The 72,089-nt window shown below is 37.8% G+C and overlaps 2 protein-coding genes across 2 annotated transcripts; one reads left to right on the top strand and one right to left on the bottom strand.

Annotated features, from left to right (window-relative positions):
• The first annotated feature begins 22,148 nt into the window (after positions 1-22,148).
• Fgf9 (fibroblast growth factor 9) lies at positions 22,149-55,718 on the top strand. The gene is made up of 3 exons (XM_027941589.2): positions 22,149-22,427; positions 31,396-31,499; positions 54,935-55,718. The coding sequence occupies exons 1-3, from the start codon at positions 22,151-22,153 to the stop codon at positions 55,178-55,180; spliced, it is 627 nt and encodes a 208-aa protein (XP_027797390.1). The 5' UTR covers positions 22,149-22,150; the 3' UTR covers positions 55,181-55,718.
• Positions 24,216-25,187, bottom strand: LOC139705468 (uncharacterized). Its single transcript, XM_071611692.1, has 2 exons — positions 25,138-25,187; positions 24,216-24,856 (listed from the first exon to the last, which is right to left on the bottom strand). Exons 1-2 carry the CDS (start codon positions 25,185-25,187, stop codon positions 24,277-24,279), a joined length of 630 nt encoding a protein of 209 aa, XP_071467793.1. The 3' UTR covers positions 24,216-24,276.
• Positions 55,719-72,089: the final 16,371 nt, after the last annotated feature.

Raw genomic sequence — 72,089 nt, 5'->3', positions numbered from 1 at the left:
CAGAATAGCCTTTTCAGTAAGATCCTTGTGCATCAGTTAGAGACTAATCTCATTGAGCAGTGACAGGCCTGCCACAATGTCCCTTCAGTGACCAGCACTTCAGCGTTGTTGGCTAGAAGTACTTTCCACGTCTCCTGGAGGTCAAGGAGCTCCTGAGAGAGCCAAAAGATGCAGAGTGAGACACGAACCTACTCCGTCTGCAGAAACAACGTTGGAATAGCAAGTGAAAAAAGAAGGAGCCTTCTCTCACAACCTGTCACCTGCCCTTTCTCATTGAAAAAGTATGGAGCAGAAAGCTGAAGACAGAACCACTTGTCCTCCCATGGCCTCTGACTTCACATTGACAAACTGCAGACACTTCATGAGGAAAAAATGGAGGGTCAAAAGACAGAAGAGGGTTCTTGTGATGGGAATTCATAGGAGGGTTGGATTCACTCTAGCGGTGAGTAAGAACTATGCTATGCTATTTAAAACTAATTCTTGGGGCTGGGGATGTAGCTCAGTGGTGGAGTACTTGCCTAGCCTGAGCAAGGCCCTGGGTTCCATCCCCAGCTCCTGAAAAACAAAAAGAAAAGAAACCACCTTTTTAAAGTGGTGGTGTGCCAATGACCCTGACCTGATCATTGTGCATTGTTTGAATGTATTGAACTGTTAAACAGTACCCCATAAATATATACAACTATTATGCACCAATTAACAATAAAAAAATAGGTTAAAAAGAATAAATCGGGGGGCTGGGGATGTGGCTCAAGCGGTAGCGCGCTCGCCTGGCATGCGTGCGGCCCGGGTTCGATCCTCAGCACCACATACAAATAAAGATGTTGTGTCCGCCTAAAACTAAAAAATAAATATTAAAAAAATTCTCTCTCTCTCTCAAAAAAAAAAAAAAAAGAATAAATCGGTTTGCCCCCACAAGTTTTAACACTACAAGTGTAACTACTACATATGGGTACTGCCACCCTCTATCGAACAGATCCCCATCTTGTAAAGTCACTGGGAGGTTCATGGAGTCTCATGTGTATATGGTTTGGCTTTACCTCATGTGATAGAATGACAAGGCTTGCTCAACAATGGCAGCATTAACTGGATCCTGGAAGGATGTGGACTCAGGTGACCCAAGTACCTCATGTGCAAAATGTGCAAGATCCTCATAGGATTGCATCTGCACAGGGTCAGTTCCTGAGAGGGAGGGCCTCTTAAATCATGCATCCCAGGCATCTTGCTTGCCTCATCCTAGTCCTGGCCCGGAGAAGAATCATGTACTTTTTAGTCTAACAGATCACAAGTAAGTTTAGTGGCCTAAGTTTTTGTTGTTGTATTATTGTGTTATGGTACTAAGGATGGAACCCAGAGCTTCAAACATGCTAGGCAAGTGCTCTGCCACTCAGCATCATTTCCAGGCTTCCTGTCTTAAGTTTTAAAGAGAGCTCTTGATGTCATTTTTAGGGTTAAGTGTTTGTCTCAGCCATAGCAAGCAGACTTGAAAATTACTCATAAAATATAATTTCACTAGAAAATGATCCCTTATTCGGTCAAAACGAGGAGACAATGCTGAATTTCAGCTCACAAATGACCAATTTAATGTACACTATTTGTGTATGAAAATAATTGTAGGTGCAAAAAGGGAAGCTACCTTTTAAGCAACTGGCCTTAGGTATGCTGGCATAATAATGCCCAGTCAAGTTGGGTCCTGTAACATGTGCTTGCTGCTTTGGCTGGAGTCCTTTCACTGTGTAGCTTTAAAGAGGAGGAGGTGCAAAAGAAAATAGCAGCCCTCATTTGCTTTAAGAAAAGAGCTTTCTATTGACTGTATTTTACTCTTCTCTTTGCAGAACTTAGAGATAGCAAGCAGTTCATAAAGTACCTGTTTGAAATGCGAGTTGTGGTTCTCATTAAATATTTGTTATTTTGTTAAGACACTTTGCCTAAGAGCTGGTAAAGTGCTTATAAAATAATGGTTGTTGGGGGAGTTCTAAAATTCTCTGAGAAACTATGTTTTGTTGTTCTCGAAATAGAATGGGAGTTTGCTTTAAGATGGTAGTCGTTATCTGTGTTGCTTTTTAAATCATGATAGATGTAGGAGATGTGTGTAATCTTTGGGTTAAAAAGCAAATTCTTCACAGGAAAACCTCAACCAAGTCCTTTCTTTTTAAAGATTATAATCCATTTTTATTTTAACTGATACAAAAAAACATAAAAGTTAACATACTAATAGGGTACCATGTAATGTTTGACATATGTATACATTGCGTAATGTTCAAATCAGGTTAAACATATTTATCTCATCATATGTTTATCAAATTGTTTGTGGCAAAAACTTTCAGAATCCTTTCCTCTAGCTTTTGGAAACCTATGGTACATAGGTTCCTAGGAAGGAAATTATTATCTATAGTCACCATTCTATGCAATAGTACTCTAGAGTCTTTTGGAGAAATAGAAAAAAGCTCAAAGGGCTTGGTAAACATTCTTTTCCCACATTGAAAATCTATAGAATGGAACTTGATCCATAATTTAATGGTACTGATGTGAGAAGCTGTCCTTGGGCCACAGAAAACCTGCATGGGAGCAGGATGGTGACTCTTGACAGCCATCAGACTATGAGGACAACATGCCAATTACTGGGGCAAACAAACAGCCCACAGTTTCTACACACCCATCAGGAGATATGAAAAACATTTTTTAATTTAGTGCATTTTTGCTGTGCAATAAATGTATAATAATCATCATCATCACATTTTTATTAGACGCTCTGCATTTATGAGCAAGCTTGGTGGTCTCTTTGGGCCTCTGCCAAGGTCTAATGGAGGCTTCATAGTTGTTCATATTCCTCTTTTAGTTTTTTTCCTCTCCCTCTTTTTGCATAATTTAAAGAACAGCAGCAAATCTATGAAGAATAAAGAAAGAGTAAAAGAGGTAACTTTTATTGTATCTGACAGTCAATCGACCCCAGTTTCTCCAAGCCAAGGACTTTCTTCTGGAAACCACAGTGCTCTATAACAAAAGTTGAACAGAATATAATTACTCACAAAGGAAAATAAAAACATTAGCATTAGCCTTTAGTTCAAAAATTGGTTTCTGATCCAAGTATCAATATTCATTGACCTGTAATGCCAAATAGTACACTTACTCATCAATAATGGCACAGCTGGGACTTGGCATGAAAACACTGCATTGGTTTTTTAGAAACCAGAAATGAAACATGGTTGAAGGCAGAGTTATTGCCATAACATCAAGGCTCATGAGTATAAAATGCCTTAAGTGAGTAAGAAAAATTTGGAAAGTAGCCACACACATTGTTTTATAGAACTTGAAAACTTCTCCCCTTGTATTTGAGCAGATAACTTTAAGGTGTAATCAAACATCTTTATAATCTGCACAATCATGGTTATATCCTTAATCAGTACATTGTTCAGGTAATCAGACCTAGAACAGAAAGATGAGACAGGGACATTCATTCATTCATTTATCCATTCAACAAATGTTTATTGAGCACTTAATTCAGACCAGTCCCCACATCACCTTCTTGAGACTTGAACATATTGGTGAAAAGGACAAAGAGTGGAGCTCTGCCAAAGCTTGACATGATACTTGGGTCATGTCAGGGAGCATAACCTACAGAATAAAAAGGTCTAAGGAACTTGAAATACAGTGTAAGGTTTAAAGGTGAGGAAAATAAAAACAAAAATAAGAAAATCAGTGTCTCTTTGCTTGGAAAGACATAGTTGAAGTGAGATTTACTGATGGTATTCAAATGTATGAAGAATTGTTACCTTGGGGACCAACTTCACTTGAAGATAGTACAAAATGCACCACACCAAGTACTAGGAAGGAAATCTAAACTCAAGCATGTGGAAAGACGACAACAAGAACTAGAATGCAAGGTCAATGGAAGGAAAACCAAAAATCCATTAGATGAATTATGTATAGTCTTTCGTGAAACTTGCAGAAGTCTGACTTCTCCAGAGGAACAGAAACACAGGTTGAGTGTCTCTTATCTGAAATGCTTGGGTTCAGAAGTCTTTTGGATTTCAGATTTTGGAATATCTGCATATACATAATGAGATACCTTAGGGACAGGGCAGTTTGTAAACAAGATTTCATTTATGTTCCATATATACTTTACACAAAAAGCTTGAAGGTATTTTTAAACAATAGTATAAATAATTTTATGTATGAAATAACAAGGTATAGAATTTTCCACTTGTGCCTCTTAATGGTACTCAAAAAATTTCAGATTTTGGAGCATTTTGGATTTCAGATTATCAGATTAAGCCTTCTCTCTCTCTCTCTCTCCCTCCTTCCCTCCCTCCCTCCTCCTCCCTCCCTCCTTTCTCTCCCTTCCCTCCCTCCCTAGTAAAATATATATATATATATATATATATATATATATATATATATATATTTACTAGAATTTTTCCCCCTATGTGTATGATCAATGTATCTTCTAGGGGAGATCTTTTTGAAATGTTCTTAGAGGGATTTCATCTCTTGAAAGTTAGGCAGGTACTGAGATAGCAGCTAAATTAGTCCAGGGGCAAAATTAGAAAAGGTTTACGCACAGGTTTGTATCAGGGCTTGATGAAGCCATTCCACCCACCTCTGTTCTGTTATCCCTTTATACTCTTGCTTTTATTACTAGATTGGCACTTGACAGATAGCTCCTTGAGGGCTGGGAGTATTTCCCATGCAACATTGGATCCTTGGCATCTAGTACAGGGCTGAGCATGGAGTTGGCATTGATCCATATTTATTGGTCTGAACTGAATATCAGAAACAGTCATGGAAAGCCTTCTCAGGAATAAGTACAAGAACAATAGCTATGCTAAAATAGCCACTGATTCTGGCAGTTTTTTTGGCTCAACACCAGAACCAATCTTTTGCCATCTTGGAGCCCTGCTGCCTGAAGTTGTGCAGAGGGGGTACTGACTTCCGGCGAGTGCTACCCCTAGTTATAAAGGATATTCATCATGGCATTGTCCAGCAGAGTGAAAAAATATTGACCATCCAGATATTCACAGATAGGGAAAAATTCTTCAATTGCAGTGCCTGGGTATATTCACACCATGGAAACTGAAATGGCCATTTACTAAGAATGAAGCAAATCTGTGTGTTCTGACAGAGGTGGCTATCCAGGGTATAGAACTGAGTTTTAAAAAGTGGGCTGCATATCAATTTGTATACTTTGTTCCCATTTAAAAGGAACAACCTTGTGCATGTATGTGGCGCTTAGAAAAAGATTTGGAAGGATGCACAGCAAGTACTAGTGCGTGGCCAATGGAGGATGGGAGAGCTTGTTTATTTTTTACTTCCCACACTTCTGAATTATTTGAATATTTTACAACAAATACCTTATGCATTATATATATATATATATATATATATATATATATATATCCTTTTTTATAGTAATATATATATATATATATATATATATATATATATATATATATATATATATATTACTATAAAAAAGGATTCCTTTCCCTCAAGAGAACTCTTCTGGTTTTAATAATCAAGAATAAATACATAACTGCACTAAGTATTCACTGACTAAATGTTTATTTAGTATTTATGAATTCATTAACTATTTGTTTACTTATTTTTGGCCAGTTAAAGCAGAACGTTTCTCATGAAGGAGTGGGATCCTACTTTGCTAGTGGGAGAATCCCATATTCTATGACTAAACGTTCTCTCATTTCATTGGGCTTGGATCTGTTTTGGTGGGGAGTAACAGTCCCCAAAGAAGCTCTCTGGGACTGCATCCAGGATGGGAGGCTTCAGTTCAGAAGGACCTCTTTCTTCTTGGTATGAAAGTCTTTCATCTTCATGACTTTATTGTCTCCCCTGGAGTAGGAGTCCTGGCTGTGGGCACCAAAACAAGTGGTTTGCTAAGGTACTCAGAGCTGGGTGATGAAATGACTAAGTGGGCTAGAGGGACACTTAAAGCCAGTTTGCAGACCACTGACTACATCCTCAAACTAGACTGTAACTTGGGGTTCTTTAAAAAAACTCCATGGAAGTGAGTTGGCTCTGGACCAATTTGCATAGAATCTTTGAGGGTGGTGCCCAGCTCCCAGATGGCTTCAATGCTCAGCCAAGTTTGCAAAGTTCTGGATTGAGAAGGAAACCAGATAAGAGAAGGCAAATCAACCAGCAAAAGTCATAATAGGTACAACAAGTCAAAGGCTACACCATATGGCAGAGTCTCCCCAAGTGTGTTTTCTGATGATCACTCAGAATCATTTGGGTGTACATATGAAAAATATAGGTGTTTGGGTCCCTTCTCCACAGACATGGTGATTGGAATCTCTATGAGGTTGATCTCAAGGATCAGTATTACAAAAATTCTAATTGACACATAATTATGGATATTTATGGGCTACAGTGTGACAATTCAATATATGTACATGATATGTAATGACCAGATCAAGATAATTAACATAAATATTGCCTCAAACATTTATCATTTGTTTGTGTTGGAACCTTGGAATTCCTCTCTTCAAGTTCTTTATAAAGTATATAATAAAATTATTGTGAACTGTAGTTACCTTACTGTGCTGGGGAATGTGCATTTTTTAATTGATCCTTTTTAGTTATATATAACAGTAGGATATAATTTGACATAATCACAGAAGCATGGAACACAATTCGCTCTAATTCAGTTCCCAGCATTTTTCTCCTCCCCCTTCCTCTCTTGCTCTGCTCCCCTTTGTCTACGGATCTTTCTGCAATTTATTATAGTTTTTTTAAAAAATAGCATCTTGTGAATATACTTGGTGTTGGGATTCACTGTGCTATATTCATATGTGTACATATGAAAGTTTGGTTGAATTCATGGGGAATATGCATTTTAAATAAGGATCTCATGAGAATTGTGGTAAAGTTCCAGAACTCCTTGTCCATGGACAGTGTGTTCATCTGCAGCATCTTTACTCAGCAGTCAGTCATGGAACAGTGTTTATAGCAGGAAGGAGAGTCCTTTGATAAATTATTTTAGGTTTAAGGAGAATTAATTCAAATGCCTTCCCAATAGAGGTAATGCCTTTCAGTAACCAATTCTGCATAACCAAAGAAAACTTTTCTGATTATGTGGATTGTTGTAGCTATAATGATACTGTAGCCTCAGTGTTTGTGTTTGTATGTAACTTTTATTTAAGGATCTCAGTGTACTTAATAGGCATTCTTCTCATAATGGTTCTGACTTCTATTGTCCTCAATTTTCAGTACAAGAGGAACAGATTCATAATCAAAGGTTACATCCTGGAAATAAGAACCAGTGTTTCTTTAGACTTTGTTGCAGTTCACACATATACAACATTGTACAAGAAGTATATTTGGTCATTAAGATTAGAGTGTTAAGCTCAAATTAGACAGCATTTAAACATTTAAGTATTATTAACAGTTTGGTCTGTAAATTTATAAATTCTGAAAGGTTGGTCCCAGACAATGATGTTAAAATCAATACTTTGTATTTTTACTTGGTGATTAATGTCAGAAATAAATTTAGAAAGACTTTCTTTGATCCAAAACTTTATTTCACTGATAGAGAAAAGCAGCCATTTCTGAAATTATTGCTTGCCTGCCTGCCTGCCCCTCTTCTCCAGCACTCTCCCTTTTTATTACTTAATTTATTTTGACACAGAGACCGGCTAAATTGACCAGGCTGGTCTTGAACTTGTGATCCTCTTGCCTCAGCCTCTTGAGTAGCTGGGATTATAGGTGTGTGCCACTATGCCCAGTTTAGAATTTTTAAAAATCACAATTCACTTGTCTGGAACTGTTTTTTTTTTTTTTTTTGAGTACCCAGGGTTTCCTTTGATGGTGAGGATACTCTTTAGAATAACAACCAATCTCTCCTATGCAATCTTGATTTTCAGCAAAAATAGCAATTGTGAAATATTATTTTGCAAACACCTTTTTACTTTCTCCATTTTATCAATTGGCATCAAATCCTAGTTTGTAATTTAAATGCTTATTATTTAAAAAGTCTCTGAAATTAAGTTTCTATCAATAAATTAAGATAAATCTAAATCATTGTCTTATTTTCTTTCTCTTTTTTAAAAGGATATATTTTATTTGGGATTGTTAAATTTTTCAAGAATTAGTTGTCTCCCCCTGTTCTTCCAGTATTGGAGATCAAATCCAGGGCCTCATGTATGCTTGGCAAATGCTCTGCCCCTGAGATACATTGCCAAACATGTTTTATTTTCTTTAAGTTATTTGTAGGGATTTGAGTGGAGGATTACAATTTCCTTCTAATCACATAATTCTATTTTCTGCTTCTGGAAAGGGAGGACCTGAGAGCACTAAATGGATTCATATTTCTGGGCCAGAATGAGTTATAGCTCAAGGTTTTATAAGAATTCAAGTATATGATAGCAGAGTCCAGGTCAATGACATGTAAGGAATCTTTCCATGGCACTAACTGACCTTCTACCACACTAAAAAAACATAGTTGATAGTATATTGGTGTGTGTCTGAATTAGTTGATTTAACTGATTCCCTATTATTAAACATTAATTTCCAATTTTCCTTCTCTTTATGGTACTTTTATCCCATATGGGTGTGATGGTTAATTTTGTATATCAACTTAAGTGCCATGGGGTGCCCAGATATTTGGTCAAATGTTATTCTGGGAATTTCTAGATATTTTTGGATGAAATTAACATTTAAATCTGTAACCAAGTAAAGGAGATTGCCCTCCCTCATGTGGGTGGGCCTCATCCAAACAATTGAAGGCTTACATAGATTTAAAAGTTTGATCTTTCCCAGAGTAAGAATTTTTCTGCCTGATGGCCTTTGGATTTGGATATGAGTTCTTCCTGGTTCTTCAGCAGCTCCTGATCTTCAGACTTTAACTGGGACATTAACCCTGTGGACTTTGGACTTGCCAGCCTCTGTGATTATGAGCCATTTCCTTATTATAAATTTCCTTGTCTCTGGTTCTGTGTGTGTGTGTGTGTGTGTGTGTGTGTGTGTGTATACACAGATATACATAAAATCAGAGATAAGCTCTGGCTAAAGTTGGAATGGATACACACACACACATACACACACATCTTCTATATATTGCTTTTCTGCCTTTAAAATTGTTCTTGTCAGGTCTTTTGGTCATAGTGACAAAAAAATCTGACTAAAACATTTATCTGTTTCTTTACATATGTATCTAATTTTGATTCTGTTTCAGTGGAGAATCAGAATGAAAAAAAAAGATTTTTAATCTTTCTTTTTATTATTAGCTTCTTCACAGATTTAGTTTTTGAGGAACTTGATTAAAATTTAATTTTAAATTTTAATCTAGATGATTTAGACTCGGGTGTCTGAACCTTGGCATTACTGACATTTTGGATTGATAACTCCTTGTCTTATGCACTGTAGGATGTTTAGAATCACCTCTGTCCTATGTTCCCTTGGTGCTCTCCCATTGTAATGACCAAACTTGCCTCTAGACACCACCTAACGTTCTCTAGGAACATACCTACCCTGCTTAAGAACTAGTGTTGTACACATATGGCATGAATAAGAACAATTATGTAAATTAGTAAGGGACTACAGCCTAAATATATTAAATAATTTTTCAATTAAAGTAAAGTTTAATAAAGGTCAGTCATAGCAAAATATTTGTGGAGTCTACAGTGTAGCAATCACAGCTGGTCTCTACTCTTTGCCTCTCTAAATTTGACATTTGTGTTAATAGGGAGCAAATTTTGCTTTTCCTTGACTTCTAATGCCTCTCTACTATGGTTTTTACCATGATTAAAGCAAAAGCCCACCCAGAATAAGAATACTGTCCTTACTTGTTAAGGCATTCTCCAGTGAGAGAATGCTTGCTTGTTTGTGTTTTTAATGATGGAGTATTGTATCAAGTTGGCCTTGGGAAGGAAGGCAGGGATAAGCAAGAGTGTTTTATTTCTTGAGAGGACTGTATTTGGTGGGGTTTGGAATGAGCTGACATACTGGTGTCTTTAAATAAACTAGGAAGTAGGATAAAATAAAGAAATATTGAGACACATGAGTCCACCTGGCAAGATTTACAGCCCTCCGCTACGCAATCTAGTTGTCATCTAGGTAGATGGGCTTGATGGCTACAATCAGTTTAGGTAAAGGGAAATTGTCTTAGCAATCTATATGGGCTTCATCACAGGCTTCAGGCCTTACAAGCAGAACTGAGTTTGCTCTGAGGAAGAAGAAATTACACTTGTGGACTGCAGGGCTACTGCCTGCCTCAGAACTGCCAGCCTGCAGGGCTGCCCTACAGATTTCAGATTTGCCAACCAGGCCTCACAATGGAGTAAGCTGATTCCTTGCAATCAATCTTTCTCCCTCTTCCCTCACTCCCGCTCCCTCTCCCTCTTTCTGTTTCCCTGGTGGTATGGGGCTGATACAGTAACCCTTAATGCTCAAACTGATTTACAATGGGAAAACTACAATCATTGTTATTACCAAGAGACATAATGAGGACAGGACCCTATCTCATTTATTTTGTTTTCTCCTAGAGGCTGTCACATGGCTCTCAATAAATGATGAACTGAATGAAATCATTGTTAGCAGTTATTTCAAACAGCTCTGGAAGATATAAAACAATATCTTGAATGTCTTTGCTAGGAAGTAGGTAATTTATTATGAGAAACACATAATTTAGCTTTTAAAATAAAAAAATATTGTTCATTACAAAAGTAATAGAACCACACTACTGAAAATCTGGGAAATAGAGAACAAAAACAAATCAGTGCGTGACCCTACTATAACTAATGCCAGTATTTTGGTGTATTTCAATCAGGTTTCCTTCCTGGTTTTTGTATAGAGCTATTGATATTATATTTAAATTATTTCCCACCTGCTTTCCTTCTTGTTATTATTTAGTCTTCATAAAAACATAAACACTGAGTTTATTCTTTCTCACTGCCCCCCTCTTATTGAAAATAGATTTACTGTTAAGGAAAAATTAATTTATGCTTTTTAATAAGATATACCTTTATTGAGCCATTTTGGGGCTAACAGGCACTAACCTATACATTTCAAGAAGTTAGAAGAAAGGATTTTTAATTTTTTTCTTTTTTTCAGTACTGGTATGGAACCCAAGACTTCATGCATGCTAAGCAAGTTCTCTACCACTTAGCTACACCCCTAGGCCTAAGGATTTTGAAGTTTTACTGTAAAGAAATGATCAATATTTAAAGAGATAGACATTTTTAACTTGATTTAAACACTACACAAGGTATTCATGTATAGTTACATCATGTTATGCCATTAATATGTACAATTTTATGTCTATGTATCAGTTAAAAATAAATTACATTAAAAACACTATGAAGTCAGGCACAGTAGCACACGCCTACAATCCAAGTGGCTTAGGAGGCTGAGGCAGGAGGATCACAAGTTCAAAGCCAGCCTCAGCAACTTAGTGAGACCCTGTCCCAAAATAAAAACTAAAAAAGGGCTGGGGATATGGCTCAGTGGTTAAGCATACCTGGGTTCAATCCCTGGCACCAAAAACCAACCAAACAAAAAACCAAACCAAAACAATAATAATAAACACTATGAAATAAAAGGTAGACTCCTTGGTAGAATAATTGTCTCATTTTCAAAAATAAAATATTAAATTATTACATTTAGACAGAATGCAGCTGGTGGAATCAGGCCAGTAGACCCACTGTAGCAGCTAGGAAAGACTAGAGAAATTACAAAAATCATATTTTTAAAAAGCATCAGAAAGTTGTGAAAGACATAGCTACTTGGTGAACTACAATTACAAAGAAAACTGTCCTAAGGTAAGCTGATGATTGGCAGCTTCATTTTGAAACTGTGAGACATTTATTGATTCTGAACACAGGTTGAGGATTGGACTTGGTTCATGCAGAGGTACATATGAAGGAAAATGATACCAGCAAAGCTTTAACCCGCATATTGTTAGTGTGATGAATTAGAAACTTTGGGGGTTTCAAATTCAGAACTGGATTTCTCTACTAGATATTTGCTGAATCTCTGGGCTTCACAGAATACTGAGGAGTGAGTCTGAAATTTTCTAAAGGCAAATGAAACTTCCACCGTCTTCTGTTCTTAAGAATCAAAGAGCCTCCAGGGGACAAAACCTGCTTCAAGCATACATCTATTTCCCCTTTCAACACTTTCGCTAGATTTTGAAGCTTTGTGGGGCGAAGAGGATATAGGGCTTGAAAACCTCTGAAGGGTAGAGATTGATTTCCCACTATCTTTTAGAATTGAGAAACCTTATACTCAGTAGGATGGGTCGGAGGGGATATATGCCCAAGGAATAGGTACGGACCAAAGGTCTGCTGAGTCTTACTAAAATAGACTAAGTCCTAACCCAATTCAGCTCTTGATTGGATTCAGGTTATTGGCCTCTCATCCAATCTATCTAAAAGAAAAAGAATACATTCTCTGGTAGAATATATCATTATTTGGAGCCTCCACTTTTAAAAATTATCAATTTTCTGTATTATAAACTTTGAACAGTTAAGAAAAAAGGCAATTAGCTTTTTTATTATAGAGTATAAGTGTGAAATGGTATTATCGTTACAAGTGCTAATAGCATAATTCCTTGTAAACCTGTAGAGACACAGGTTTATTCCAATTCTTCTGAGACTAAACATGTATATTGCATTTAGGTTATCTAAATACTGCCAGACTACACTTGTACAAATGTAATAAATGTTAATAATTCTTCTATATAGACATTGAGGAAAATCCAGACAGGTTTTAAAAAATGTATTTAGAATCTTATGCTCATTGTCTTTTTTTTTTTTTTTTTTTTTGAGCTTCTACTTCTATACACAGTATCTGGCATATAATCAGCAATATCTAGAATGCAAAGGGGCAAGGGATGAATGAAAATAAAGAGACAACAACAATGTAAAATAAACAAACACCAGAAGCAGACCATATAAAACTATTGGGATTAGAATATAGGAACATTAAAATAATGTTCAAGAAAAGAGAGATGGAAACAACAGATGGAAATATGGAAAATTCCTCCAGAGAATGTCAATCTATTAAAAAAATTGCACGGACTGTCTAGAATTAGAAAAATCAATACCAGGATCTAGTAACCACTATTCTACTCTTCACTTCTTTAAAATCCACTTCAGTTCCTGGCTTGTCACATATACCCAACTCCTTAGAAACTTCTAAGGTTCCACAGGATCTGAAGTGTCTCTTACTTGTTCCAAATGATCCATCTCTTCACTTACTCTGCTCTTACCACTGGCCTCCTTTTTATTCCTCAGTTATTTGAAGCTCATTCCAATTTCTGGTCTTTGTGCTTGCTAATCCCTCCACCTGGAATTTCCTTAGCAAGTTCAGCTCCTTTTTATCATTCAAGTGTCATCATCACAGATAGCCCTAGAACCAGAGCTTCCAGTCATTTCCACAGGACTCCATTTCATTTTTCTCATGGCATTTACTCCTGTCTAGGATCATCTTGTTTCCTTGCTTATTGTCTGTTTCCCTCCATGGAATGTAAGCTCCATGACAACAAGCAGCTTGGCAGGCAGGAAAAGAAAAGTTAAAATAGGTTACGTTGGAGAGACCAAAAGAAGGGTGAAGAGAGATGGAAGGAAAGAGGCAAACAAAGACACGGAGGTCACATCAGCAAGCCAGGCAGCTTTACTGGCCATGAGCATGATAAACACAGAGTGGGAGATGGGGTATTTTGAACCAGCAATGTGATACAGTATTGGGACAGTCGTACGTGAAGAAAATTCCAGGGCTTTGTCAGTCACATTTTATGACGGAAGAAATAGCAATAGGCAGAAAAGTAAAGTGGACAGGGGGGAAAAAAGCTGGATATGGCTAAGGAAAGATAAGAGCGTACAGTGGAATAGATCAGAAGTCACTGCATCTTAGGGGACTCCCCAAAAGCCTAAATTTCACATTGTCAGAGCTATATCAATTCATGTACCTGGAGTGCATGGGAAAAATGGTCCATAATTTCTGCAACTGCTCACAAGATCTTTGCATCAGACACTGTCCTTACATGCCTTTCACATAGGAATATGTAATTATTAAAAATTTAAATGTTTATTTTTTGCAAAATAATAATTCATTCAAGAAAATTAGTGAAAATTTAAAAATTCCCTCCTAGCCCTTGTCACACATCTATACAACTTTTTTTTTCCCCCAAAGGCAACCAATGTTAATGTATTTACATCTTGAATGATTTCTAGAGCTATTACCTATATGTATGAATATAAAAGGTTTCTGTAAGACACAAATAATGGCATATCATATACACTGGATTTTATTTTTTTCTTAACTATATTCTTTGGAGATTAGTCCATATCAGTATTCAAAAGCAACCTTATTGTTTTCCTTTTAACAAGCTTAATAAGATTGTATTCTATGAATTATAATAATTTGCTTAGCCAGTCATTCTGATGGATATGTGGATTATTTCCAATCTTTTGTTAATACAAAGAGAGCCACAGTGTGGAATCTTCTGCAAACATGAGTTTGCACATGTGTGCATAGATATAAAAGATAAATTACAAGAAGAGAGATTGGTCAGCCCAAAGGCTGTGCATGTGGAATTTTAACAGATATTACCAAACTGCCCTTCATAAAGGCTGTGCCAAGGATTAAAGACTAAATTATCTGTATTAGTAGTGTATGAGAGTGACTGATTTCCTGGAACTCCAACGAACAGTGTAGTTTCTGTTGCTGCTGTTTGTAGTGCTGGGGCACTGGGTTCCATCCTCAGCACCACAAACAAACAAACAAATAAATAAATATACACACAAATAAATAAATAAAATAAAGATATTGTGTCCATCTACAACTAAAAAAATGTTTAAAAAAACACATTTGTGTTGGGCATGGTGGCATACTACTGTAATCCCAGTGGCTCAGGGGGCTGAGGCAGGAGGATCATGAGTTCAAAGCCAACCTCAGCAAAAGCAAGGTACTAAGCGACTCAGTGAGGCCTTGACTCTAAATCAAATACAAAAAAATAAGGCTGTGGATGTGGCTCAGTGGTCAAGTGCCCCTGAGTTCAATCCCTGGTACCCCAAAGCAAAAACAAACAAAAATTTTGTATTTCCTTTTCTGGAAACTGACAATTTCATTCTATTATTGGTGTTTTTCTTTTTTCTTTCAACCCTTTAAATGTCTCATTCCATATTCTTCAAGCTTGGGAAGCTTGCATGATTTTTGAAAAGAAATATGAGATTTTTTTCTTTGTTCCTTTATAGGTAAGGTGTCTTCCCAATCCTGGCTTCTTTTAAGATTTTCTCTATCTCTATTTACCTACCTACCTACCTACCTGCCTGCCTATCTCTCCATGAATTTTACATACTTACATAATTTTCTGTAAGATGTTTGCTTATAGAAAAGTAAAAGAATAAAATTGGAATAGATTTGAATAACATTATTATAATATTTACTGTGATATTTGCATACATGCATATATAATGCACTCATATAATCCTATTTGATCATCTACAGTTTGAAAATGATGTGTCTAAGTGAAGATATTTTATTATTTACCTTGCTTAGTGTTTTCTGAACTTCCTAGATTGGTGGCCTGGAATTTGTCATTAATTTTGGAAAATACCCATTATAATTTTATATTTTCTTCCTTCCTTCTCCTTCTGGTGTACCTAATACATACATGTTATGCTTTTATAATTGTCCCACTCTTCTTTTATATTCAGATACATTTTTTCAGTCTTTTTTTTTTTTTTTTGGTCTTTGTATTTCAGTTTGAGAAGTTTCTGTGGCCATATATTTCAGCTCACTGATTCTTGGCTATGACCATCTAATAATAATCCTATCAAAGGCATTCTTTATTTCCTTTACAGAGTTTTGTTTATTTGTTTATATATTTACTTAACTACTTGAGACAGGGTCTTAGCAAGTTGCCTAGGCTGGCCTTGAACTTGTGTCTCAGCCTCTGAACTAGCTGGGAGTAGCTGAGGGTACAGGCATGCATCACCACACCTGGTGACTTCCAACATTTCTTTTACATTCTTTCATTTGGTGTCCCTCTCCTTACATTTCTTTACATAACTCATCTATTCTTACATGTTGTTCACTTTTTTTCCACAGAAACTTTAGCATATTAATCCTAGTTACTTCAATTTTTTAGTGTGGTAATGTTAAGACTTCTGCTGTAACGGATTCTCTTCTTTGTTTCATCTCTTCAGACTGTGCTCTTTTGCCTTTTAACATACCTTGTAATTTTTTTGCTGAAAGTCAGACATGATGTATTGAACTAAAGTTACTGTGGTAGAGGGTCTGAGCATAGATTTAATATTTACATGGTTAGGAGTTAGCCTGAGTTTACTGTTTGTTGTAGTTGCAGGTGTCAGAGACAAACATTTTCTCTGGCATCTTGGTATCCTGAAGGAGAAGAGTAAGCTCTGGGAATATTTCAAAATAGTTACTCTCCCCTCCTCTTGAGAGAAGTAGGAAGGGATTTTTATCAGATCTTCACAGTGAACTTGGTGGGGCTTCTGGATACAAAACTCACGGAAATGTGTGAGGTCTTCCAAGACTGGACCCTTGTGAACTTTTAACTCTTAAACATATCCACAAGGAGCCTTCAGCAATTAAGTGGTCCTACTTAGGCTGACTCCAGCTGTGGGTTTCTCTCTTTACTTGTGCTCTAGTAAGCTGTGATTCTATGTATCTGCTTGGGTCTCTCCAGTTTTAAGGGTAGCAGTCTGTCCTGTGACCTCAATTCTCTGATGAATTTAAGATAAAATCTTGATTTTTAGTTTGTTTGGCTTTTCCCTTGTATAGATGGGACTGATGATTTCCAAGCTCTTTTCATGTCAAACCAGACACCAGAGGCTGTATTTTTTTTCATTGATTTGTAGGAGTGCTTATCTCTGCAGAAAATTAGTCCTTTATCTTGATATGAGATGTACTTTTTTTTTCCATCTGATCATTTATCTTTTGAATTTGTGTTTTCCTCCCATTCAATTAAAAACATGTTTTTTTGTGTGTGATTGCTTTTATTGATATTCTCTTTTAGCCATTTGGATTTTGCATTTACAATTGGTAAGGCCTTAACAACTCAGATATAAAGAAATCCTTCCATTTTTAAGTACTTGTTGTAATTTTATTATTTACACTTAAAGATTTGCTCAGTTTGGGTTTTAAAAGAATGAAGAATAAATGCTACTTATTTTTCTCCAGTTGCCCATTCAGTTCTTTCAAAACTATTTACTCAACAGTTCCTTTTCCCCCTATTAGTTTGTTATCATATATTGAATTTCAATATTCATTTGGGCCTATTTTTATAACCTCTATTCTGTATTATTGCTTTATTTGTTATATGCTAAAATGAATAATTCATATAATACTATTTGTTTCACTTATTGATGCTTTAAAATATCTGAAATAAGTGTACAGCTAGTTATCCACTCATTTTTCTTGTTGAAAAATTTCTTGTCAATTTTATCTTCTATATTATCTTAGCGTTGTGTCTAATTAAAAAAAAAAAACTTGGTGTGTTTGTTTTGATGAGGCTAAGTTTTTAGGTTAATTTAGAAAAAAGGATGCATATGTCCAAAGTTGAGTTTTTTTCTCTAGGAACATTATATATACCTTCACATTTATTCAAGTCTTTATTATTATTATTATCACTATTATTATTATTTGGTATTGGGGATTGAACCCAAGCCATAACCTAAGCCCTTTTTATTTTTTATTTTGAGACAGGGTCTTGCTAAGTTGACAGGCTGTCTCAAACTTGAGATCCTTCTGCCTCAGCCTCCTGAGTAGTTGGGATTATGGGTGTGCACCACCACCCTGCCTGGCTTCAAGTCTCATTTTAAATCTCACTCCATTAAGCACAAACATACTTAGTAGAATGTCTGAAACACAGGAAATAGTCAATAAATGCTGACTACAAAAGTTCTATACTCATAACCACAGTCAAACCTATCCTTGGGAACACACTTTCATCTTCCCAAACCACCCCTCTCCATCCCATGTTCCTCACATTTCTAAACAAAAGCCCCTAAATAGTTTGAAGAGTTGTGGAGTGGGATGGGGGAGAATGGAGAAAACAGAGATAGAATGAATGGCAGTAGCCATCTATATAAAGTAGTTATACTTTTATTGTTGAAGAGAATGAAAGGATTCTGTGCTGATTTGCATTTTGGGAGGTGGGCCAAGAAAATTAATCAAGAAAGCAGGAGAGATTAACAGAACATTTTTTCCCCCAAATGCCACCTTAAATTTGTAGAGGACTTTATAGTGTACAGACCACCTTTACATACCTGCATCTAAACCAATTTTCACAGAAACTCACTGGGGCCCTTGAGGAGGGGAGCCACAATTGCACAGGGAGTAGGTAGAAACTTGGATAAGACATATTCCAGATCTGTGGACTCCTACTCTAGTGCTCATTCTTTTGCATAGCAAACTTGACTTCTTGCCATTTATTCCTATCTAGGTTTAGGCACATGACAAACATGATAGAAACACAGGTAGGGAGAAAAGGGGAAAAGGATCACAACATTTTGAGAAGTCAGCATAAGAGAACTGTGGGATTAAAATTAATAGCAGTATTTTTTTGCTGATTACCCCCATGGACAGAAGTTTTATGGGACAGCTACATAAGAAATTGTATAAAGTTAGCAACAATGTCTTGAGTGTCTGTTGTGTACTGCCTGTTTTATGTGTATTTTTTATTCTTTTATTCCCAACACCAGTCTTTCAAGACAGGTGTTATCAAACCAACTATACCACGTGTCTTTAAAAAGCAAGGCCACAGTCTTTGGAGCTTAACATCTGTACACTAATTGAGGAATACTTGTAAAACACACACATAGGCCTGAATATGGAAGTTCCACAGCTGTGGAGGAACCCGAGGATGTCAGCCTTAGAAGTGGGGTGAGTGCAGGAAAAAACGTGATGTGATGATGGGAGAAAGGGAAGGATATTGTTTCTATTACTAAACAGGGAAATCGACTGAACATTAAGTAACAGATAAACCTGATGGGCAACGGAAAGGGACACAGGAAAACTGCGTGCAGCTGGAGTTACAGATGCAGACGAATTAAACCAACTGCAGGGGAAAAGAGACGCCCCGGAGGAGCCCTGCTTCTACCTGGAAAAGTGCTCCATCAGCTACTTTGCCCTCTCTCTCTCTCAATGCTGCATCGCCTTTTAAAGTGACAGTCACGACACTGCAGGATTCAGAAGCGGAAATGGTCTTTGCTCATTGGATGACAGTCTAAATCCGGACCGAAAGAATGTGGTTGGAGACAGCTGGACAGCTGGTGGAAACGGTCCCAGTACTGACTTCAGTGGAAAATGTCCACGTGCTGCTCGTTTCCCTCTGTATCAAGCAAGCTACCTGTCTCCATCTCTCTTGCTTTTGCTTCTCTTCCATCTTTTTTTTTTTTTTTCTTTTTAAAGTAACCAACTTGGTGCATAGTACCCAAGTGGTCGAGGAACGCTCCTGCTTAACCCAGCGCTAATGGTTGCCTCGGTGATTAATGTGAGCTACTCGGGAGGTTTACGAGAAGTGGCACTTCCTTTCCAGCTTCTTGTATCTGCCACCGAGCAGTTAACGTTAAAGCCTGCTCTCTACCCCGCGGATGTGAATGCTGTAAATACCATCCGGCAGGGCTCTCCGCCTTTAGAAACTCGGAAGCAGGACAAACCAAGCCAGTCCCCGGACGCCCAATGACCCCGGACTGCGGCAAAGGGTGTGGGAATGGAAAGAGGGGAGGATCACCAGGCCCCCCTTTCTCCGTTCCCTTTCCTCCGGAGCACTCTTTCCACCCCGGGAAGAAAAGCAAGGTTGCTCCAGGTCGCCAGTACCTCTAGCACCCCAGAAATCTGCAAATTCATTGCTCAATTTCATGTTCCGGCGAAACCTTTAAGGCCGGAATAGGGCCAACCCCAGTCTTCACCTCCAGCCTTTAGCTGACTTCTAAGGCGGGTCCGACTTCTCCCCCATAAAAAGGCTTTGGTTCGCTTCCCCACCACAGGGGTCCGGCGTCTGCTTTGGACTTTGCTTCTCACTCGCACGCCGTCTGGAGCAGCGCTCAAGTCTTGGCAACTTTCACCATCTTGACCAGAGTCGGGCCTTTTCTGAGACAATGTGAACAAAGAGGAGCAGGGGAAAGAGACAAGGGCTCGCGGGCGGGCTTCTGAGCGACTGTGTGTGTATTGGGGTGCGCCGCACTCCGCGTCTCCAGCCACTGGGGATCCGGGCGCCTGCGGGTGGGCTGGGAAACAGAGCGCAACGGGGCCGGGCTCTCAGGCTGGCTCGGCCCGGCCGAGCCCCTTGTGGCCCAGGGCAGAGAGTTTCTTTGTCCCTGTCTCCAGCTGGGCGCGAAGGCAGATGGGCGCGAGCAAAAGCCCGAACCTGGGACTGGAGATCGGCTTCCAAGTGCGGCGCGACAGGACGGAGTAGGAACGAGCGCCTACTGCCCAGGGCGCCCCGCAAGCGTCTGGCGCCCTGATCCCCAGGATCCGCGGAGGGAGACACTGGAATTCTCCTCTCCCTTCCCGGTGCCAAAATGGGGTTTAGTATGGCACAGCTTGTCCTAAATAGCGTGGTTTGGAGCGCTCTTGTCTACCCTACTCCCCTAAGACGCGCGCGCTAGTCTGGGGCAAGAGTCGAACTCGGGGACAGAGGCGGTTCTCTGGAGCCCCCCCCCCCCCCACCCCGCCGAAAGCACCGCGGCCGTGGGGACCCGAGCGGAGGGACCTGGCCGGGCGGGACCTAAACATAGCCCTAAGGCAAAGATGCCCAGCAGAACTCCCTAACAAAACCGAAAGGGTGGCCACATCGGCAAGTGTGTGTATTTGTGTGTGTGTGTGTGTGTGTGTGTGTGTGTGTGTGTCTGGGGGATGACTTACATTCAACCGTCTTACCTGCAATATAGTTTGCTCTTCTGTGTCTGGCTGAAGAAGGAAAGAAAACCTGCCATGTCCATCAAAGCCCATTAAACCATCCCCTTCCCTCAACTCAACTAAGTCACATTTTATAATGCGACGCAAAATTACAGCGTCCACGTGAAAACTAGTTTCCCAGTTTCACTCAATGTAGCGAGCTAGATTTCAGTTTACCAGCTTCTCTTAAGCAGGAGAACTTGGGGTCTCAGGAGACTCCAAGGGTTTCTTCCTCCTGCCTCGGGCTGTGCATCTTTCATTTGCTTTTCTTTATGAAGCAAGGGTTCCTCGGCCGTCTTCCCAGGAAGTTCCGCGCTCTGCATGGCTGCGCCCCGCCTGCCGCAGAGCGACGCGGGCAGAAGGACGAGCGCTAGGACCGCGGGGATCCCGGGCGGCCGGGCGCTACCTTAAACCCAGCCCAATGCCGCTGCCTGCGCCACTCTGCGCGCCGGCGGGGGCTGCGCAGGAGGAGCGCTCCGCCCGGCTACAACGCTCCGCGAGCCGGCGCGGCAACACCTGTTCGCGGCAGCCAGGGCGGCACGCGAGCTCCCGGACGCGGCTCTCCTCGCTTGCCGCTGGCCACCGGTTCTAAGCCAATGGACCTCTGCCGAGCCTCTCGAGATTTCTGGATACTAGCTTTGGACGCCTAAAGTTTTTCCTTCTTTTTGTTTTATTATTATTATTTTTTGGAGGGGGGACTGGGAGGGGAGATTTGTCGCCGCCACAACCGTGAGATTTTTTTACCCCCTTGACGGATTCATGCTGATGTCTGCAGAGTCGGTTAGAGAGTAAAAACAGCGCATGCCTTCCTGGAGTCAGGATCCGTAAATTCTGACGTAGCCCGTGCATCTTAAAAATCCCTATAATAACGCCTAGGCATTTAAGTTGCTATGGTCATTCTGATCTCAAAGCAAATGGAGAAACTACGGATTTTTTTTCCTTATTACGGTCGGATGGGATGAAGACCTTCCTGCCTGCTAAGAGCTGGGGATCTATCTATAGAGATACATAGATATGCTTATCAATATGTCAGTGTGTGAGTATAAAGTGGTGGTTTCTTAGACTATCAGTGGTTTGACCTTGAACCTGTGCCAGTGAAGCAGCAGATTACTTTTATTTATGCATTTAATGGATTGAAGAAAAGAACCTTTTTTCCCTCTCTCCCTGCAACTGCAGTAAGGGAGGGGAGTTGGATATACCTCGCCTAATATCTCCTGGGTTGACACCATCATTATTGTTTATTCTTGTGCTCCAAAAGCCGAGTCTTCTGATGGCTCCCTTAGGTGAAGTTGGGAACTATTTCGGTGTACAGGATGCGGTACCGTTTGGGAATGTACCCGTGTTGCCGGTGGACAGCCCGGTTTTGTTAAGTGACCACCTGGGTCAGTCCGAAGCAGGGGGGCTCCCCAGGGGACCCGCAGTCACGGACCTGGATCATTTAAAGGGGATTCTCAGGCGGAGGCAGCTATACTGCAGGACTGGATTTCACTTAGAAATCTTCCCCAATGGTACTATCCAGGGAACCAGGAAAGACCACAGCCGCTTTGGTAGGTATACCATTAACCCTATAGTGTCCATACGATGACGTGTTGGACTGTAACTACCAAGAAGAAGGTGGTGGTTGGGCGGGGGGTGCAGGAAGGGATCTCTCTTCTCTCTTTCTGTCTCTCGCTCTCTCCTCTCTCTCTGCCTTGCCAGCTCAGGGGGGGAAAAGCCTCCGGAATTGCAGATCTGTCGCTGGCACCAATGCAAGTCTACGTTGAAAGGCCTTTTTTTTTTTTTTTTAAAGGGGGGGCATGACTTGTGAATATAACACAAGTCTCTAGTTCTTTTGCATCAAATACATGGGAAGATCGGATTTAGGAAGTTTCTTTTGAATGGACTGATTCTACGAGTTTAAAGCTTTAATCATTAACTACTAAGTACTTAAAAAATGCATTCAGTTTCCTTAAGGCAGTGAGTATATTATGCTCAGATTAAGATTTCCCCTTTTCCTCTAATAAGTATTCTGCTTGAATTGTAAATTAATTGTATTGTTTATTCCCCCCAAGTGTGTCTGAAAAGCCCCGTAGGCGAAGATTGCTGACTGATTGTTCTGTTGGGAGGAGGGCGAAAGTCATATTTTAGACTCTGAATAGCAGGGACAGAGGCTTTGGGGAAAATGACTTGGGAAAGGACAGAATGCTCACCAGGGGTGTTTGTCCTTCTAGTTCTCAAGTTATAACCTCTATTTTAAAATTTCTACAGTGTGCAGCCCTGTGTGGGTTTCCTGAATGGTTCTCTGATGTGAGTGTGTGCATGCCCGTGTAAAAGCTGCAAGCTAATTTTAAAGGGCATTCCGAAGATTTCATTTTCCTAGGAGGGTATTTGTGACTCAGCACTGAGGGCTGCAGACTGGAGGGTGGTGACTCTGCCCGTTTTGATGCCTGCACACACGTGCCTGCTGGGGCACCTTTAGCCCTACAGCACAAAGTCAACCAACATAGTCCTGATTAGGGTGGGAGGAATCTAGCTTCCCCCCCCTTTACTTTTTTTTTTTTTTTAAATTAAGCGCCAGTTTGGGCAACCAGACTGTTGGAAGGAGTTAACTTCTGAGTGAACCCACCTGACAACACTTAAACTAGGTCGTAAAAAACAAAGTCCTGTGGTGATTTTTCTTCCTCATGCTTTAATGCCAGATGTGGAGCACAATCTAAACTACATGTTTAGCTTCGTTGGACTGTAGATGATGCCAGAAGGTGAGAAGGGCTCAGGCCTGAGATGAGGATAGTTTCAGATACTCGAGGCCCAGTTTTTTTCTCCTTTTGATCTTTACTGAGCCTGAGCCCAAAGCGGTAAATAGTTAATTTCTCTAGCCGTTTCCCCTCACCGCTTAACAACAACAACAAAAAAAGCTCTTCGCTGTACAATTATTAAGTTAAAATGTAACTGTTCTCCCACCACTCCAGAAGTAAAGGTAGCTTCTGGTTGTTGCAAGGGAAGACAGAACTTTAAGAAAAGTGCTTTTCTAGCTGGCCGCTTTAAGGGCTGCTACCGTGCTTAGCATTCAGTACCAGAACAACAGGAGGTGGGCGGCCGTGGGTGGGAGAGCGAGTGTGTCCGAGTCCTAAGCGGCCACTAGCCTGGCAGCGAGAGCAGCCAGAGTGTGGCGTGGGCGGCCAGTTAGGTGCGCCTAGCAGCCTGAGTCCCAGCCCTCCCGCGCTCGCGGCCGGCAGGTGCGGGCTCGGTCGCCCCGGCCCCGCAGCGCACTAGGCGGCTGCCCGGATAGCTCCGCGCGGTCCTAAACGCTCTCGGTTTCTGACTCCCTTTCCACCGGGATCGGGTGCGCCCCCGATACTGCCGGGACAACTCGTGTCTGGGGGCGGTGGGTAGGGTCTGACACACTTCTAACCGCATTTAGAGGATCTGAGTTTTCATTTTTTGCCCAAGTTCAGTCCCTTCGCTTTCTCTTTGTGTGAGTGTAGGTCTGGCAGTGCTGACAGCCGCTGCCCGGGGCAGCGCGGTGGTTTGCGGTGTGGGAACGGCTGGAGGCGCGCGCCGCTGCAGGAGAGTTGGTGGCGGGGACTGAGGACAGGCTGGAGGTCGGATCCCTGAGCTCCGCAGTCTCATTCCTTGTCCTTCCCCCTCTTTCTGAAGCACGCAGCTGGGTTTTGGAGAGTCGAAGGGCTCTACGTGGTCCGGGAGGTGGGTCGGGGTCCCTGGGCGAGGAAAAGGGTCAGAGCTGCAGGGGAAGGGGTGAGGGACAAAGGGCCGCGGAGGCGGGCGGAGGGGGCGGTGTGCTATTGTTAACAGCTTTCGAAGAGTAGGGCTCCGCGGGCCGGTTTTTCTGCGCTCCCACTTCAGTGCCCGCCTCTGGGCTGGGGGGAGTCCGCGGTGAGTGCCAGGGTATGGAGGGGGCGCACAGCTGCAGGGGCGTCGCGGCCGGCTAGGACCAGCTTCATTGTGTGAATTTTCCCGGGTGCAGCACGATGGTGCCCTGGTGTGGAGAGATTATAGGATGTTGTAGTTGGGGCTTCTCCACGTACCTCCCCCATGGCTTTTTTTTTTTTTTTTTAATGCAGTCACCTTTAGGGTAGTTATCACACGAAAGCAAGTCACCAGAAATTCAGTAACTGTCACCGAGGAGAGCAAGGATGCAAGGGTGGGGACCACGCGGGTGGGGAAAGCGAGAGAGGCACGTTCTGGGGTCAGCGGAAAAGGACTACAGGTACAGAGGTCGAATAAGAGAGCATTGAACAAAAAACTAGATCTCCTCACCCTTCCTCGATCCTAGAGGTTGGAGAAAGGTGTCGCCAAGGAAGTGACATCGCTACTCCTTAGGATCTTCGGCACAGTGTGTGTGTGTGTGTGTGTGTGTGTGTGTGTGTGTGTGTATGTGTGTGGGAGGGCGGTGTTTGATTGGTGGAGAGCGGAAGTCCCGGCCCAGGTTGGGGACCCGTGGCGCCCGGGCCGCTAGCTAGTAGGTCGGCCCTATGTCGGTGGCGGGGGAAGGGCGCTAGCGCATCGCCGTGCCACTCACCCTCGTTTGGATGGAGCTGAGTGGGTGGCTGTGCGCAGTGGGGGTGGGGAAGGAGTGTGAGGCAGGAGGGTTATTTAAGTCTTTCATCCGGTTGCAGTGAGAAACGGGCCCCCGGGGTGACAGCAGTGCCGCGGTCTCCCGCTGCTGCCTCTGCGGCAGGTCCCAATATTAGCAACCTCTGCAGCGCTGTGCGTGTGCCGGGAGCCTCCTACTCCTGCCTTCCAGCCCCGCCCAGAAGGAGGCTGTGTCGGCGCTAGGACCCGGAGGCGCGATGCGGGAGGGTGGAGGAAGCTAGCGGGCAAAGGGAGGGGGCTGAGGGTCTGCGGCAGCTCTTCGCACCTGGCGTTCCTGCTAGCCGCTGCTGCCTCACCTTTTACCCTCTTCCTTCCCCCAGCAGAGGCCTCCAGCTATTCCCTCTGGCTCCTCTCTGGGGACTTCATCTTTACCTTCAGTTTCAGAGTAGCTTTGGGTGGGGGGTGGGGTGGGTTTACATCTTGATTAAAATAGAAGGTGCATTTTCTACCTGAAATGGAAGGGCAGAAGGAAACGTGCTGGAAAAATGATTTCTGCCGCCCCCATGCAGCTGCAGGTGACTGCAGGGGCTGGCCGGCTTGGCGTGACACAGCAGCAGCAGTGCAGGGGATGTGGGGGTGGGGGAGTCAGTGTTGTTCCAGCAGGAGCTGCAGCAGGGACAACTTAGGTGGGACCTTAAGGGAGCCCTTTGTTTTTTCCTTTGAGGGTAGCGGTGTAGAGGAAAGGTTGAGCAAGGATAAGAACTGGGAATTGTATCTCTAGGTAATAGGCTGGAGGAACAAGCGTCTTTCTTTTATATATTCATGTATTTTCACTTTCAAAGCACTCCATCCTTGCTAGATGGAGAGGAGAAAAGGGTGAGCAGAAAATTGGGGCAATGGTAATGTTGAATAATAAAAGTGAATGTTGGACCAGGTTCACCTCTTGGCATGGTGCTAGACTTCATCAGGACCCTGGATGAGCTCCCCAACTGGGGTTGCCCACATTCAAAGGGAATCAGGTGTCAGGTGGAGATTGCACAAAAGCAGAGAAATATGATGGTGTGATTTTTTTCTTTTAAATAAAGGGAAGTTTAAAAAACTTAATTCCAGGGTTCTGCCCTTTAAGAAGTCTTATTCTTTGTGTCTTGCTTTTCAGTGTCTTACTAGAGAAAAGCTGTCTTTTTTAAGAGGCTGTTTTTAGGCTCGCTTCAGATTCTTGAAAAATTGGTGGGGTTCTCTGTCTCATTCAGTCGGTCATTTCCTAAATTAACTCTGGTTTGCTCTAGTTGCTACAGATTTGGACTTACTGGATGCCCTGGTGTGGGCTTCTCTAGGTGAACATCTTCAGGGAAGAGCCTTAATCATCCATTTTGACTGCCTCATGTCATGCTTCTGTCAACAGTCTGTGTATGTGTATCTCTCTCTCTCTCTTATGTGTGTATTTATGCACACACATATACGTGTGTGTGGGTGTATGTATGTGTCCAGGGCTCAAGTGATCCTCTTGCTCAGCCTTCTTAGTATCTGGGATTATAGATAACATTTGCCTTCTGCAAATGTTTTGTTATCTCATTTGAGCATTTTAACAGAGAGCAGATCTGTTAAGTGTTGAGGGCTTTTAGGTTAAAGCCTTGTTTAATGTGAGCCAGGGTAAGGCAGCCTCTGTCTGCTCTCCCACTTTTCATGGCTGGCCTTGCCTTGAAGGTGAGGACCAGTTCAGGTGGTCTGTAGGAGGCTGGGCCAGCATGGGGCTAATGGATCATTTGGACAGAGCTGGGGAAGTTCCATCAGCTCTGAGGCTGATCACTAATAGCCATGAGACTGGGACAGGACTAAGGTATGCTGTATATATTTTCTTGAAGTAGTCTAGGCATGGACTTGGTTTCTTATGGTCCACAGACAATCCTGAACCTCATCAGATCATATGAGGCCCAGTAAGAGAATCATCATTTGGAATTGTTGACTACAGGGAAAGAGAATAGAGAGATGACTCTAGTCACTGACCTTGGGTATCCCATGTGACTTCATCACTACCCTTACTGTGGCCATTCTAAGGCTGAGTGTGTTGTGATTGTATCTGCTAGAACAAGACACAAGCTGCCATGATACACAGGTAAGGCCCACAATTTAAATTTTAGGCACAATCTCATTATTCTCTTCCTTCCTCTCTTGCTTCTTTTCCTTTCTTTCCTCTTGATCATTAAACATTCAAGTGTCTCTACGGAGAAACCTCCTAAGCCATTATTGATCCAGCACTGTCTATGCTGCCCAGAGTGCTTGCTCATGTTTACATGAATAAACAGATAACATGGGGAGTGGGTTGTATTAGAGGGAGGACGGTTGGAAGCATTTGCCTGGCACCAACTCTGGCCCAGCAAGGGTGTAATTGGCTCAGTTGAGGTTATAGAGTTCATTGTGGACAACATGGTACCAGGAGGGATAAGGATTCCAGTGTGGTTGGGGTGGGATTCCATTACCAGGTTGCCAGGTCTTCCTGACCTTACAACATTAGTGTTCTCTGGGTGTGGGAGAAAGGCTGTGACTCATACACCCAGGTTTTCTATTTGCCCTTGGATCTCTGAGGTGACCTCATAAAAATTTGGGCTGCTTCTTTGGCGTCTCTGTTTTCAGGAAGCTGCAGAGATATGGATGGTGGTTTGAGATGATGCAATCTTTTCCACTTGGGGTCACTAGATCATTCCTTCTCGCTTGGATAGCTCCTCAGAGACTTATCTCAGGTATTTTTTTAGGAAGCTGCCTCTGACTTGCCTTCCCAAATCTGAGCGAACCACCCACCTTTGGATGCTGCCCTGAACATCTCCCTGTCTTTGCAGTCACCACATTATTACCATGGTTATCTTTTTTTGTTCTTTATATTACAGTTGTCCCCCTTATCTGCATTTACACTTTCTACAGTTTCCGTTACCTGTGGCCAAGTATAATGTGAAAATATTAAATGGAAAATTCCAGAAATAAATAGTTTATAAGTTTAAATAACTTTTATTATAGTATATTTTATAATTGTTTCCTTTTTTATTAGTTATTGTTGATGTCTTACTGTACCTAATTTATAAGTTAAAGTTTATCCTAGGTATGTATGTATAGGAGAAAATGTAATATGTATAGGGTTTGGTACTATGTGTGATTTCAGGCATCCAAGGGATATATCCCTCACAGATAAGAAAGGGCTTTTGTATCTGGTGAGCAATTTGATGATATAGTTCATTGGCCAGATGTTATTAATCTTTATATACTCAATAAATGGCATGGTGTTTAGCTTATGATAGTCCCTCAATAACAGTTTGTTGAATAGAAAAATAAAGTCAGATGAATTTTACCTATCTTGTCAATACCAGAAAAAACCTAACATAGATATCTTAATAGTTTCCTTTCCAAATTATGCAATAATAATAATTTTGGAGCTTAGCAGTATGAAAGTGGTACAAAAATCACAAATACCTGAAAGAAAAGTAAAAACAAATAAAAATATACATACTCGTTAAAGAAATAGGCTTTAAAGTATGATTACTTGATGCAAGTTATTTACTCTTCTGAAATATCAGTTCCCTATAGGCACATATTGTAATGTCTGAGGTTGTCCTGTGAACTGAAAGAGAAAAGGCTTCTCATTTGTCAGAGATTAGATGTTTAATTATTCTAGCTATTATAATGATCACTATGGTTGTTACTGTTATCCGTCTATAGACCAGCCAGTCAAATGGTTTTGTGAAATCATGTTTTGTGTTGCACCTAGTGGAAAATGCTGTCTAATACTCATTATTAGTTCTCAGAGCTGCCTCAAGTTTAGGGAAAACAGAAAGATTATCACATACCCTCTTAGAGGACACAGGTATCTTTTAGTTTTATGATGAAACCTTTCCTCATTGACCTGGTAAATTAAATCATTTGGACCTAAATGGGGGTAAAACATTTTCTGTATTTCATGTTATAATGAAAATTGGATATGAATTAACTCCTTATGCTAATTTCAGGATAAGTATGACCTAGATTGTGGTACACTTCCAGGTAGCAGAGGAGAGAGTCATGTGTATGAGATTCCTAATAGGAATACAATGTCACATTTTGATTATTTTGAATCATATGATTTAGAAATGGTACAGTGAAATAAAATGATTACACCAAAAGGGAGTGCATCTCATGTGAAATGAATCTCATGAAAATATTGCCTCATTTATCTTCTTGTTTGCTTTGTGAGATAGGGAAGGCTAGTCATAAATTGACCTGTTTTAGATATGTCTTCCATGACAGAGATACAGGTTATTGGATTCAAAATATAATTTATAATTTCTCTTTATACTTTTTCTATATACTATTTCACATTGTATTAGAATAAATAAGTTTGCATGTATAGATAGATATTCTGTAAATTAGGCATGAGATAATCTGTAACATTTTATATTTATAAAAGTATCAGAAATACCTTTTTAGAAGAAATAGCTCTTCTTTTTTTGCATGACCTTGGAATAGAGTTTCCTCCTGAGTTAATCCTTTGCTTTATTAGATTTATGTAGTTCTTGTCTTCATTTGATTTCAGTGCAGTCTGTTTTGTGAGAGTTGCAAAATTAATTGTTCAAAAATCCATGTAAGTGCCTTTTTATTAGTCACATGAGACTGACTATAGCACAGTGTTGCTCTGAGTTCTTTCTAAACTCTTGAACATAAGTAAATTTTTCAATATTTAGAGATATTTTAAAAATGAGAACTCAGTATTTGGTATGCGTTGATCCAAAGACTACACAAAGTAAAGCATTTTAATTTATAACAAAATTGGGGAATGGCTGAATACAAGGAATGTTAGCAGTGCCCTGAATATATTGTGGGATTATCATCTTAAAACAACAATACAGTTAGGGAAATTGAAGCTGCTGTTGTGTGGCAATAAAATTCTGGATTTATGTCCAACTTAGGTGTTGTTATTCTTAGTGAGGTAAGCAAAGGGAAAGAAGGAAATAAAAGAAGATCATTATTTTGATTTGGTTTGGGGATATAATATCCCATGCCTATTTTAAGTCAAGAGTATTTTTGAAACCAACATTTTCCCCTCTAGAATATTGTGCTATCTTAATTGCTCAACTGTCACTTTGAGGTTTAGATAAGCACAGCAAAAAATCAATACTTTGTTTAAGCAGAGATATTTGGGATGTGTGTGTGTGCTATTTTAGTTTTTCAGATGGAGCTCAATAAAGTTATACAATCAAGAGCTGAGTAATTTCAACCCAGACTTTAGATAACACCTCATACTGTTATTTTGAGTGACATGAGACCATTCTCTGAATGGATGTTTTATGATATGTACCTATACACAAATAACTTTTTTTCTTTTGGTTTAAATAACAGATGTTTACTTTTCACAGTTTTAGAGGCTGAGAAGTCTAAGATCAAGATGCACATACACTAATATTTAATTTCACACTTATAAAGTGGAAGTAGGTCATTTTTTTCTTCATCTATACTTTTAGTGTTATTAGAGTATATTCATTGGCTGTGTTTTAATTCTATAATTCCTTATCATGTCTACATAGATATTATCTTTTTTGAATTTTTAAAATGTTTTCTTTATTATGTAAATTATATGTTTTGTTTTGTTTTGTTGTTGTTGTTGATGTTTGGGTGGCTTATTTTGAAATGGGGTCTCACTGTGTTACTCTGGATGGCCTCAGACTCCTGGACTTAAGCAGTCCTCCTGCTTCAGTCTCCCAAATGGTTGGGACTGTATGTGAGACACCATACCTGGCTCATATTGGTAACTATTTTTGTATCAATATAGTAGAATGGACCTTAGTTGCAAAATCAAATTTTTTTAGGCAGTGATTTTAAAAGAGATGTTACTTCTTTAATGCATAGTTATTCAAATTGGGAACTGAATTCAGCTTTCTTTGTAAACCCTCAGGGATGCTGAGACTCTGGAGGATCAGCTCTGTACTCTAATCTGTTCTCTGTCTTCTGCTGTTTGTCTCATAGGCATTCTGGAATTTATCAGTATAGCAGTGGGCCTAGTCAGCATTCGTGGAGTGGACAGTGGACTCTACCTCGGAATGAACGAGAAGGGGGAGCTGTATGGATCGGTAAGTACTGGGAAAGACTTTGTCAGTTTCTGTGTCCCATGTTTTATTTAAGCGGCATTTTCCCTAGACTAAAAAGAGCTAGAAATGAAACTGAGCCTGTAAGCCATTCATTTTTATTAATAGATCATCAGCTCTGCATTTTCACTAGACCAAAGTTGCAAAGAAAGTGCTTTATTTATATGCCAAACCATCTTCATTATCAAGTAAATAAAAAATTCACAACTGTGAAAAATCCCATCTTCTTGTATTGAATGGGAGTTATTTTTGAAATGAATTGAAATGATCTCCCAAGCTTTGCCAAGCATTGTAATTAAAACTAGAAATAGACCATGCAGTGAGTCTAAACCTTTTTTCTGAGCAACATAAAACTTCCATTATGCCAGGAGAGAAAGGAGATGGAAATTGTTGTCAGATATTCTTATATGTGAATAAGAATATAACAACATTGTAATTATTTGCAAATATTCAGTTTCTTTTTTCCCTCCAGTTTCATTTCCCACCCCTCCTAGGTTGTAAGACCCTTGGGGGAGGCAGTGATGAAGTATATATTGTGCTCTGCCAGGTACCAGGCATTATATTGGGTGCTGGGGTATAACTGTGAATGAGACAGAGTCCCTGTCTCTGCTCTGCAGGGAGGGGAATGACTTTACATCCTTGTATCTCTTCATTCCTCTAAGTACAGTACCTAAAATGTGTGCATGCTGCACAGTAGAGACTTAACTTTTGCTAAATGTGAATACAAATAAAAGCTTATTGCTATATTCCAACTTAGTGTTTCAACATTAAAATTTGTAATGAAATGATTTTTAGTGTTTTTATTAGAATTATTGATGGTCAAATGAGAATTTAATCCAAGTTATCTGAAATATGAGTCTTGAGGCTATGAAAAGTCAAAAATTGAAAGAAGCTCAGACTGGGAGAAGTTCTGGAGTCCTCAGTTGATGGAAATGAAAGGCAAATGTTTTTCTATATATATACTGCTTCAACATTATCACACACACATGTAATATAAATATGTAATATTAAAGTTTTATTCAAGATTGTAGATGACAAGAAATGATGGCCTGCATTTGAATATAACACACATTTTTTTTTTTTCTAGTACTGGGGATTGAACCCAGGGGTGCTCTACCACTGAGCTCCATCCTCAGCCCTTTTTATTTTTTATTTTAAGACAGGGTCTCACTAAGTTGACAAGGCTGGCTTTGAACTTGTGATCCTCCTGACTCGGTTACCCAAGTTTCTGGGGTTGCAGCCCTATGCCACCATCCTTGGCTAACACAACATTTTTAACCACATAGAACGTGTTAGGACTTTTCTGCCTTGGTAAAATTTTAAACTATGGGTTGATTGGTTTAGATTTTTAAATATGTTTAGTAAGTGCTTTCATAAGAGAATAATTTTTTTTTAAAAATGTTAATAAAGAATTGAATTTAGATTTTTAAACATGGTTTTTGGTTTAGGCAAACATTCATTTCCTAAATGGCTTTTGTCTGCACTTTCAAGTACAAAGAAAGATATATGAGATATAAGATGAAGGAAGCTTTTAAACTTAAAAAATATAAAATGATGTTTTCCTTTTTTCATGCCCTCAATTATTTCACTTTTAGGAATGCAATGTGGATTTAATTCAGTTGATCCCAGTTCAATTCAATAAAATATTTTTTAAGAGCAGAAATTCTATCCTTAAGTGGATGGAAGGGCTATGGGCTTATCAAAATGGTCTTCAAACTTTTCTGATCACATAACCCATCAAACTTGTTTTTTTGTATGCATACCCCATCAAATGATGCTATTTTGACTATGTATCTCAACATATACATATTAATTTATTCAAAACTGTATATATAAAACTATATAGTTCATATGTTATATTATTTTATAAAACATTCATCAAAGTAAACATTTTTAAAGGATATGATAAGTGAGAAAATCCAAGTAGGGGCTGTATTATTTGTTTCTTGCTCCAAAGATTGCCGCATGCCCCGTTGGAATATTTATTCTCACCAATTGAGAGTTGACCAGCCTGTCAGATGAAATCACTGGCATGATTCAGACTCCTGTGGCTTATTGGTCGACAAGAAGAGCACATCTAATTTTGTATTCAGGCAAGTTGCCTGTAGGAATGTTGACTAGGTGGAGCCTCATCTCCCTATCTGGATTATTTCAGTGGTTTTCTGCATTAGCAAAGCATTTAATACTTTTCATAAACAATATGGCTGCCCTCTTGCTTGTGTATGCTCTCATTAATGGCAGTGCTTAGAGCAGGGTGAGAAGTACATTGAATGTGGACCCAATACCAGTGACAATATTGCAGGAACTGGCACCCAGGAGGTAGAAATTTGGAGAACAACATCTTGCATGTTGTTTGGGGATACAAACTGTCTTGTTAGATTTTCTGTGAATCCTGACAGCCTTGTTTAGAGCTTTTGTGCACATAAAGTGTATGGTTAGAGGTAGACTCTAACCTGCCTTGCTATGTGGCCACATCACTAGTTGATAATCCCAGCTGGACAAAGGAGGTAATCCAAGAAAAGGCAAAATGGCTCTTCTTCTATGTGTGTTTTTGAAATAACATACCTTTTCATGTGAAAGAGTAACATCAGACTTGGAAATTGCTCTTGAGGAAAGTGTGCTCTGAGAGACACTTTTCCATATTATAATTTCTTTGTGGAAACATAACATACTTTTGGCTGCTTCTCTGTATCTAATATCTGTCATCTCTAATTCATTTTCCACATTAATGGCAGAATTACCTTCAATACTCAGATATAAATGTCTCTTCTCCATGGAGAGCCCTTCCAATACTTGCCTTGGAAAGATAAGGCTCACATTGTTTAGCATAGCATTCAATACTTTTCATAAACCATTTTTCCTCCGGATCTGCATTGTTAGAATCATCTCTTGTAACCATTTCCCCACATAATTTGAGTCTATTTGATGTTCTCCAAATATGTCATGCAATCGGACAAGTACACATGGTCAAGGTAATCCCTCTCTCTGGAATGCCTTTCTAATCCCTTCTCTGCTTGATGAAGCAGCACCTTTTAAGATTCAGTGAAAATGTCACCTCTTTTGCAAAGCCTCCATCACATCCCTAACTCTAGCCCTAGTTATTCTGGTTAGCATTTCTTGTGGTTTCCTCCAGGTCCCAGTAATACTTTGTTTATATTTCCATGATTATATTGGAAACAGTATAATTTATAGTATTGCCAAATGAATTTTTGTATCCACTAATGGATCAAAAGGGTGTGGGCCACATTTTTCTTCTTAATATTATCTAATAAATAGCAAGGGCCCTTGTCCATCGTAGGTGTTTAATAAATGCTCATGGGAGTAAAATTAATTAAAAATTGTGGTTTATTTCAATACCTCTTTAGATATATAGGCATGGACCTCAGTGTATCTCTGCTTATGTGGTCAATGTGTATTAAGAACTCCAGTTGAATGAAGAATCACTGTCTTCCACTCCTATTTTTAATTGGACTGTGTCTATGTTGTCCCTGATGTGTGTAGCCCAAGGGGGACATGGCTGAGCTGGAGAGAAGATAGTGTAGTGGCAAGAGTATGGTTGAATTCTCATTCTGTGTCTGCTACTATAGCAGGCAGTGGGCCCTTATTTTTCTCATCTGAGATGATGAGCTTGAGTTAGACATCTGGGATGTGACTTTCCATTCTGGATGGAGCTCAAGAATTCTATAGTTTGGATTTTTTAGGCTTTACTAGAGAGTCTTATGTGCCTCATCCATGATGATTTCTGTGTACCCTGAATGTTTATGCAATGAGATTCTTTTTACCATATTCTTTTGTATAGAGGTGGAAGGTAAGCTCTCTGGGCTGCAGGTTACTTCTCTTTGGTCTCTACCTTATGCAGGTGAGGGGGAGATTGAGGAGGAGACCTTGTTCTGCTGGGGCTAGAATCTCGGTTTTCTACTGGGTTTGCAGTTATCACAACTGGTGTGGTAGTGGGAATAAAGAGTGATAAAAATATCTCATTTTTACTTGATGAGATTGAGAGAAGAAAAGAAAGATGTGATCATTCTATTACTATACACTAAAATTTGGATCTTAAGAAATTCTTATCTATGTGACATTCCATAAGCTCAGTACACTGAAGTGACGCTTTGTTTTAAAATGCTGGAAAAACTTTGAAAAGACTGATTTTATTATAAAAGAAAGTAAATAAGAGATTTGGGGAAATAGGAATCAGTTTTATAAAGTAAATTAATGTGTCAGTGTAGCAGAAATTCATTTAAAATGTACTTTTGCATTTTTAATATTAATTTACTGTTTCATCTGTGTAGCTTTTCTTTTGGACCCCAGGTTCACTTTGAGAGTCAATCTAAAAGGACAGAGTGAACAAATGATACTTTTAAGAAAATAGGTAGGATTCTGATATCCTATTAGAATGTAGAAATAGGAACAACTATATTGCTAACTATGTATCATGATTTTATTAGGAAAACCTAAATAATTCTAACTCTGGGGTGTAGTTTGATTATTGTATTCTTATGTCAAGTTACCCATCCATTTATTCATTTGTCTGTCATTTATTTCACAGACATTCATATCTACCTTGTGTCTAGCACAGTAAGTAAGATATAAGTATGAAACTGATATCTCAAAATTTGTTGGGAGAAACATATTTACCAATAATTCAGTGCAGTGTGAAATTCATTGTAGTCCATTGTAGGGAACCCAGAGGAGTGTTTAAAGAACTGCTTGGAAAACTTGTGTAGGTAACATTTAAAGTGGGCTTTGAGGGATGAATAGGAGACTCAGTAAAGGAAGGGAAGACAGGATAGGGCCCATTACTTCAAATGTAAAGATCAGAATATCTTGCCTACTTGAAATTTATAGAGGTAGTTAGATTGCACATGCATGTGTGCATGTGTGCATGTGTGCACGCACACAGATACAGGTGCCCACTCAGAGAATTAGAGTATCAGAGAATCAGGTTTATATATGTCCCTTTTGTTTGTATCAAAGAGACTGGAGATATGATTCAGAAAGTTACTTTTAGTAGCTTAATCTAAATTATCACATTATCCAGATACTTTAAAACATCAAAAATAAATAGCTATAAAAATGTCTCATTAAAAAATTCCATGTTATATTGTGTGCATGTACAAATATATAATACAGATCCCATCATTATGTACAACTATATTGCACCAATAAAAAAATGCAGAAAGGAAAAAAAAAGAATGGTGTGAAAAAAATTTCCAAGAAGTTTGAACTTAATGAAAGGTATTTAATGTTTTCTTTAAAAAGGTAGCAGTCACTAAAATTGTGATGATGTAGGAACGTGGAGTGTAAAATCTGCAAAAATGATTCCAGAAGAGAGCCCACAGATTGGGAAGTGCTAGCATCTCTTATTTGTATCCCTTCACAGCACTTGATTTTATTCTCCCAGGAATTTTAATTCTTGTTGGTCTCTCCCACTAGATGAAGATTTTGGAGTCAGAGTGTCTGTCTTTGTAATCTTTCTATTTCCCAGAGGCTCAGCATGCACTTTATGTGCAGTTGGCACATGGTAAATGTTCATTGACCCAATTATTCAACCAGTCCTGAACCACGTACACACACAGTCTGCTGTATTTGAGCGTCATGCAGTGAAAGCACTGTGTACTCTGTAGTTGTATGCTTGTAAAGTCCAGGTATTTTCCTAAGAGTTATCTCATTCCACTACCCAACTGAAAATGAGAGAGGTCACCTAACTTGCTCAAAGGCTCAGAATAGCTGCACAGGACTCAGGCTTAGTTCTTTCAGTCTCAGAGCTATGCCTTACAACCATTCCTACCATCATTCTGATACTTGTGCTTGCTAAACAGGTATTACTAGTAGGTTTGTTTTACATGAATCTGTCTAATCAGTAACCAATGTTTGCCTGTGTTTCTAATGCACACAAACTTTATTTTAATACATATATTAGTTGGGGCAGTTGTCTTTTTTGGGGTAGAGCTATATCAGCTTCAGAAGTTCTTTGCTTGTTTTTTCCATATTGTGGGGTAGGTGGGAGGAACTCTGTGGATCTATCTGTTTCAGAATTGAAGAATATATTAACTTCTTTAAAAGAAAAAATAAAACAACAATAACAAAAAAAATAAAGTACAGTTTTTTTTTTTTTTTTTTGGGTATCTGCAGGGTATTGGTTCCAGGATACACCATGAATATTACCAAAATCTGTGGATGCTATGTCCCTTAAAAAAATAGTGTAGTATTTTTCAGAAAACTTACCCACAAACATTCTTCCTTAGACTTCAAATCAATGTCTAGATGACTTATGATACCTGATGCAATGTAAAGCTGTGTAAATAGTCGTGTTGTTTAGGGAATAATAACAGGAAAAAAAGTCTGTATGTGTTCAGTATAGATGTAATTTTTCATTTTATCTGTGATTGATTTATTGGATCTGTGGATATAGAGTCCATCGATGGCTGATTGATTGAATCTCAGATCCTTAGGATTCTATGTTGACTTAACTTATTTTGTTATTTGAATATATGCAAAAGTGAGACTAGATCTGAATTCCTTATACTCACACCTCCTTGACAACTATAATTCAAATCGTATTTATATTAAAATTCAAGCTGAACTATAAGACTGATAAAATTTAAATTGGCAGAGTTGGTTTAATGTGATCAATGTGTTACTTGAAACTAAGATGCTGTCTCACTGTCAATATGGTCCTGCCAGCTGTGGTTCAGTCTTATTTGAGCTTAGCATGCCTGTTCTTTACAACATCTAGAGATGATTCTGTGCTCCTCCCAACTTCTTCCTATTTGAATTACTGTGAGATCAAATGATGTCATCTGGTCTTCACTTGTCCTAAACCTGTAGACTAAGTATGTCTTTTTCTTTTCCCATTACTGCTGATGATATAAGTATCACTATTTTAGTACTGAAAGTAATTTTAAACCCCAGCACAGTAGCCCCTCTGTATCCATGGGGGGATTGGTTCCAGGATCCCCTTTGAATACCCAAATCCTTTCATGTTTGAGTCCCTTATATAAAATGGCATTGTATTTGATTTTATTTATTTTCAATTTTTTAGTTATACATGGACACAATATTTTTGTTTATTTATTTTTATGTGGTGCTAAGGATCGAACCTAGTGCCTCACATGTGCAACACAAGTACTCTGCCACTGAGCCACAACCCCAGCACCTGTATTTGATTTTAAATCATCCCTAGATGACTTAATACCTAATACCATATAAATGCCATGTAAACAATTATTATACTATATTGTTGAGAAAATAATAACAAAAAGCAAAATCTGTATGTTTTAGTATAGATCCAGTTTTTTTTCCTGAATATTTTTGTTTCTTGGTTGGTTGAATTCCCAGATATGGAATTCATAAATGCAGAGGGCTGACTATACACTCTTCAGTGGTAGTACGTGGGTCATGAGATGTTCATCTGTAGAATCCTGAATATTCTTGAAGCAGTTCCTTTACTTTTTCATTGCAGTGAAAGGATAAAGTGAAAACATTCTTGTTGAGAACTTGAGGCTCCCTGGATCATGTCATTTGTCTTCTAGTGATCTGCAGATGCCAGTATCAAAAAACATGGTTGTAGATGTGAAGCTCTGGGCAGGAGGAAGGGTTGGGGCATGTTGGACCAAGAGCTTTACTCTGTCAGTTGCTCTGCAGGGGCAATCCTGAGCAACTTTTGAACAGCAGAACAGCCCTGTGTATTCATGGAATAGGATACCCTACCAAAATGGCGAATCACCACTAAGTTTGGTAATTTGTAATTGTAGTGGCACAGTTCAGGTTGCTTTCATGAGAGGTGTTTTGACATGTCCTGTACAGAATCTCCAAGGAATGCAGTTCCTATGAAGGAAATAAGGAGGAACATTTTTTGAGTAATCAACCTGATATCAGGCATGCTCTGGAAATGTGTGGTTTTCAACAGATATTTTGGGTAATAGAGCATTGCTTTACATTTCATAAGTGCATGGTCAATTTTCAAAGGATTAGATGGTAATTTTTAGATGATAAAGAGGGCGGCAGCACCTCAGTAGAGTATCTTCTATATAATTTAGTTCATATAATGTTCTTATTTTAGAAATGAGGGAAGTGAGATTTTAATAGTTTGGTGACTTAAGGTCACACATAGATAGCAAGTGACAAATCAGGATTTGAACATAGGTAAATAAAGAAATTTTTTCTGATACATATGCATGTTAAGAGTGACCATTTTTGTGAAACACACACACACACACACACACACACACACCCCAGAATCAACCATATAGTGGAGCAAGATTTCAGTATTCCTTTCACAGATTTTGGAGGATTTTTTTTTCTTTCTAGTGACTTAGTTTTTATTTAGTGGTTCATTTTTCCTTCACATCTAGACTTATGGTTTTTAGTTAGTGGAAAATTATCTTTTTTGTAAAGTTTTTATTGATTTAATTTTAGGTTTACATTGTGAATAGAGTATCGACATTCATTGATTGAGGCACACTTAAAAAAAGCCAAGTTAGTATGATCAAATCATAGAACTCAGGTCTATAAATTTCTCAAGAGTTAAGAAGGATTTAGTTTTTGTGTTTTAGGTTTTTTTTTTTTTGTTTGTTTGTTTGTTTTATTGTTGGGAATGGAACCCAGGGCCCCAAGTATGCTAGGCAAGTACTCTACCATTGAGCTATATCCCCAGCCTGGGAAGGATTTAGGTTGTTCATGAGAGATTTTGAAGAATGGCTTGGGGTCCCAGGGAGCATACTCAGGACTGATCTTTCTTCAGGCTCAGAAATCTGCAGCAGAATTCTTGTGACAGGTGCAGCTTTCACATATGATCCTGGCTCCGCTCTCTGACCACTCTCAGTGTCACTCATGTTCCTTGCTCTGTTCTGCTGCATTTTCAGGAATCCTTCTGTCTCAATCCCTGCCACAGATTCCTGATGAGAGAAACTTGAGAAGAAGATTTCAGGAAGCCCCAAATCAGACGAGTATTAAAGCTGTCCATTTCCTGAAGCCTAAGCTCTGGAAAGCCAGGGCTCAGTTACTTTAGTTTCCCAAGGTACTGCCTGTACTTAAAACAGTCTTGCATACATTTGATACTTAAAAAGTATTGAATGAGCAAATGGATTGTCAGTGAGACAATTACTTCTTTCTTTTCTTTATCTTTCTTTTTAATAAAAAGAAGATAAGACTGACCCTGGATTTTTAGTACCTGATTTGTAAGTAGGTATTTTTGAGCTGAAGAGTTAACGTATATCCTTTGGTTCCTGACCAATTTGAGTATAAGGGATCCTTTTGGATAAAAAAAAAATGTTAGCCCCACAATTTTTTTATGAAATTTTTTATTATATTTTGTTATATGTGACAGTGAAATGCATTATAATTTATATTACACACATAGAGCACAATTTTTCATATGTCTGGTTGTATACAAAATATATTCACACCAATTTGTGTCTTCATACATGTACTTTGGATAATGATGTCCATCACATTCCACCATCATTTCTAACCCCATGCTCCCTCCCTTCCCCTTCCACCCCTCTGCCCTATCTAGAGTTCCTCTAATCCCTCTCCCTACCCCACTATGAATCAGCCTCCTTATATCAGAGAAAACATCTGGCATTTGGCTTTTTGGGATTGGCTAGCTTCATTTAGCATTATCTTCTCTAACTTCATCCATTTACCTGCAAATGCCATGATTTGATTCTCTTTTATTGCTGAGTAATATTCCATTATGTATATATGCCACATTTTTTTGTTCATTCATCTACTGAAGGGCATCTAGGTTGGTTCCTCAGTTTAGCTATTGTGAATTGTGCTGCTGTAAACATTGATGTGGCTGTGTCCCTGTAGAATGCTGTTTTTAAGTCCTTTGGGTATAGACCAAGGAGAGGGATAGCTGGGTCAAATGGTGGTTCCATTTTCAATTTTCCAAGAAATCTCCATGCTGCTTTCCATATTGGCTGCACCAATTTACAGTCCTACCAGCAATGTATGAATGTACCTTTTCCCCCATATCCTCGCTAATACTTATTGTTGTTTGTCTTCATAATAGCTGCCATTCTGACTGGAGTGAGATGATATCTTAGAGTAGTTTTGATTTGCATTTCTCTAATTGCTAGAGATGATGACTTTTTTATATATTTGTTGATTGATTGTATATCATCTCCTGAGGAGTGTTTGTTCAGGTCCTTGGCCCATTTATTGATTGGGTTATTTGTTTTTGGTATTTAGCTTTCTGAATTCTTTATGTACACTAGAGATTAGTGCTCTATCTGATGTGTGAGGGGTAAAGATTTGCTCCTGTTCTGTAGGCTCTCTATTCACCTCACTGCTTGTTTCTTTTGCTGAGAATAAACTTTTTAGTTTGAACTCATCCTACTTATTGATTCTTGATTTTAATCTTTGTGCTATAGGAGTCTTATTTTGGAATTTGGGGGCCTAATCCCACGTGATGGAGATTAGGGCCTGCTTTTTCTCCTGTTAGACTCAGGGTTTCTGGTTTAATTCCTAGGTCCTTGATCCACTTTGAGTTGAGTTTTATGCATGGTGAGAGATAGGGGTTTAATTTCACTTTGTTGCATTTGGATTTCCAGTTTTCCTAGAACCATTTGTTGAAGAGCTTATCTTTTCTTCAATGTATGTCTTTGTTAGCCCCACATTTTAATAATTATAAATATTTTTGATTGAAAATGTGCATTGTGGAAATAGCTTCTATGAAATAATGAACACTATAAAATTAATTCATTTCTGAATAGTTTGGTGTATATATTTGAAAGGAGCAGTGGGTTTATGCAATGGGAGTTTCATTTCTGTGGTTTATTGGCAGAGCTGACCCTGCTTCCCTGAGTTCTGAGCCTAAAGTGCACATGCTGGAAGTCCAATCAGTGTGTACGGGGACTATGAGTACAACCAGGAGACAATAATGTTAAGGACAATAGAAGAACAACCCTATGGCCCCTAAATTCTTCCTACCTTCCTTTGACCCCACTTGCCTTCTTGGAAGGAACTCCTTGTCATCCACTTCTCTTACCACTCAGTTCTCCAGGGTTACCTGTTTTCTCAGAATAAATTGTTAGCCACACAGAACCCTAAGCTACCCCTCAATTGGGGCCTCAGTCTCAGAATGTTTTTGGTCACTGAGCATCTTCCTTAGTTCTTGAGTTGTGCTGTTGGACAGCCTGAGTCAGAGTGAGGGTGAAGACTGGAAGCATTTTCTAGTCTGTTACGCACTGAAACACTCAATTGCACATTCACTCATACCCGTTCTTGTATACTCACCCATTTTTCACCCACACACACAAATTTCTGTTCACATGCTTACTTGCTCATATACTCTCTCAGCTGTTCACACACTTACAGTCTTCACAGTTCATTTGCATGCTTACTTGCACACTCATACACTCACTCTTTCTTGCTTGCTTTCACAAAGTTAACAACCATTATCCATCATCCATCACTAATACATGCCAGGTACCTTAGTAGGTGCTGAAAATACAGTTGATCCTCATATTTGTAGATTCTGTATTTGTGAATTTACCTAGTTGCTAAAATCTGATTATAACCTCCAAATTAATATTTGTTTCACTTCATGATGGTTTGTGGACATGTGCAGGGAAGTGGGGAAAAAAATGAGTCTTTCACATGCATATTCCCAGCTCAGGTCAAAGAAGGCCAAGCTCTGCCTTCTTGCCTCAGGTAAACAGGGTCCTTTTGGGGATGTATTTAGTACTATGTATTTAATATTTTGTGCCTTTTCTTGGTGATATTGCCACATAAAACATCCCCAGCATAGAGCTGATATGCTGTGTAGTGTTAACTAAAAGCAAGAAAAGGCTAAGATGTATCTTGTGGAGCAAATTATACAAGATATTCATGTATCTTATGCATGAGAAAGCTTTGTTCAATCATTAGTTAGGCGATGTTGGCTGTAAATCTGATGTTAATGAATTGATAATACGTGTTAAGTAAGTTATTCTTAAATAGAAATACACATGAAATAAGGTGATGTATCGATAGTTTGACAAAAATGTTATGACTAGAGGCTCATAGAAACCTAACCCTGTATTTCCTCTGGGAGCATTGGTTTAGTATTCTGGGAGATTTTATAGAATTTAACTACAATGAGTAATGACAATTGACTGTTCCTACAAAAGCAAATATACCTCCTCTTGTGGATAATTTTAGAACTAATTCAGAAAGAATTTTCAACTTTGTTGGGAGAGTCAGACATGTAAACCAAGAATTATAATTTGGCGCAATAAATATTAGAATTTATGTAAAAAAAGGGCTCAGAGCTTGCAGGATAGAACTTAAACCTAGGAGTAGGAAAGAATATCAGGATCACTCAGAGGAGATGGACAGAAACAAGCTGGTGTTCTTGCAGAGAAAAAAGCTCATCAGCAGAGAAGGTGACTTTACTACATGGTTTAGAAATATGGGGTTGTTGGTTGTGCCCTAATTCATCTTGACTCTACTTCTGTTTATCTCAGCTGCTGCCAGAGGCTTCTTTGTTGACATTTGGAGGGTCTTCCCCTGTCAGCATCATCAGCTACTCAGGAGATGTTGCCACTATGTTGTTTTGTGACCTAGCCTAGGAGGGGCCTTTGAGCCTCACAAAAAAGCTGGCCTCACTAGAATCAATTGGGAGCCTGGGCCCTGGGGCATCTTCAGCAGTGACCTGGCCACATTGTCCCTCCTACTTCCTTCTATGCCGGAGACTGACTTGAACTTGTGAAGAAACATCATTTATCGGCCTGCTGGCCTGGTGCGCATCAGCCACATCATGACAACCAGCTGGGAAAATAAAAAAAAGCCTGCATTCCTGCAGTATAGGGCTTCCCTCGGAGGATTAAAAGGCTATGGTGTTAAGTGGGAGAGACATGCTCAGAGCTGTCTTCTTTCCCACTTTCCATAAATGCTTAAAATCCTGACATAAGTTGATTTACTCTTAATTTTTTTTTAAGTTCTTCATTGAAATCTCCATTTAAGTTTGCTTTTCCTTTGTAATGAAGTGGCCCCAAACGCAAGGCAGTATTCTAAGAACAGACTTGCCAAGGTCATGCCAAAAACATCCTTCGCCTGATAGTGCTTAATGAGATTGCTTTGTTGTTAGCACTGAATTATTTTTGCCTATGGGCTGCGGAGTCATGTAGTGTGTCCTCACATAGTCTGCTGTCTGCTTGAAGCTCTAGGTTTCTGTCTGTTTTCCTGACCCCTTCTCTTTTCTCCCTCCCTTTTTCTTTATTCTTTCATTTTTCTACACAAATACCTTGAATTTCAGATACTTTTTTTTACTGGTCGTATTAACTCATATTCCTTTTTGTTCTCTATCTTTCAAGTTGTTTTTTCAGTTTTCTGTGTTTTGATGGAATTCTGAACAGTTTGAGCTTGGTGGAGTAGTGGAAGTAACGGGTTAGAACCTCAGCTCTATCAAGTCCACTTGCCATGCAACTTAGGGCAATCAAACTTTCTGAGCTGAGACTATAAAATGGCTGATGACAGGGACTTCATAGCATTGCTGTGAGGACTGGAGGAGCTGATGCCTGTAAAGTGACCAGCACAGTGCTGGCTCACAGGCTGCTCAGCCTGTGCTCATTCCTTTAGCATTCTCTCTCTCTCTTTTTTTTTTTTTTTGAGAGAGGGAGAGAGAGAGAGAGAGGGGGGGGGGGAGAATTTTTCAATATTTATTTTTTAGTTTTTGGTGGACACAACATCTTTGTTTGTATGTGGTGCTGAGGATCGAACCCCGGCTGCACGCATGCCAGGCGAGCGCCCTACTGCTTGAGCCACTTCCCCAGTCCCCTTTAGCATTCTTCATGGGTACCTGTGGCAGTGACAGAGATGCTGCACAGATGAGACCTCTGATAGCTTTTACTGTGTGACAGATAGACTGATGTTTTATTTCTTTTCTTTTCTTTCTTTTTTTTGCAAGTTTGAATTCTGAAGTTGACTCATGATGCAGTCTCTGAAAATAAAAATTTTCTTACAGATAAAAATATGGCATCTCTCAAATTATAAAATGTCAACCTAATTTATCAAGATTATTATTAAGGTTGATGTTCCATAGTTTATTTTCATATTTAGCTCATTATTATTTATCCACTTAGCTAAAGAAGTTTCTTTTATTATGAATATCATTTATTTTGTCATAATAATAATAATTATTATTATTTAATATTTACATGTTAATTAATGCATGAGGCTGTCACTGTACCTAGAATGCCCCCTTCCAGAATCAGTTTTCTGAGTTAAGGCACTTTTTAATTTATTTTTTGGTACCAAGGATTGAACCCAGGGGGGCTTAACCACTGAGCCACATCCCCAGTCCTTTTTATTTTATTTTAAATTTTGAGACAGGGCCTCAATGGGTTGCTGAGGCTGGCCTTGAATTTGTGATACTCCTGTCTCAGTCTCCTGAGCTGTTGGCATTATAAGCATGTGCCAACATACCAGGCTAAGGCACTTTCTAAAGAGGCCCCTGTCAGCATATACATTTGGTGTATTGGTGGAATAGAATGAATAATGGATCATGTTAGCTCTGATTAGCACTGGAAGTAGGATGGTGTAATCTAGCAGAGAGAGGGGCCCAAAGAGAATTAGACACAGTCACATCAGTGTTGAGGAGAGGAAGGACCATTTATCACATGGTGGGGCTGAGAAGAAGGGTTTGGTTATGGAGAAATCTGTGCTGACATGAGTATATTGGGAGCTAAAAATTGGGAACCCAAGGAGAAGGGGAGGGTGGTAGGGACAGGCTTCATCTCCCTTTCAGTCTGATTTAGGAGTTCTCTATGGGTTGAGTAGAGATGGAGGTGTCAGGGGGACATAAGCACTGGCTGGAGGTGTTTAAAAAATTCAAGAGTCCTTTGGAAATATCAAATAATGCCCCAGGGAGCCTGGCATTATTTCTTTTTGGTGTTGTACATTATTTCTTTGCCTTGTGCACATGTCCAACTTTCCACTCAGATTTGAGTATTCTACCCACTAATAACTTTTTGTTTTCATATAGGATTTGGATTTTTCTTCCAGTAAATTCTTTTTTTTAAATAATTTTTAGTTGTAGATGGTACAATACCTTTTATTTTAGTTATTTATTATTATGTGGTGCTGAGGATTGAACCCACTGCCTACACATGCTAGGCAAGTGCTCTGCCACTGAGCTACAACCCCATCCCTGTTCCAGTCAATTCTTTTAGGACAGTTCATTATATTGGTATAGTGTTGGTAGGATTCATTGGTCAAGGAGGCCTTTGTGGGCCATGTTCTTAAGGCCAATGTTGGGAAGAGGATGTGGCAAGCCTCCAAATGTGAGAAAGCAGTAACAGAAATTAGGAGTGTATCCTCCAAATGTTCTCCCAGGGAGAAAGCTGGAGGGCCCTTGTGACAAAGTGGCTGCCTTCTTCCTTGTCCTTTCCTCCTTGGAATAGCAACCTCATTCTCTTGATTGCTGCTGGAAGCCTGGATTTACTCTGCAGTTCTGACCTGCTGGCTCTCCTGCCTGCAGCGGGCAACTGATGCAGCACATTTTGTTTGGTTTCTTTCCCTGTTTTCCAGCTCTGCAGCAGTTTCTTTTTTCATTTCCTGTTCAATATGTCCTTCCAGAGTTATTGTGGATAACTTTGCTTTCCACATTTTGATGTTTCCAAGATTGACTAACTAGAGTCTTTGACTAAAAGGACCTTCCAGGGTGGGAGAGTAGCTCAGTGGTAGAGGTCATGCCTTGAATTTGGGGAGGCTGTAAGTTCAATCTTTAGCACAAGAATGACAACAGCAATAACAACAAAAGACCTTGGAAATTTCTTCCAATGCCTTCATTTTACAGAGAAGGAAGTTAAAGCTCAGGAATATTAGCCAGCTCACCCCCCATGTGTGTGTGTGTGTTTCTGGAAGCTTGGCATGCCTTTACCAAGGAAATTCTGTGTATCTTGATTCTTTAAAATTTATCTTTGGATTTATACAGCCATTATACTTGTTAATCTTTCGATTTCTCTTCTTTTATTTCTGCAAACATGTGCTGAAGTTAACCTGCTTTGTTGATCATGGAAAGTCTTTGCTAAAATTTTTCGTTTTTGATTCCACCCCTTTCAAAATAGGTGGTGCTTATCATGGAAATAGGGTGGTTGTCTTTTTCTGGTATCCTTCTTGAATCTTTAATTTTACCTCTCAGCCTTCTAGCTTTATACTTTTCCATTGTCAGTCTGACCCTTCATGGGCATTCTACTGTCAGTTTTTACTGAGTAATATTTTAATTTGAAGTTATTATAGCGTTTGCATATTTTCAATGTACATTTTTAAGTGATCATTGAATAATATTACTACTCTTATCAGGTAATAGTCTTCAGTAAGAAATATGACATTTTATTTTTTCCAACTTGGTGTTCTAATATCCTAAACGAAATTTGATGCAGTTTTTCTATAGATGTGTTTGTGGAAAAATTAAATATACATTGGCTATGTATTAACATAAGCCAAATATTCCTTAAAGTGAATACTGAATTTTTCAAATTTGAATTCTGTTATACCTAGAGCAAGATTTTATTTCCTTGTGGAAATGCATCTCTACAAATGTATAGAAAGTTTATGAGTGAATATGATTTGCTAAACAAAGATGCATTTTAATAGGCAGTTTCTAAGGAAGGCCTCTAAATTGTCTCACTTGTCCTATTTGGCAGGGTCTGTCCTTGGCAGCTTATTTATTGCCACATGGCTGGTAAGCCTGCTGCATACGTGTGTGTGTGTGTGTGTGTGTGTGTGTGTGTGTGCGTGCCTCTGTGTGTGTGCCTAGAGTAGACAGGGCCCTGATCTTTGAGTTCCTAAGTACTGAAGTAGCCAACTTCTCGGGAGAAGGCATTTTTTGTTTTTTATTTTTTTTTAGCACACAGGAATTTTAAGATTGTAAAGAAGATAGGAATTCTTAATTTCAGATATATATTTAGTGTTTTAAAAATTATATATTTTAAAAATTAAAAATCACATTTTATTTTAATTAATTAATTAATTAGTTTTTGTGATGAGGTCCTAGTGTGTTGCCTGGGCTAGTCTTGAACTTGTGCCTCAGCCTCCAGAGTTGCTGAGACTACAGATGGGTACTGCCGTTCCTGACTTAAATTTATTTTTTAACTGATACATAAAAACCTAAAAATGGTACTTATGGGGTCCATGAGATATTTTTATATGTGTATGTGTATTGTAGTGTATTATGTGGTGCTATTTTGCTGGGAATTGAACCCAGAGCCTGGTGGATGCTAGGCAAGGACTCTACACTGAGCTGTATCCTCAGCCCTCTGTGATGTTTAAATCAGGTTAAAACATATCCATCTCCTCATTTATCACATTTTATGATGAAAACATGAAAATCTGTCCTAGATTTTTGAAATATATAGTATGATGTTGTTGTCTATAACTACCTGGCTGTGCAATAACACACCAGAACTTCTTGGTCCCATCCAATTGTATCTTACTCCCCATTGGTTAATCTCACCCCTCCACCCCAATATTCTATATATTTTGATGAGAAAAATGGAAAAATTGCCTGCTTTTTTTTTGCTTCGTTTTGTTTACATCAATTCAAGTGCAATGGATTACAATGTTTCTACTATTCCAGAAGCAATTGTAATGGCCAGGAACAGGGGTATTAAGGCAGGCCCATCTGGGGGGATTTGAGGAGGTTTTGAAAAACAGGACTTCAAGGGAGGCACGTTGAGGGCAAACGGAGGTTGGATCTAGGGAGATGCTTCTAAAAAAAAAAAATCATCAGTAGTGTCCTCCTGCCTCTTCTTTCTATATTTGTTGCTTTCTCTCTAGATAGGGACTTATCCCTGGAGAGAAGAGTTAAAAGAACTGACTTCTTATTAATGGTCCTTTAGTCATTATATTTAATCACCTTGGTCTTCTCGACAACTCCCATTTAGGCTTCACTGTTAGATTATTAATGAGGAAGAGTACATCTGGACAAGTAATTGTGGTTAAGGGAGGTTTAAATACCATGACTCTAATAGACAATAGATACAAGAATGAAGGATTACATCAAAGTCATTAACTTATGAAAATGTTTGGGAACTCTAAAATTAAGTCAATGTCTGTATGGTTGCTGATCATGAATTTATGTGTTAGAGTAGTTTATATTGTGGTAACAAGTATTTTCAGTTGAGTTGAATAAACACAACCATTTGCATAGCATGGTTAAAGTTATGCCCTATATTTATTAATATGGAAATCATGTTTTTAAATAGCAGCATATCACAAGTCTATATATTTGCAATGAGAATTCTTACTGACTCTCCAAATTTGAAACAACTCTGATTTCATTTTTTAAATGGGCATTTGAATTGGGTGTAATAATGCCCTTGTGGATCACTCATTTTCAAATTGTCTAGTATTTTAAATTAGTGTCTATATAAGTCTGTGTCTTATAACATTCCTAAGCATTCTCTGGGCTATACTATAATTTTCACATTATTATCTCATACTTTGGTGTTAACAGGAATGGTAACAGTTTTGAAGTTTTAATTTCAGTTTTTCCCACTGCTCTGAATTTGATGATTTAAAATGAAAAGAGGTTTCCATAGTTGCTAACATTCACCAGATTTTGTTCCAAAGCATGAGCTTTAGTAGACTTTTGAATTAAATCCACATTCTCCACCCAAGCCTAGTGATATAATCCAATAGTTCAAAGATAGGTATGCCATAAACAGCTATAGTTAAATAATCTAAAAAAATTTTAAAACATGGAAATACAATAAAACAAGAATTGATCACTTTATAGTGGAATACTCTATAAACTGTCTGCATTGAAAACATATGGTGAGTTTTAAAACATCTGAATTCTATAATTCTAAAGTGTATAGTTTATTTGAAGGCTGACACTCCCCCCACATATATAAGAATATAGGTTAATACAATTTTTGCTGTTCCAATTTGTATTCATCTACTTATTATTAATTAATATTGTTATTATTTTTTTGTGTGGTTTTCGGGATTGAACCCAAGGACTTGTGTATGCTGGGCAAGTGCTGTACCACTGAGTTACATCCCCAGTTTTATCTATTTATTTTTATTTAAAAAATTATTTTGGAATAGAAGGATAGCTTTAAACATATTCACCTCAGGTAAGGATTTCATCACTTAGTACTGAAGTGTGATTGTAAGAGATTAATTTTGTAAATCTTGCTACTCTGTCTAAAATAAAAATCACATAATGACATAGTCTCAACTAAGAGGAAGAAACTATTTAAAATCCATGCATGGTACAGGAAAGTAACACAGTCTTTAACTTTTAATGATAATTTTAATTTTCAGGGTATGCAAGCTTACCAGAGTGACATACTTGGTATAATTTCAGAAGCTGAAATGTATCAGTGGTTTTACAATGTTATGTCAGCATAATCTCACTTAACAGAAGTTATACAATCCTCCTGTGAATAAGACCATTGAACTCCTAACCATCGTGAAAAATGCTGGCTGTAGATTATATTGTTTTATAATCAAATAACTCACTTTATTTTCTGGGTTGCCTAGAAAGTTATATTATGTGTGTATAAATGATGCTAAAATAGCCTGCTAAGAAACTAGAGCTATGGTAACAGAGCAGTGAAAAGGTTAGTTCCATTTCTTAGATTACTTGCCTTTTTTTAAAAGGAGTTTTTCATATTCTTTAAAAAAAAAGATACAATGAGAATCTTTTTTTAAGCACTGAGAACACACTTGTGTTCCAGTTTTAGAGGTTGATACTTCTGTCACAGTAGAATTTTTTTCATGCTCCCCCCAGCCCGCCCCCGCCTGCTTCTTAGTCCTTCCTCCTGCAAAATGAATAGTATTTTTAAAAATTGCATTTTGGAGTATAGACAAAAGAAAGCACATATAAGAAGAGTTGTAGTACCCCATTCCTGAACATGGCCGGTGAATGCTAGCCCTGTGCCACCCTCCCTAATGACTGCCCCTGGGGAAACAGCATCCTGAATCTCATGAATGAGAGGGGCTATGGGAACCACAGGGCTTATTCAGTGAGATGTGAAAAATGGAAAGGATCCAGTGCAGTGGCTAAAGTAGGGCTCCTGGAAACTTCTTGCTCTAGTGACTTCATTATCATAGTGACATGATACTGTGGCATAGACCAGGGGCAAATCATCTCACATCTGGGCCTTCTTGCCCATGCATTTAACTGGAGAAATCACATAAGCTGTTTTCTAGGTTTGTTCCTAAGAGGTATGATGTAATGTTGTATCAACACCATTGTTCATGGAGGGCTTTCTTTATGCTCAGCACTGTTTTCTGATTGCATCTTTGTCACAACCCTGTGTCAATTATGTATCCCTTATCTGAAATACTTAGAACCAGAAGTGTTTCAGATTTCATAGTTTTTTTTTTTTTTTCATGAATTTTGGGATAGTTGCCAAGATTTTTACCCATTGAGTATCTTTAATCAAAAAATTCAAAATCGGATACTCTGAAATCTAAAACATTTTGAGTAATGACTTGATATCCTAAAAGTTTTGGAACTCAGAGCGTTTTGGATTTTTGGATCAGGGATGCCCAACCTGCTCTAATCCTACTTTAAATATGAGGCTACTAAAACTTGAAGAGGTGACATAAGCCATTACAAATGTCCTCCAGTGAGTGACGGATGAAGCTGGGATGTGAATAGGCTTCTGACTCCAAAGCCTGTTTTTCCCCCACTGTGTAAACTAGCAGGAGGTTACCATGGATCTGTTTCTGACCCAGGAAAGACCATTGTGCTAGTAGAGGTATGCTTATAAGCAAAAGCAATACAAACTAGTGCCTAACTCATGGCTCCAAAAGGAGCAAAAATTATTCTTCACTTAAAAAATAAACATTGTAATACTTATCAGGTGATAGATTTCCTGCTTAAACAAACAAACAAACAAAAAGCTTTATTTGAATTAATTTTTTTCTTGTCCTTTGTGGAAATGAAAGCCAATGCCATACTTTGGTCCCTTTTATTAATGAAAAAAATAAATGCAACAAAATTTTAGAAAATTTCCTTAAATTACAGTAAACTAAAACCAGCCCTTTTTAACCAGGAATAATCTTGCCTGCAAGGAGACTATTATGCAGATGGAAGTAAAGACTAAAATAGCCATTATGGCTTCAGCACACTTTTTTTATTTCATGGGTTTTAATAGAGATGAGGGAGAAATAATCACGCTCAGCCCAGTCTTTCTTGTGCAGGAGGTGGTTGTGTTTCCCCAGGAGGCCCTTCTGGGTTTACATGTGGCAGGGGTGGAGGGTGGGCTCTCTGCTCTGCATCCCCATGCCCCTGAAAGGGTGAGTTTCTCGGGGCCCTCCCTAAGTGGAAGCAGTACATTGTGAGTGGAGCTATGGATAACTGCTCACTTTCTGTAATTCATTTTTGTCCCTATAAGTCCTGGTTAGCAGTTTGCACATCATTTTTGGCTTTCTCTGATGCATTGATTTTCTCTTTTGCTTTCCTCTGTTTCAACTTGCATAGTAAAAGTTTGTCCAGTGAAATATTTTGTTAAAAACTTGGGGGCCGGGAGTGCAGCTCAGTGGTAGAGTGTTTGCCTAGCATGCATGAGGCCCTGGATTCAGTCTTCATTACCAACAAAACAAAACAAAATAAAACAAAAGTCCACCACCACCCAAAACCTGCTCAGTGTTTTTGGCTACTTGAAGAACACTCTTGAGGACACGTGGGCACTCGGGAGTCGTGGACTATGTTTTAAGCCTTTGGGTCAAGGAAGAAACACAGAAGCTGGCCTCACATTGGACTTGTTGATTGATTTGGTCAAATTCTTTCCCTTCTCTTTGCTCTCTTGACTGACTTTACAAGCAATTGGAGATGATGGATTCTACTCAATTTATATCTATGAATTCAGTGTATTAATGTATGTTCTCAACTATATGGATGTGAAAAAGGCATATATTTTTTGGTGATGTGTAATATTTGCTGTCTGTCATCTGGGTCTGAATGACAGAAATGGAAGAATGCCAAATACCCTTATCTGGGTTTGATTACAAGTTGTCCCTTGGTATCTGTAGGGGATTGGTTCCAGGACTGCCCATGCTCAAGTCCCTTTTATCAAATGGCATAGTATTTGCATAGAGCCTTTGCATATCTTCCTTAAATCATTTTTAGTTAGCTTACTGTACTTAATACAATGTAAATGCTGTATTAATAGTTGTTATACCATATTGTTTAGGGAATAATGACAAGAAAAAATGTGTGTAAATGTTCAATACAGATATGACTTTATTTCAAGTATTTTTGTTCTGTAGTTGATTGAATGCATGGATGTGGAGCCTGCAGATGTAGGTTATTTGTTTTCTTTTTATGTAAGGTGCCAGGAGGACAAGAGCAAAGTAAGCACTTTAAATTCATTTCAGTGTTTTTTGAAGCATCATCTAGGAAAGTATTGATTTTAAAAGTTTCAGTTGAATGACAGTAAGAGCAAAAAAGGCCAATAAATCCCATTGCCTTCTTTCTCCAGGGGCCAGCTTCAATATACACATTTCTGCCTAGAGTGTGTTCATGGCTTTGGGATGTGATATGTATATTATTTCTGGTCATTACTGCCCACGAGTGATGTGGCTGGAGGAGTCCCAGGCTGTGGAGTAAAATGGGACCCTGGCTTTCATATAGCTCAGGTGGAGGGAAATGCAAGATATTTAAGAAAACAGGGAACATTTTTTAAAATTTATTTTTTTTTGCTTTGGAAATATAGGAATAAGTATAGCTTTCCTTGGGGCATCTGTATGCCTGAGCATGTTTTTTTTTTTTTTTTTTTTTTTTTTAAAGTTAGGAGGCTCTTCTATCTAAATTTAAGTGCAAAGGTGCAAAGGTGGTCACCATATAATTGCTATAGTAAAAATGGGAATGACCCAGAATTTTAGTTGTACTTTGTGTGTAATAATTGGCCTGAAGAAAAGTTTCACTACAAGATATTTAGAATCTTTTCTGCTTTAGTCATTATGAATAAGAAATTAGAATGTCATTGAATTGATAGAGTTAAGCAGTTTATGCAAAGTGCATTGAAGTGGTTGAACGAGTTAGAAATCAGTATTTTCTCATCAGGGTACAGGTTGAGCATCCTTAATCTGGAAATTCAAAATCTGAAGTGCTCCCAAATTTAAAATTTTTTGGGCACCAACCTAACACCACAAGTGGAAAATTCCATACCAGGAAACTTTTTTTCACAAAGATATTGTATAAAATTATCACTAGGCTATGTGTTATCATGTGTATTTGAAGCATACATGAATTTTGTATTTAAACTTGGATCCCACATGCAAGATATCTCATTAAATATATGCAAACATTCCAAAATCTAAGAAAATAAAAAATCCCAAACACTATTGGTTTCCAAGCATTTTGGATAAGAGATACTCAACTTGCTTTGTGCAAAATGGAATATTGCTTTTAATATAGAAAGTAGCTAATCGTGCAATGTATTTATTTTCTTTTTATTTTTTAACAGGAAAAACTAACCCAAGAGTGTGTATTCAGAGAACAGTTTGAAGAAAATTGGTATAACACGTACTCATCGAATCTATATAAACACGTGGACACTGGAAGGCGATACTATGTTGCATTAAATAAAGACGGGACTCCAAGAGAAGGGACCAGGACTAAAAGGCACCAGAAATTCACACATTTTTTACCTAGACCAGTGGACCCTGACAAAGTACCTGAACTATATAAGGATATTCTAAGCCAAAGTTGACAAAGACAATTTCTTCACTTGAGCCCTTAAAAAAGTAACCACTATAAATGGTTTCATGCGGTGGGTTCTTATTGATTAGCTGTGTCATCACCTCAGCTCCACTGTTGCCAAACTTTGTCGCATGCATAATGTATGATGGAAGCTTGGATGGGAACATGCTGATTTTGTTCTGCACTTAAAGGCTGATCCTCCTGGAGGGCTGCCTAGGGCCACTTGCTTGATTTATTGTGAAATAAGGGGAGAGAGACTGAATGAGAGGGGTGTGAGTGTGTGAGTGGGTGAATAGCAGGAGAAATTGGAGAGTCAGAAAGCAAAGAGGACAATGGCCTGATGCATGCTGGGAAATAGACACGCTTTTAAATTTTGATCAGTTGTACTTCATCTTATATCAGCACAGCTGCCATACTTCGACTCATCAGGATTTTTGGCTGGTGGCCTGCGCAAGGGTACGCTGCATTTTCAAAGGCATGGAGGGTGCAGTCTTACTTAAAAGACTTTTTCAGTTAATTCTCACTGGTATCATCCCAGTGAACTTAAAGCAAAGACCTCTTAGTTAAAAAAGAAAAAAAGGAAAAAAAGAAAAAAAAGAAAAAAAAAAAAAGAAAAAAAAAGAGAAAAAAGAAAAAAAGGCGAAAAAAAGAAAAAAAAGAAAAAAGTTAAATTTATTTATAGAAATTCCAAAGGCAACATTTTATTTATTTTATATATTTATTTATTATATAGAGTTTATTTTTAATGAAATATGTACAGGCCAGATAGGCATTTTGGAAGCTTTAGGCTCTGTAAGCATTAAATGGCAAAGTCCGCTATGAACCTGTGGTAATTCATGCAAGTAGGTATAACGGTGCATGGATATGAGAAATTCTAATGACCCTAATGTACTAAAGGCGACAATCTATTTTGTGCCCGTATTATTGTAAACTTATGCACATCGCTCATGACACTGAGTATTCACTCTTCAGACTGCTTGTTTCATAGCTTATCCCAGAGGATTAAAGATAAACTGGGTCTCAACCTTTTATTCTGTGTCTGTAATTTTCCTCTTTCATCAGTGACTCCATCACTGTAACTTCATGGTTGGAAAATATGAGGGTTGGTATATGTCTTACTTGTTTAAGTCTATTGCAAAATATACCAAAGCTAAACAATAACTATGCTTTTTATTTTAGCCCACCTCCAGAACAACAGGATTAATATCAAACATTGTACTGATTTAGAATTCTTAAGCAAGGAAGGAAAAAATAAACAAGCGTACATAGCTCAGACTTTTTTAAGAGATAAGAGTCAGATTAACAGGATCATTCTTGTAAGTTTTTATTTGTGCACTTGGCTATCAAATATGAAATTATACACGTACCATAGGGGTCATTGTAACATCTTTTTTAGAGAATTGCTTTCAGTGTGAATGTCATAATTACATGGTAATAGCACCCCTTCAAGTAAAACTTGCAACATGAAAACAATAAATCTTTATCAATAATGACAATGAGGGGGAAATTATTATACTCATTGACTGTATTTTGTTTTTAAAAATGGTTTTCACAAGCACCCAATTTTTTTAGAGGGGAGGTTACTATATAGAATATCTTTTACAAGGCTTTTATACCATTTTATTCTGAAAAGCATAAGAATATGTATTTCTTTGGTAGCAATAATTTTGGAACTTGCCCTTGGGCAAGGAAGACTATTTCTTACTATATACTAAGGTGAAAAGAGCCAAATTCTTAAAGCAATATTTTAAAAAAAGGAATTTATAACAAATTCTCATCCACACACAACACTTTCTAGCCAGTTACATTGGGAAATTGAAAGTGACAGTTAAAAAAATGTGTTGGGATTTATGTAACTAATTTTAAAATTTAATATTCTGATTTTGTTTTGCTCGGATGCACATTCTCTATGAAAAATAAAAGCATGTCACTGGCAAGTTAAAGCTGTTATGAACGAGAAGCGCATGATTTACTGTCGTGAGCAAATACACGTAGCCTTCTATGGTCCAAGCTGGAGTATGGGGTAATGCACTCCTGCTGATGTGCATTAAAGAGAAGCTAAGTCTAATATTTGGGATTGAGAATTGTCTTGGAGGGAGGGAACAGAGGCACTGTAAAATAGTTGATTTATGATAAGGATCAGAATGTCCTCTTCATTTATTTTCTTGGGATTTTTTCCCCCTTTTACTTTCTAAACAGAACTGCATTTAATTCTAAGAAGTACTGTTCTTATTTATTATTTAACCCTTTGCTGCTGCTAAAATGTGCACATATTCAGGCTTTAGTTTTTCCAAAAGACATTTAATTTTTTTTCTTTGCTAAAAAGAATTAAACATTTGACCACAGGGAAGAATCAAGTTTCTAGGATGCCATCGGTATAATATTTAGCACTGAAGAAATTGATTTTAGAAGACAGCCAAAAGTAATCTTAAAGTAGCACGAGACTCCAGATAATTGGTCTAAAAGAGGGAAAAAGAATTGTGAAAAAGACTCAAATCTCCATGCATTCCTAGAAAATGCTACTTTAATGTCTACTTTTGGAGTTATTTTGCTTTGGTACCTTTTTTTTTCTTTTTTTAAGAAAAGCAAAATGTTATATGCTTTTGGCAATTGATAAAATAAACTGTAATGGTCTGTAAATAAATAAATATTGACTTATGCAATTTATGTAAATAGGCCTCCTGGGAGAGTAGATGTCTCAGGGTTTTGTTGTGGGCATTGTCCTATTGGGCAGTAGAGTCATCTCTAGTTTATAGGATTGCATCTGGTTCTTGTAGTAAGAGACCCAAAGCCTTTTGGATGGCAGCCCTGAGCCATTGTGGAATGGGTGGTTCCAGTTTCATAAACAGATGCTCAGATAGCCAAACCACTATTTTGTTGGTGCCAACACTTGCACCACGGTCAAAAGACTTACCCGGCATGGACTGAACCACCTTTCCATCTGTCATGCAAATGTCCTCAAACAGTGCTGAAGGACTTGCCAGGTCAGTGTTGGGGAACCTGCTCTGCCAGGTCCTGTTTTGTAGATAAATGAATAGCTTCCGTTGATGGTGTTTTCATACTATTTCATCTCATTAACACTACAACATTGTGTTATTTACTTGATAATCTGTAATTGTATGTAAATACATACAGGATTATGTAATTTGTGTAAATACATAATTACAGACTTTTGAAAACTGGTATTTTTTTACTTGATGTCCATTTTGGAGCTGCTTCAGATTCTGTGCCTACATGAACCAATGGAATTTTAAAAATACTCTCCTTGCTCTTACAGCTGTGTGTATGTATTGAAGGGTTGGGGAGGTGTGGGGGCTGGAGTGGAGGAACAAACACATCCAGATGTCTTTTCTTTTCTATAAGTATTTGATGAAGAAATAAGTAATCTGGGATGAAGATTTATGAACTTGCAGCAAGCAAAATGTGGAGTGTGTGCACATTTATGAGGATGGGTGAATGGACAAAGGCATATTGTTCGAGGTCAAATTCTGTTTGCTGCATCACTTGACCTTGAAATGTGCCAAATTTAGATCTACTGTGCGTGGTCACTTGCACCAAAGGGTGATGAAGTGGTGGGGGTGGGGAATATGCCATATGGATTGAAAAGATGTATTAGCCACACCTCTCAAGTGTGTGTCGTGTGGTCTACACACTAATAGAATACCCACATGCATCCATAGGCATTTTGCATTTTTAAGTTGATGTTTTATTCTTAAAAGTGGAATGGGAAGGGATTATAACAATAAATTGTCTCTACCTCCTTTAGTACACAGTCCAAAATTCATGTTTGTAGAATGTAGGATTCAGGTTTGTAGAATGACCCTGGCCACAGAGAGTTTGGTCAAAAATGTATAAACAGTGCCTTAAGAGTGTGATTTAAATATATGTATGTATGAATGCATTTTACTTGCAGCATGCCTCTGTGGTTGCCCTTAGGTTTTTAGGAAATATTTTTTGATATGGCCTTTTCTTCCCCAGGAAAGAACATGAAGAAATAAGAAGTAGGCTCTTCTATCATTTTCTTTGGGAAGAAAGTGAAAATAAGTATTCTTAATGTGTTTTTTCCTTTTTACTGTATCCTCCACCAGCTGTCAGGTTGCTAGACAGACATCTGGTTCTTAGGTCAGACAATTATTGTGAGGCTTCTTTGCTATTTTGTCTAAAAGCGCAAGAAAATATTCTTACTTAGAATTCTCTTTGTTCTCCAAGTATATTCCAGCCTATATTCTGGAAAACATTTTTAAAATTTTAATTTCAACTAAAAAATCAGTAGACTTACTGGATATCTGAAAAGCGGTTGGCAAGCTATACTTGGAACTGGCCCTTGTTCTCTTGCCCCTCCCCCCTTGGAGGGGCCTTTTAATTATGTTTGGGGTTTTGGTTATGATTTACATTGATATGTGCTGACAGCCAGGAAAATTTAACACCAGGAACTAAGGAGTTAAATTGTATAATAACATCCAGAGTTGAACAACTGGTTCTGTCCTCCTTATACAGGGCAAGGGCAAAAATTATTGATAAAGCTCATGGCCCAGCTTGGAGAAACTTATTTTTAAAAACACTTAAGGCAGGCTTTTTCCTAATCATTTTGTGGGATGTTGGAAAATACTCTATGGGCTCCACCTGGCCATTACCCTAGCTTCTAGCATATGCATGTGCACATGCACAGGGTTGGTACATGACAGCAGTGTGAGATTTGTTTTTTGCTACTAATCAGAAGGCTTTTCCTTCTTGTTAGCAAGAATAGTAGAACTGTAACTGCTCTTTCAGAGGGAAGTAATCCTCAGAACATCCCTTTGCTCTGTAGTTGACTAAAGGGTTTCCCCTCCACCCTTTACTGCCTGTTTTTCTTGTCCTCATTCCCTTTCCTCCTTCCTTCACTCCATTTTGTGAAACTGGCATCAGCTGCAAAGAAGGTGGGAACAGTCGCTGAGGGCACCCACAGAGTTTAAACAGACGTCTTGGCATATTGTGATGAATCCTGGGACAAGGGAGGTACTGGGCTATGGAACGTGAGGTGCACAAATCCAGACTTAGGCAGGTCCAACATCGTGATGTCGAAGGTGGTATATAATGGATGAGCATGAGTTACAGAAAAGAGAGCTGTGGATTCTCTGATGCTCTGAATATGCCGAGATACTGTTTTGCTTTTTGAGAAGTAAGCTCATGGTATCCTTTATGTTTGTCACCGAGTGTGGCTGAGCCGTAGGCTGTAAAAGTGCCTGCTGATTGGCCAGCTGCAGCCTTGCAGGGGGTCCTACGCCTTGTTGGATGGGCAAATGGTGCTTGCTGATTCATGGATATGATCAGAATGGCAGTCTTTTGAGTCAGAACAGCACCATTGCCCTGGACTTACCTGCATACTCCTTGTGTTCAATTTTTTTTAACCCTTGGTTTCTATCTGAAAAAGGTGGTCCTACTAACTTTAGTTAATATTTACTAATTTTAATTTTTCTCTTCACATTTACCTCAGTCACCGACCAAATCTGCAACATAATGACAATAAAAGCAGGAAAATAAAAGGTGAAAATACAACAATCTTTAAAATAGCCACTTCATTCTTTAAATAAATACTTATTGAACAACTGCTATATGGCATGACATAGTGCTGGGGATACAGTACTTAGAAAATGAAAGAAAGAAAGAGAGAGAAAGAGTAAATAAAGAGCCCTACAAAACAAGAGACAACATTCTGATCTTGTTACTTAAATAACAAGCTAGATTCAACCTCAAGATAATCACTGATACATGGCACCCACTTAAGATACCCTTGGACTGCCATGGTGACATTATAAGGCAATTAGGACAACTTTGATAATTTTCCATGAATTCACTCTCCTTTAACTTGGTATTTAATTTACATTAAAATATAAGAACTCAGGCAGCCCATTCAAGTCCTATTATTTAAAATAAAACAGCATTTAAAGATGGTGTCCTCAAATTTGATGATATAGATTGGTTCTAGTAGATAGACTTCTTTTTTGTCAGTAAATGAATTCGTTAAGAAATAAACAAAATGGGGGTGGATACCCTGTACCCCACCCACTCTTCCTTGGGAAATATCTGAGGGAAAAAGCAGTGGTAATTCCAAAAGTTTATCCCTTGTGAATTTGTGACATCCAATGATGTCATTACCTATTGGACTAAAAGAACTGATGAAGCTTAGAACGGCCTGATCTATTGGAATATTAATGGGCATATAACCATATCTTTAATACTGGAGAGATGAAATTGAACATTTTGGTTGGAAGAAAAAAAAAAAAACCTTCATTTTTTTCTTCGCCCAAATCACAAATCTGTAGTTAATCAGTTTCTGGCTTGCTTTGATTTCCTTTTCTAGTTATAGGAGTACCATGAATTTTCACTGTCTTGTGTCTCCCCATCCCTATCCCACATTTAAAGAGTAGGCATGTTGAGGTGTTTGTTACAGAATAAGCAGTTCTGTCAGATGGATGGTCTTTACAATTTCCCCAGAAGAGTTTCATGATCTTAAGTTGGCATAGGAAATGAGAAATAATTGAATTTGAACAGTATTCAAAGAAGGGATATTGGCAAGAAAGAAAGTCTCTCATCTTTCATGACTGACCCTACTTAGGTAAAGCCTAAGGGCTAAACATTTCCATGATGACAATGCTGTCATTCACCCAGCATCCAAAGTACCATCTAGAGATGGATGAAGGTTATGAATGACTCTTTGGCAAGTGGGTACAAAATTAGAAGTCAGGCTATTTCTTCTGGTGATGTGCTTCAAAGAAGCAACTTATAGTTTTGTAGTGAATCTAATGTGCCTATGTAAATGCTTACTGTTTCTTCCTCTAGGCATATCTCGTATAGAACAAGCAGACTGAATTCTACTAATCTCATCTAAGAGTCTACATTCTGTTTCAAATATAAAATGCTTATTCCTATTATTGAGTGGGAGAGTTGTATTTGGAATGCTTTTTGTTGAAGAACATCAATTAATCTGCCTGAAAATACAGTCCAGTCACATCTAGTCCATATCCAGGAGCCCCAAATCAGATTTCAATATTGTGGCCCCATTCTGCATTTCATATTGTCCTAAATGAGTTTCAAATACATCAGTACCTTGAAATGGCCAAATTATATCTTAAATGAGTTTATTTGTGTTTAAATAGACATTGAGTTGTATAAAATTTTTCAAACATCAAAAACTTAGCCTATAGGGAAATTAAAAATAAAATACAAATAACAAATATCATTCTTATAATTTGGATAATAACATTAAATGTTTTGCAGCCATGGATTATATTTATACTTAAAAAAAGCCAAAACCTTTAAAAATTGGCCAACACATGATTTTCTAACATGCCCAATATATGGCTTAGACTTTCCAAAATTCAAGTGAAGGGAACTTTTCATTGAAACTTATTAATTTATCCAGCAAGAAATGTATATACATACATATGCAAACATATACTATGTTATAGTTTTTTTTTAATTATAGTTAGACATTTATTTATTTTTATGTGGTGTTGATGATCAAACCCACTGCTTCGTATGTGATAGACAAACACTCTACCACTGAGTCCCAGCCCCAGCCCCAGCCCCTATGTTCTAGGTTTATGAAAAAGGGATCAATTATTAAAATTTGTTTGCATATATATGTATATGTATATATATATGTATCTACATATATATGTGCATATATATATAAATATGTATACACACACACACACACACACACACACACATTGACCCATTGGCTTATGCCTACCTCTGTGGAAGTACCATGAGCTTTTTTCTTGCTTTTTTATGGAGAATATAATTTCTTCTAGAGAAAGGACTGGGGATATGTTTAAAGTAGAGTTAGCATGTCTTTAAAGTAAATACTTTAAATGATGAACTCAAGCAATTTGGAAATCTTTTGATTACCATTTAACGGAGGGATTAAAATCAATTTTTTTCCCAGAGAAATTCCTTTTTGGTTAGATTTTGCATTGACAAATGTCTCAGAAAAATAAAAAAAATACATAAATATGAAGTTATTTACCTTTTTGGCATGCTTTAAAATGATTATATTTTTAGTTTGGAACAGCAGTTAAGTTTCAAAATTCCTGTGTGAACTATTTTTACTTTAGAAACATGTGACAGCTTGTCATGAGGCTATCTATTTGGGAACCACACCCAATGGTTATGAGCACACTCAAGGGACTATATTAAGGAGCATGTGACAAATGTATGAACAATTTATAAATACATTTTATTAGTTACTGCTCTCTAGAAAGGGGCTATATGGGTGAAAGGAAACTATCTGAGGACAGGAAAAGAACCATCATCCAGAAATAGTGCCTGTTTCTTCCCTCTGGACTAGAAAACCTTAAGATTCACAGTTTATTGGATAGAGTACACACAGGCCTCAGTTGTAGGAAATTTAGCCCTCAACAATGTTTCAGTCTCATCTAAGATATCTTATAAGCAACACCAAAAAGGATCAAACTTCAAGTTGACTCAAATTCACCCCAGAATAATGCTCAATAATATTTATAGAATTAAAAAATTATCCAACACCCAGGAACTAGACAAATATACAATGTTTGACATACAGTTAAAAAATTACCAGACATGCAAATAGTCAGGAAAATGTAACACTTAATAAGGATAGAAAAATAAACCAATTCAATTGACCCCAAATAACAAAGATATTAGAGCAGAAAAATATATTGAACTGGTATAACTATATTTCACATTTTCAAAAAGTTGAAATTTATAAGAAAAGATTCAAATTGGAATTTCAGAGAATTCAGCAATGTGCAAGTAAAAAATGTACTAGCAGAGATTAGGGGCAATTTAGATTTTGTAAAAGAAAAGACAAATGCTCTCAAAATTATAGCAATATGAACTCTCTAAAATGACAGAGAGAAAAGGAAATGACAAAGAACAAAACAAACAAACAAACACTCCTCATTAGTAAGTTATGGGTCAATTTCAAGTGATTTAATATATATATATTTAAAGTGCCCAAAAGAAAGGAGAGAGATGAATAGACAAAAAAATTTGAATAAATGCTGGTCAAAAATTTTCTAAATTTGATAAAAATTGTTCAGATAAGATTCAAGAAGCTCAATGAACCTCAAATATAAAGAAAATGAAATAAATTGTATCAAAGCACAAAATAATCAAATTGATGACAACCAGTTATAAGAGAAAAATCTTAAAAGCAGCTAGTTAAAGAACATTACAAAGAAACAAAGCTAAGGATGACAGCAGATTTCTTATCAGGAACAATGTAAGGAAGAAAGCAGTGGAGTAACTGGATTAGAATTATATATCTAGCAAAACATATTTCAAAAATAAAGGTGAAGATTTTTGTTGACATACAAAAGCTGAATTCATCATCAGGTTACCCATACTGCAAGAAGTGCTAAAATTATAAATGGCATTTTTTTTAATATTAAAAATGTTAAAATCTTAAAATCCTTCAGGTAGAAGGATGAAGATATCACATGGAAATATGGACCTAAATGAAGGAATGAAGAGCACCAGAGATGTTAACCATGTGGATAAATAAATATAAATTTTTGATAATTTAATTATTTTTAATTGATAATTGACTGTTTAAACAAGAGTAATAATAATAGAATGAGGCATTTAGATTTAGATTTTGTAAAAGAAAAGACAAATGCTCTCAAAAAAGTGAAAATATAAGACCATAATATCACAACCTAGTAGGGAAGAAGTGGGAGCATAGAGCTGTAAGATTCTTTAACAGTATTGCAACAAGTTAAGATGTGTGGTACCAACCTTAAATCTATCACTAAAATAATAAAATGAAGAGTTATGACAAGATGATACTTAAACCTACCCATACTGTTAGTCATATTAAATATAAATGATCTAAACTTTCCAAGGCAAAGAGTGTCAGATTGGCTTAACAAAAACAAAAACTCTTAACAGTGAGGAGTCTACAATAAATGCCCTTTAAATATAAAGACACTCGTAGGTTAAAAATAAAAGGATAAAATACACACATATACCACACTAACACTAATTTTAAAAAAAGCAGGAATGACTGTGTTAATATCAGATAAGTGAAGAATATCACCAGAAATAAAAATTTATCATTTTGAAATGATAAATTATATTCAAGACAATGTAACAATCCAAAATGTTTGTATAGCTAATAGAGCTTTAGTATACATGAAAGTGGAATGTGATGAAATTTCAAAGAGAAATAGAAAAATTCACAATTAAAATTTAAGATTTCAACAACCATCTTTCAATAATTTTTAGAACCAGTAGATAGCAAATCATTAAGAATATAGAATGTTGGGGTTGGGGATGTGGCTCGAGCGGTAGCGCGCTTGCCTAGCATGCATGAGGCAGTGGGTTCAATTCTCAGCACCACATAAAAATAAAGATATTGTGTTCACCTAAAACTAAAAAATAAATATTAAAAAAGAATATAGAATGTTTATACAACATTATAAACTAGTATGATCTAATTGATATTTATAGAATGTTCCACCCAACAATAGCAGAATATACATTCATCTCAAGTGCCCAAAGAACATTTACCAAAATATTCTGAGGCACAAAACAAGTCTCAATAAGTTTAAAAGGGTTCAAGTCAGTCAAGTATATTCTTTGACAATGGAATTCAATTGTAGAAAGGTCTAGGGCTAATCCCCAAATACTGGAAATAGCATACTTTAGCTTATGATTCAAAGAAGAAATCAAAGCTGAAATTACAAATAAGTTTGAATTAAATAAACATTAAAATACCATACATAAAAATTTTGTAACACTGTTAAATAGAGGGAAACTTAGCATATTAAATATAAATGGTCTAAACTTTCCAAGGCAGAGAGTGTCAGATTGGCTTAACAAAAACAAAAACTCTTAACAGTAAGGAGTCTATAAAGACACTTGTAGGTTAAAAATTAAAGGATAAAATACGCACATATACCACACTAACACTAATTTAAAAAAAAGGAATGACTGTGTTAATATAAGATAAGTGAAGAATATCATCAGAAATAAAAATTTATCATTTTAAAATGATAAATTATATTCATGACAAGATAACAATTGTGTATAAAAATATTGTGCATAAAAATAATTGTATATAAAAATAAAAAATTCAATATTAGAACACAAGAAAGTTTTTAAGTGAATAATTCCAACTTTCATCTTAAGAAATTAGAAAAAGAAGAGAAAATTAAAACTAAAATAAGCAGAATAAAGGATACATGAAGATCTGAGACGAAATAAAGGAAATAGAAAAACAAAAGTGAGAAAAATTAAAATTGGCAATTTTTTTGTAATTAAGATATCAAGAAAGAAGATACATATTACAAACATAAGAAAATAGAGGTGACATACCTACAGATCCTACAGATGTTAAAGTAAGAGAATATTGGGAATACTTAATGCTAATGTTTCATGTTAAATAAATTGAACTTGAGATAAATGGGTAAATTCCTTGAAAAACATTAATTACTAAATACCAAGGTTTACTCAAGAAGAAACAGACAACATGATTAGCCCTATTTTTATTAAAGGAATTGTATTTTTAATTAAAACCCTTCCCATAAAACCCTAAGCTCAGAAGATGTCTCTGGTAAATTCTGCCAGAATTTTAAGAAAAAAGAAATTTTAAGAAAAAAGAAATGCTATTTTAAGATAAACTCAGACAATTTAAGAGAAGGGAATACTATTAAATTCATTTTATAAATTAAACAAGAGAAAGACATTCTAAGAAGAAAAAATACAGGCAACTATCCCTTGTGAACATAGACATAAACATTTTAAACATAATTTTAGCAAATTGAATTCAACAATACTTAAATAGGATAATATATCATGTAGAAGTGGGATTTATCCCAAGAATGCAAGGTTGACGTAAATAAAAAAGTAAATCCATGTAATTCACTTTGTTACCAAACACACACCATATTATGATCTCAATAAACACAGAAAAGCACTTAACAAATCCATACCATTCCTGATAAAATTCTCAGCAAAATTGGAATAGAAAAAAAAACTTCCTTGATCTGATCAAGAGTGTCTATACCTATACTGAACATCATATTTAGGAGATTGAGTGCTTAGTTCAAAACTCAGGAACAAGAACAAGACAAGGATGCTCACTCCTTCCATTTCCATTCAACATTGTACTGAAGATCCTCCTATCCAGAACAAAAAGGCAAGAGAAAGCAACAAAACATCCACATAGGAAGGTAAGAAGGCAGATAATGTGATTGTTTATGTAGAAAACTTGATCACATCGACAGAGAAGTGACTATAATTATGAAGTGAGATTAGCAAGGTTGCAGGAGATAGGAGCGGTATGCAAAAATTACTTGCATTTCCACATCTGATTAATGAACAGTCAGAAATTGACATAAAATACCATTTATTAGGATAAGAATATGAAATATTTAAGGGTAAAAATGACAAAAGATGTTCAAAATAAATATACTGCAAATATTATGTTCATTACCAGGATGTTGATTTTTCCACAAATTGATATGTAGATTTAAGACATTCCCAGTCAAAATTTCACAAGCATCTTTTGTTTATTTTATTTATTTATTTTTTAGAAGTCAACAAACTGATTCTGAAATTCACAGGGAATAGTGAAAAGAACTCTGAAAAGGAACAAAGTTGGAGGACTGACACTGCATGAACTCAAGATTAATTATAAAGCTATGGCAATTAAGACAATGTATTTGTATGATATGAATTTGCTAAAGACATATCCAGAACATTTGAAGAACTCTCAAAACTCCAGAAAATAAATAACTCAGTTAAAAAAATGGGTCAAACTTTGTACAGATACTTCACCAAAAGAACATATAAATGGCAAATAAGAACATGAAGATATTCGATATCATTGCTTATTAGGGAAATGCAAAATAAAACCACAATGAGCATTACACACCTATTAAAAGGGCTAAAATTAAAAAGAAAAGTTGACCCTACTAAGTGCTGTTGAGGATCTAAAAGAACTGGAACTCTCACACACAGTTGATAGGAATGTTCCAGCTGTGTAGGAATTGTACAACTTCTTTGGAAAACATTTTTACAGTTTTTTAAAAAGTTAAACATAGGCCTATTGTGTGATTCCTCCATACATTTCTATATATGTACTCAATACAAATTAAAGCATATGGTCATACAAAGACATGAGATTTTATTTGTAATAGCCCAAAATTTTGAAGAATCCAATTGTACACTACAGGTGAATGAATAAACAAACTATGGTATATCTATACAGTGGTCATATTGCTCAGCAATAACAAAGAATTAATTACAGATTCTTGCTACTGCATTGATGAATCTTGAAATAATTGTGTATAAAAGAAGCCAGACAAGAGTAACTATTGTTTCCATTTAAATATAATTTTAGAAAACTGAGGCTAATGTGGAGTTCTAGAAAGTTCAATCATTTTGCCTGGGGTTGAGTAGGATAGGCAGAGATGGTGGGGGGGGGGGTGGGGGGGGTGGGGGGGGTGGGCGGGGAATTCCCCAGGGAATGTATATAAGTATGAATATAAATATAAATATGTCAAGCTTATCAAATTGAACATAAGTACAGTTTATTGGATACTAATTACATCATCACAACAAAGTAGAAAATATGATATAAAAGCATTACAAATAATATCAATCTTCCAGAGTTGTCAGGTAGATGAGAGAATGCTGTAGGGCTGGTATGATCCTGACCTATCAAAGGGTCAAGATAGAAATCATCTATTTTTTTCTTACAACTACAGCCGGATGCTTTTCCACCAAGTAAGCGTTCCTCAGATTTGCTAAGTAGTAGGCAGAGGGAGAATTCAGAGGAAAGGAAGCAGTATTATGATATTTGCTTCTGATTGTCATTTTCTAAAATGCAACTCTGCGGACTGGAGTGATCTGCCAGAAAGAGGTGACTGTTGGGGGCAAGGGATAGTAGTTCCTGGCTGAAGAATTCTCCACCAGATTCTGAACCAAACTTCCTGTCTGGGAGACCACATCCTTCATAGGAGAAAGTGTCTTGACTTACGACAAGCAATAAAAGAGATGCAGAAGCAAAACAAACAAACAAACAAAAAAACAAGAAAATCAAATCATATGTAACGTCAAATATCTCTTTGATGTGTTTTGTAATGATTACCTCTATATTTTTAGTTCAGAACAGCAGTTACGTTTCAAAATTCCTGGTTAGCTGTTTTTATCTTAGAAACACGTGATTGTCAGGAGGCTAAATAGGGAGCCACACCCAATGGTTCTGAGCACACTCATGGAACTATATTAAGGGCCATGTGACAAATGTAGGAACAAATTATAAAGCCATTCAAATTACAAAGCCATTCAATTAGTTACTGGTATCTTTTAGGGGCCAAGCATTTAAAGTGAGTGCAAGAATTCACGTATGCGGGAAGTTCATGAGACAAGAGAGGGAAGAATTAACACAACATGTGATGCAGTGACTTGATTCCTATCCTTAGGACTTCAGGACTCTGTATTTAAGATATGTCACAAAGGCCAAGACTGTAGTGTTATAGATTAATGGTCTAAAACCAAGTTATGTGTAAAGGAGATGAGATCAAAGTCTATTTTTTGCTTCTACAACTGGAAATGAAAGTTTTTTGTTCGGAGGGTGGTAAACAAAGCAGCTATGGTTTGTCTGGATAGATATTAGACCATTTTGTGCCTTGCTGTATGTGGGGTTGTTCTCTAAATGGAATCTATTGGGCTTAAAAATTCCATGTTCCACCTGTGCTGCACAGCTATTCAAAAAGGAGAATTGAGCTTATTAAAATAGTAAGCAATAGTACTGGTGCTAATCACATGTGGGCATGGTAGTTTTCTTATGGGGTGCTAACTGATGAAGATCAATGAGATAGCAGTAGTTTAAGAATAGTGCAAGTTATGGTACAGTGTCATTCTTCCACATTTTGTTCAACACCCATTCTCCACCAGTGTTTAAAAACATGCACATAATGCTCACTTAGATTTGAATCTCACCTCCACTATTTCTTCTAACTTTGCGCCATGGGATAAAACTACTTCCCTCTGTGCCAGAACTTGTTCCTCTATCTCTATATCCCAATGTTGCTAGGGGTTTCTTTCAGTATTAAGTAAGTGGAGATTACTTATCACAAAATTGTGACCATTTTGAATAGTGCCTGAGGTACACAGTAAGCACTCATGAGATCTCAGTTAATTTTACATACCTGGACTGGGGGTGTAACTCAGAGGTAGAGCACTTGCCCAGCAAGTGTGAGGCTCTGGGTTCAATCCCCAGCATTGCAAAAGCAAACAAACATTTGAATTCTAAAAATAACATAAGAAGGAGCTGTGTTTATCCCAGGCTGTATAGGTAACAAACTCTTAGTTTCTATGCTCAGTCTTAGCTCTTCTTTGTACTGCGTTATAGCATCACAGGGATGCTGCCCTCTAAGATTGCTATTTTCAGGAAAGTTCCAACTGTCATTTTTCCTGAATTATAATGGATTTTGGTGTGGCCCTCCTGACTTTCCTGGCAGTCAAATATAGGGTCTATCGTGTCCTTTGCAAGACGTGGTACCCTCTTGCCACATAGTAGGTAGGCACAGTCTTACTTACCTTCACCATATTCCAGCCTCCTATTGCTCTCTCTCTCTCTCTCTCCCTGCATTGGAAACAGATGGAGGTTAGAAAAGTGAAGTGACTCCACTTAGTTCAATTGACTCCAGGAGTGAGAAAGTTTCCTTCCAAGCCTGGCAATCCAGTTTTTACTTTATCATCCCAACAACATGCTTACTCCTTTCTGTTCAATCTTCTAAATCCATTTATTCCATCCTTCCTGCAGAGGGGATTTGGCTAGGTAGGTAGTTCAGGAATCTTCAGGAAGTACCAGTTGGCCAAACTTGTTGAGCTTGACAAGGGAAGCCCACATGCTCTCCAGTAAGGTCCTGGTTTCTATCTGGTGGGTAGCTGGGTCATGGAGCACAAAGGGCCTTAAGATGCAACTTTGACCATGCAGACAAGGCCAGCATCCTAGAGCTGGGGGGGGGGCATGGAGATTAGAGATTGATGAAATCTTAGATCCTTAAATACCCCTGTGTAATAGAGCATTCAGCTCATCTGTCCTGGGATGTTATAAGAGAAATAACCAACAATGTAATTGAACTCATCAAGTAGAGACTGGAATGGTGATTACCAAGGGGATTGGGGCAGAGTGATTGGGGAGATGTTGGTCAAAGGACACAAAATTTTAGTTAGTCGAGAGAAACAAATTTGAGAGATCTATTGTATATCATGGTGGTTGTAGTTAATAACAATGTACCATATACTTAAAATTTGTGAATGTTCTCACCACAAAAATATATGTAAAGTAATACATATGTTAATTAGCTTGATCTAGCCATTCCACAATATATACATATTTCAAAACATCATGTTTTACACTATAAATATATACAATTTTTATTTGTCAATTAAAAAATAGGTAAAGCTAAAAAAGTTCACAAGTACCCATGAGACTAAATTATTGGTTCTTTTAATTTCATAATAGCCTGTTTTCCTTCCCAAGACAGGGTGTTAAGTTTTCTATCTGAAGCTGTTTTATGCAGGGTCTTTCACACGAGTTTTGCTCACTTTAAAAGAGGAATAAATTCTGAAGACAAAAACAAAAACATAGCCCACGAACAGTGCTGCCCATCCAGGTTCACTGTGCTGGAAAAATCTGTTATATAGAAAATAACTTTGCAATCTTTGGTAAAACTGCACTTTTGAAATGAAGGTAGCATGTTTATGACTCTTTGCTAGGTATATTGTTATGCATTCTCAGTTTATGTTAGAGCCCAGGCCTACATTTTATAGATGACTTTTGAAACCACTTCAGAAATTATTCAAGGAGAGTAAAAAAATCTGTATCCAAGAATCCAGCACTAGAGGTATGGTGGTGGGAGGACATAGGGTTGCTT

This window comes from Marmota flaviventris, chromosome 4, assembly GCF_047511675.1.
Source record: "Marmota flaviventris isolate mMarFla1 chromosome 4, mMarFla1.hap1, whole genome shotgun sequence".
Taxonomy (NCBI): Eukaryota; Metazoa; Chordata; class Mammalia; order Rodentia; family Sciuridae; genus Marmota; species Marmota flaviventris.
Note: the sequence above shows the minus strand (reverse complement) of the source record. Positions and strands in the feature narration are given on the sequence as shown.

Coding starts and splice junctions, on each gene's coding strand:
- LOC139705468 (XM_071611692.1), bottom strand. CDS start 25,187: ATGTCACTTCCTTGGCGACACCTTTCTCCAACCTCTAGGATCGAGGAA. Junction 24,857..25,137: donor ACCTCTAGGATCGAGGAAGG/GTGAGGAGATCT, acceptor TCTCCACACCAG/GGCACCATCGTGCTGCACCC.
- Fgf9 (XM_027941589.2), top strand. CDS start 22,151: ATGGCTCCCTTAGGTGAAGTTGGGAACTATTTCGGTGTACAGGATGCG. Junction 22,428..31,395: donor GAAAGACCACAGCCGCTTTG/GTAGGTATACCA, acceptor TTTGTCTCATAG/GCATTCTGGAATTTATCAGT. Junction 31,500..54,934: donor AGGGGGAGCTGTATGGATCG/GTAAGTACTGGG, acceptor ATTTTTTAACAG/GAAAAACTAACCCAAGAGTG.